The following is a 72,089-nucleotide window of genomic DNA, read 5'->3' as shown; positions in this document are numbered from 1 at the left end:
TCTTTCTATATATATGTCTGTATAACACATTTACCCTTCTTCTATGAACAATTTTTCTATAATATTTCTTTCCTATAAAGTAATAATTCTGATTCAGTGAACTGTTCCTAACAATAATACTGGCACTATTTATTTTCTCACGATTGTTTCTCCATTTTTATACCAAACTCTTCATTTACACTACTACAAAAAATAGACAGACTGCTACAAAATCTACTACAAACACTATTACAAAAAGAGCACTGCTTCGAAAAGTAAGAAGCATTCAACTCAGAACTTGAATAATTATATTAAACAGGAATATTAAAAAAAAAGTTTGGATTTGCTTATATTTTAAAAAAATCCGGGGGGATATTAATTTGTGGCTCAGTGAACAGAATGATGAGTGATAAACATTTATGTAAAAATTAAAAGGAAAATAGTCAGTTGAGTAGTTTTTCCGCTAGAGTTGATAGAATGATAGCAAACTTTCTTAAAACAGATACCTGATAAACTGGAAAAGAAAATTATGTTTCTTTAAAGATTATAATGCATATTATATATGTGGTTTATACGCAAAGAAACAAAGTAATTTTAGCTACTAAATTCAAAAATCTCGTGAAGCAAAACGATTGATAGGAATTTCCTGTGATTTAACTCTAACTGAAGATTTCAAAAATAACACACTTGTAATACATATGCACTTTTCGCTGAACTCTCTCCCCCCAAAAAAGAGAATTTAAAGTCGTGTAAAATAAAGCTATTAAATTTTTATTGCCTTTTTGCACAACCTATTTGTATGAAAAAGAATTTTCTTCCACGTTCTTTCTCTAAGTTTGAAATTCAGTTTGCTCACATTAACTTTTTTATAGCTTTTGTAATTTTTCTTTATTATTTTCAACAGATATCAGTGCCTTTTAGACGCATTAGTACGTAATATTCTCCCTTTATAGCTGCATAAGCATTCTAATATTTTCTACCTTTAATAAGAGCTTAATGTATATCAAAAGTCAAATTGATAGCAAAAACAAACGGGTGAAAATGATAACACGTACAAGACAACAGTCATATGTGCAGGAAAAAAGAACAAATGCATTGTTTTGCACTCGGTAACCAAGCATTGGCAAAATAACAAAAAATTAAAATTGCAGTTATTGTATTATAAATGAAGGATGTTATTAAGTAAGCATTTAAAGATATATAGTTTTATTGGAAATAAAATTACTGAACTGAAATTAAAATCATTAACTAAGCTTGGAACTTTGAGGAACGTAAAAGTTTTTAAGAAATCTGATTCATTCGCTGAAAAAGAGGTTTGAAGAATTTCTGTGAATCGTAAGTTAAAAGAATGATTAAAGAACCAGAAATAGTCAACGATGGCATATTTCTTGATTTTTGTATTTTTTCCTAAACGAAACTAGTGGTCTTAAATGCAAAATTTTAACGTTCTATGCCAGAAGTATATTTAATCACACGAAAGTTACAATATAATACGGACTCTCTAAAGTCTGAACCACGAGGCTAATCTATAAAAGGAAAAGCAATTTAGAAATTGAGCTTAGGGCTATCGAGATCAATACCGTATGTATATAAAAAACAGTAATTTTTCATTTCAAAGATTTGTTAGAAAATTTTTATTACTTATGTATTTAACGAATTACATGTTTGATATATATTTGTAAATATTAGAGACGTGTTATCTCACATCGCATAGTTTACAGGATCACCACTAAAAATAAGAATTAAACAAGTAAACAATCTGAAAGCGTCAAAACTCCCACCAAGAGAAAATTAGGCATAACACAGTGAATTATAACAGCCTAAATATGTTGATTGCTATGTTCCTCGGTTAAATGCTATCCCAAAAATCGAGATTTAAATTCAGGCAGCTTTCATTTTCAGTCTCTAAATCTGGAATTCACTGAGGGTTATTTGAAAGAAGGGTTCCAGTATAAATACTTCAATGTTGCAGTATCACATTCCTTAGCAATATTATACATAAATGTTCGTATGCCATTGATGTTCTTTTGCATATTGACTTTTGATGGATTAGCATAATTCTTAACTTTCTTTTCTCTGTCATCCTTGAATCTGTATCTATCTCCTATATCTGAATCTGTATCTGTATCTATAAATTTGCATGTTATTCAACAATACAAGGGCAATACTTTTTTTGTCATTCATTGACGATTAGATTAGGACATCAAAATCCCTTACTTTCGTGCGAGGCATTGAAAATTTACTATGTACTGAACACTAAATTGTATTATTTGATGTTGACAATGTTTTATGTTTTGCTGTGCTTGATTTTATAATTTTAGTTTTATGAATATTATACAATACGGCATTAAGCCCAGTGTTCGTTATTATTTGCGGTTCACGAAAGGGCAGCAAGAACTTGTCTTTGAACTTGTTACACATAGGTTACGGGCTCAGTACTAAACGTGCAAAATCCTTTTCTCTCTATAGAAGTTTTCTTATACATTGAATAGTATAGGGACTAGAGTATACATCCTTCAAATAATATCAATGATGGTCCGAACTTTTATTACTTTTTCCCCAAAATGTATATGGACAGATTTAATCCTTGGAAAGAAAGCAGGAGATCCTTGAAATGCGAAATGGAGAATTTATTTTTACACATGTGAGCCTAAGCTTTTCTTTTCAAAAACGCATTTTTTAAACAAACATAAGATTTTAACATTGATAATGACTGCAGGTATTAGGTCTAAAATCCATTAGCATAATAGCATTTGTTCTTGTCTTTCTAGTATCTTGTGCATGTTCTGACTTTATCAGTTTTACCTGTTGTTTTGATTTTGGTCTCAGCAATTATTATACCCTGAGGGAAGGACATTTAGCATGAGGCTTTAACGTATCGCGGCTATGCTTTTCTGAATAAGTCTGACTTAGGTTTTCTCGAAAAGAGAGCACTTTAAGAATTCTTTCAGCTTTTAAATTACATCTACATGGCATTTCGAATACTTTGAATGCATAAGTATGCTAAGAATACTATAAGCCCTATGACAATAAGTGTGAATACTATATTTAAAAAGGATGTACACTGCTCAAAAGAAAAAAAAAAGGGGGGTGACAGTTCTATATCTCTCGTTTTACTGGGCCGATTGACAAAATTCAAATTGTGTTCTTCATGTCTCGAAACCGCGACTTAGGATATATATTAGATTTATATATAGCACTATTCTAACATAGGTATTTTGACACAAAATCGGACTATTTCTGAAATAACATACCGATTGTTTTACATATTTCGATTCTGCAACTCAAATTACGCTTAAATATGAAATTTTGTAAAATTTGGAACAAAATTTACGGAGAAATTCACAAATTTATGTTGGCCCTTTTTTTTCAGTTTGCGCCAAGTTTCACTTGGCGAACTTCTTAATATATGGCAACCTAGTTTCCTTTCCCGTGAGAGGAAAAAAAAAGTCACAATCGTTCCTTTTTTCCAAATAATATTCTTTATATTATATTTTTAATTATAACTTTATTATTAATTTAAGTAATTTTTTCTTTTTCGAATTTCATTTTAATTGTTTAAGTTGCATGTTTTCTTTTCGAATAACGGTTTTAAAAATTTCTATTTACCTATTTGAACTGTTTAAATAAAGGTGTAGCGTTTTTTTTTCAAATAGTTTTCTTTATATATATTTTTGGTCATAGTTATTATTTTAGGTAATTTTTTAATTTTGATACTTTTATTTTAATTGTTTGTGTTGCATTGTCTCTTCAGATAATTGTTTTAAGATTTTCTATTTATTTCTTCGAACTGAGCATTATAAATATATTTATTAATATAAATTTTCCAGAATTTGATTTTATTTATTTGAATTGCGTTTCTTTCGGAAGAATACTTTGTAACCCAGACTACGATGCGTTTGACAACTGCATATATTAAAAGAGAAAATACAGTAAAGCACAGTTAACACGCCTTTCAATGTTCCGTTCAGAAAAGACATATATAAATAAGAGAGATGTATAACAGACATTTTAACTTAGGATGTATTGTGTGCATTTAATTATGGCAAAGCACACTAGGGCTATCTGCCTAAGAGGAGGGATGCCTTCGTGGAGGACTTTCTAAGGAAAACTGGCTCGTATACACGTTACAGATGGGGAAAACCACGAAAACGCCCATGCAATCAGCCCGTTCGCGGGATTCGAACCTCGGACCGAACTACCAGTGTTCAGCGACTTTACCGCTCGGCCGCTGGTGGGCCTAACTTAGGATGACTTGCATACACTGCTTTAAACAGTTTTATCATTGTGCCCATTGCTTTACACAATTTTATCCTACATTTGGTTTCTTAAAATGTTATTCATATTTTAGTCAAATATTTTATTTTTGAAATCGCAAGAATCAAATATCATAAGATTAAAAGGTTTTAAATTAAAAAAAAATACAAATGCTGAATTTTTAGCAAAAATTTATTTTTTCTTCTCTTTTGCTTCAGGCATTCTACTTCATTCTTGCTCTTTTTCTTTAGGCATTCTGCAAGTATATTAAAAAGCATCCAACTTTTCAAAATAGCTTGGTATTTCTAATAATCATTTTAAATAAAGTTATCGCCTTCCATTTCATACAGGCTCACAATGGCCGAGCGGTAAAGTCGCTGAACACTGGTAGTTCATTCCGGGGTTCGAATCCCGATAAACGGGCTGGTTGCATGGGCGTTTTCGTGGATTTTCTCATGTGTACCGTGTATACCAGCTGGTTTCCCTTAGAAAGTTCTTCACGAAGACATCCTTTCTTTTTAGGCAGACAGCCCTGCTTTGCCGTAACTTAATAATCCAATTCAATCCATTTCATCAGTATTTGGTCAGAGCTTTTATCAGTCTTTAGAGGCTAAACATTTTGAATGTATGAGATGAAAGGAAAGACTGGTTTCATCAAGAGGTTTTGATTTATTTAATTATGACAAAGCACACTAGGGCTATCTGCCTAAGGGGAGGAATGCCTTCGTGGAGGACTTTCTAAGGTGGGTAACGTCTGGCTCGCATACGCGTTAAACATGGGGAAAACCACGAAAACGCCCATGCAGCCAGCCCGTTCGCGGGATTCGAACCTCGGACCGAACTACCAGTGTTCAACTCCTCGGCCGCTGTTTCATCAGGAGGGGAAAAAAACATATTTAGGTGACATCCACATACATCACTGGATAAACTCCTGAATCTTCAAATAATTCGAATGAGAAAATCACGGATTCTCCATTTATGATACGATATGATGCTTTATAACGTAATTTAAATTTATACAACCATATAGTCTAAAACCAGTCGCCTTTCACTTTAATCTGCAATGATATCGTTTTTGTCTTTTCTGTTAACACAAGCTCAATTGATAACATTTGTTGGTGTACACGTCCAAGTGTTTCCTCTTTGAACACCTAAATTCTTTTAAGTATCCTGAAAGTACAATTCAAATGCGTCCAACTTTTTGAAACATCTTGGTATGTCTGACAGCCAAATTTCCCTGCAAATTTTTTCTTACTTTTCTCCCTAATTTTCTTCTTTCCTTCTACAGTTATTTTGAGTGCCCACACAAGAAAATTAAGATTTTTCGATTGCTAGACTTCCATAAATTTTGCATTTTTGTCAACTTTTTAAAATTACATGATTGCATTTCAGCTGAAGACAGCTTTTTATTTTCTTGTCATTTTAACTATAAATAAAGTTTAAAGCGAAGTCCAAAGGATAAATATTTTAAATAAAAGATTTTTGCTAAATGACAAAGAAATAAAACAGTCCAGCAAGGTTTATTCTGTATCACCGAATGACCCGATTCTTATACCGGCTGAAACAATCTAAATCATATTAAAGATCATGTTTTTTTTATACAATCTATAACGCGAGAGAAAAATTAGCTTCTTAAAACATCCTTTCTAAGAGGATTAATATAAAAGATTATATTTATATATATATTTTTAAATCTGGGACTTGAACCAAACTGTCAAACTTTTAAAGTTTAATTTACATGGTGGTTATAATTAAAGTTCCACTTTGAAATGGTCATAAAAGGAAAAGTACCGGACCAAATGTTATCAAACTTGGGAATCGTGTAAAGGAGGTTATGGGAATTTATTTTCCGCGAAAAAAAAAAAAAAAAAAAGAGTTCAAAAACTCACCACCAGGGGGAAAATGGCGCTGTATGCAATATTGTTAAATGAAATAAGACATGAAAACATCAACATCTGTTTAAAATGTGTTTAATAGTTTCCGAAACGTGTTACAAAGCATGTTCAATGTAGCGTCCAGCATTTTCCGAAAGCAAGTTAAATCCTGTTACTGCACTCTCAACAGCAGCTCTTAGCATATCAGAAGGAATGTTACGGACATGTCAGTGTATCACATTTTTCATTTCTGTCAAATTGTTTAGATTATCACCCCATAGCTAAAAGTCAAGAGGTTGAGGTCTGGTGGGAATAGGGAAAGTGTCGGCTTATAGTAACTGTGCGACACATGTGAGATGGGGCCCAGCACTGCATAAAAATCGTAGTATCTAAAATCCCACGTTATTGCAGTTCATGTATCACGAAACGTTTTAACATTGACTATAAGCGAGTTGCAATCACAGTAGTCCAGCTGTCGACTGCTATTCAGAGAAAAATGGTTCAGTTATGAAACTAGCTGTCATTCCATACCAAACGATGTGGAATGACTGCTATGCATTCGAATGCAGTAGGAGAATGCAATGGAATTAGGTAGATAACATGAGGGATTTCTTTGGCCCAAATCGATAAAAAGCGTTTTGAATCAGTATCTTCATGTTTTAGGGCCGAATTCAGGCTTCAAAAATTAGAAATTAGCGATCTGTAAGAAAACGATTTCCAGATTGTACGCACTTGTGCGAGTGGTTTGCGATCTCACATTTTCTAATCGCTAATTCGTGGTTTTTCACGGACAATTTCTCACTTACACGGATGGCACACTCGACTTTTATCGAATTTAACGCCTTTAAATGGTAATTTGCTTACTTCAAAGTTTCTTAATGGTATACAACATATTAAAACCATGTAACAAAAATCAAGTTAGATTCCGACCCATGTTTCGTTTAACAATATTGCATACAGCGCCATTTCCCCCCTTGTGGTGAGGTTTCGATCTTCCTTTTTTTCGCGGAAAATAAATTCCCGTGACCTTTTTTACACGATTACCAAGTTTGATAACAGTTGATCCAGTAGTTTTCCTTTTATGACCGTTTCAATATGGAACTTTAATTATAATCTCTCTGTATATTATTAACTTTTAATTTGAAGCTATGCGTTATATGTATGCCATGCGTAAAATTTTCGCTTTTATGGAAAAATAAATAATTGAAGAAAATATACTTAGGATAATGGACCAAAACTGAAAAAAATTTCCCCTCCCTCCGAAAATAAAATATTGAAAATTCGACCTTGAATTTATTGGGTTATCGAAATATTTAATTTGACTTATCTTCTAATTTCTAGTTGAGACAACAATTCCGTCAAAAATTCCGAATTACTAAAGCTGAAGTAAAAGATTTAGTAAATATTCACTGTATGATAATAAAGTTATCAGAGTGTAATAAAAATAGATTATAGAATTAACGCTGGTGCAACTTTTTGTCTGACTGCACAACATGTAATAGAAGAGAAGGCTTGTAGAGATCTGTTTTTGACATGCCTCTAAAAGTAAATGTTATACTCCTTTTGTCTCTTCAATGTCAAAAAACTTTCCTTTGAGAGGCAACTTTAGTTTTTGGGAAAGAAAAAAAATCACAAGAAGACACATTTGAAGAACATGCAGGACGATTGAGTACACATACTTATTTTCGGAACACAAGCGGCTGGTTATTGAATAATGAAAAGATGCATTGTCAAGCATAACAAAACATTTGGAATACCTTTTCTGACTGAAAATGTAAGATTAAAAGTCATCTGCTTAATTCACAGCTATTTACAAGTCAACTACTCGGGCAATTGCAGAATCGTTTTGATCCTGAGCTTGTAAGACAAACCTAATATCACTGGATTTAAACACTTCTTTAATCTTCCTAGAACGTTCCTTCTTTAGCTCATATTCCAAGAATATTAAGTGAATACAATTATTTGAAAAGAAATTTAATATTCATTTGCACTACGGCTTGGTAGCTTACTAACGAGTTAACAAAAATTCTGCTTTTTGTGTCTAAGAATACAACAATATTTTAAATATTTGAAAATAAAATATTAAATTGGGGATTTAATTGGAGCCCCACCAGTTGCCTAGCATTTGAAGATTGTTAAATACTAATTGTTTGTTGCGAAGTCTAACCAGGCTGCATGGTTGGTTTTCATAGTTTTCTAGGTTCTCTTTACAAAGGTTACCTATGAAATCATCTTAACCAAATAGCTCCCATGTTCTTTCTACAAGGGGGTGATCAAATGAAAAGGTACGAAACGATGCAAAAACGTAACAGTTAAATATTTGCATATTCCGCCATGGGAGAACGTAGCGAGACATCTCGGAATACGATTTGAGTCTCTGACTGGGATCGGAGCATGCGCAGAAGAGAGCAGAGGCTGTTATCAAAAGCGGGGTCCAAATGATCCAAATGATGCGGCTGTGCGTATGAGGGCAGGATGGCATTCGCGTTGCAAAATTCGACGACTGAGGAGTAGCGAGGTATTATCCGATTTCCGACAGCGCAAGGTCAGAAACCGGGCAGCTATTCATCACCGGATGGTGAGAGTTTACGGAGAGAAATGTGTCTCTGACAAGTCTGTCAGAAAATGGAGTGCTGTTTTCGTGCAGGCCGTGAAAGTGTGGGTGATGCCCGAGACCAGGCCAAGCAAACACTGTCATCACATGTCGCCCTGCGATTTCCATGTGTTTGGTCCACTGAAAAAACCCCTGAAAGGGAAGCGCTTCAACTTGGACGACGTACTTAAGGACGCTGTGAAGGACTGGGTCTCGTCACGGCCACAGGAATTCTGAGAACAAGGAATCCTGCGGCTTGTTCATCAGTGGGATCGTTGTGCTCAAACCTATGGTGTATATTTTGAATAAAGTATACATTTGTACCAACCGTGTCGTTTCGTACCTTTTCATTTGATCACCCCTTGTATATTCAAATAACCAACTAACATAGTTTAAGCGCGATTTTTAAGTGAAGTTACTAGCAAAACCCGAATACTCATTAAAAATCATGTAGCTTGCCAATCGGGAGTAACATGAAAGATACGGCGCCAATAATTGAATTGTTGTTACGGTACGCTGTTTCTAAACTTAGATGGTCATTCCTTAATTAAATATAATTGATTTGTAACTTCTACTAGAGCTGACGGTAAGAATTGAAGTGTAAATAAATAATATCGTGTGCAATCTTGATTAATATAAAATTACAAATATTTGCATAGAAAAATATTTGCATTCAGACAGAAAGTTTTTTGAAATATTTTCAATTACTTTATAAGGTTTTTTTAATAACCGTAATAATTACTTATTATATTACTGATGATTAGAATTCAGTTCTTGACAATTACATTCTAAATTAGAATTTTAAGGATATAATGAAAATACGCTACGCACAAAATTACATTTTAGGATAAAAAATGAGTTGATTTTTTATGTTTTAAAACTTCTTAAATTCATTTAATAAACATCGTATCCTCGTTGTTAATTGAATCCAGAATGTTGAGCGTCGTTTATATACTAATTATTCTTACTTGTCCGCAGAATCTGCTGGCTTATCCAGCCATTAAGTAGCTGCAGATCATTTCTACATACTAACTATTCAACTTCCATTAATTCAGTCTCCAGAGGGTTGTATGTTTATATCATAATTTGACTTTTATAAAAATGATTATTCTAAATCTTATGTTTCTATAAAAATATACTGTGCTTTAAAAATATGGATGATAGTATCAGCCGCTCTTTCAGCCACTTCATAAGCAACAGTTTGTTTAGAAATAAATTATGCAGTTAATTTCATAAAATATTTTCATAAAATTCAAATAAACATCAAACGAAAATTCTCAGTTTTAAACAATTCGATTTAAACGAAGTAAAGTAGCAGACGATAAAACGCCGAAGGTAAAAATTTACTCTTACAAAAATTTACTTTTATTTCTTTTAAAAAAAGGAAGAAAGGGAGGAATTAAAAAAAATAGTTAAAAACTTGAATAATATTATCTATAATTTAAAAAAATCTTTGCATATAGTATTAATAAATATTTATTACGCATCATTGAGGGAAAAAATTTTACATAATTAATTCTCCGTAAAATTTTACTTGAAATTTAAGGTTAAAAATAGCGGTGGCAATTCACTGTAATAAAAATCCATAAACCACATTTGGCGTTATTATCGCCCCCAAAAAAGATGCCAAATTTCAAAACTCGAAAATATGTAAATTCGTGTATATCTTAGAAAATTTTGAATAAAAAAGTCTAATTTTTTGCAGATATGCTTAAAAATTTACGTGCTTTAAGAGGATGGTAAAAATTTTATAGGTTATAATTCAAAATTTTTTTCGAAAAATTTATAAAAATTACTTAAAAATAGAAATTTAAAAAATAAAATAAAAAATGGGTAAATTTTATTTGGAATGAACCTAAATTTCGAAATGTGAAAGGAAAAATAATAAAAGTTTAATAAAAAAAGAGATATTAATAAATATTTACCAAATTCAATTAACATTGACGAGCTAAAATTTTGGGAGGTAATATTTTAAAAACTACTCGTACGAATTTTACAAAACTTGGTATTCTGGCATAATTTGAGTCGTAGAATGGAAATATGGAAAACAATTGATGTGTTATTTCAGAAAAAGTCCGATTTTGTGTCAAAATACCTATGTTAGAATAGTGCTATGTATAAATCTAATATATATCCTAAGTCGCGCTTTCGAGACATGAAAAACGCAGTTTGAATTTTGTCAATCGGCCCACTAGAACGGGATGTCCCATTTTTTTTTTAGCACTGTACTGCGCACTATTATTGACATCAAGTCCAATGAGCTAAAGAAAATGCATGATCGCAGAAGTGTACTTTAATTCGTCAAAACCTCATGAAAATAGGTCTAAAGAGCATATTCTGTGGTGAAACGCTTAATTTCTGATTGCATTGAAAAAAAGATTAAAAGTAAAACATGATAGCATTTAACATAAAAATTTTTTACCTAATTTTTGTCGGAAAGAATGATTAAAAGTGGCTTACCTTTGAGTGTTCCATTTTTCCTAAATCGCGAAATTACTTAACACCTACCAAATTCCAAAATGGGATTCGAATTTTCCTACGGTAAAATGGCATTTTCATTTTAATTGATAATATTTAAATTTTACAACAATAAATAACTTCCAAAAGTAATAAGAATACTTTTTTATTGAATTATTAAAACTGTATTCTAAAATATAACTCGACTGAAGTGTTCGAAAGAAAGCTTTCCTACATAAGGCGCAACCATGTTCTAAAATAGGCCTAGAGCAGCGATTCTCAACCGGTGGTACGCAAGAGAAAAATAGGTTAACTTATTTTTCTCTTGCGTACCACTATACACCGAAAAGAAACAAAGTATTTTAGCTATTAAATTCAAAAATCTCTTGAAGCAAAAGAACAATTGATAGAAATTTCCTGTGATTAAACTGTAACTGAAGGTTTCAAAAATAACACACTTCTAACATATACACACTTTTCGCTGAACTCCCCCCCCAAAAAAAAGAATTTAAAGGCGTTTCAGATTAAGCTATTAAATTTTTATTTCTTTTTTGCACAACCTATTTGTATGAACAAAGATTTTCTTCCACGTTTTATTTGAAAAATAAATACAGAACAAGATTAAAAGTTGATACTAATTTACGGTAAAAGTTAAGTGAAATAAGACCAGACATAAAGAAATTGATCTCTCTTAAACACACCCAAATTTCACACTAAAATGCAGAATTAAAATATTATAACTTAAATTTTGATAATTAAAATAGTAACTAATTTTTAATCTAATTTTTTTATACTTGCATATTTAATACAAATAGCAGAGTTGCCAACTCTCCCGATTTAGGCGGAAGACTCCCGATTTTTGACCGCTCTCCCGCCAACCCGATTTACAATATATTTCTCTCGACTTTTTCTTATTCTTAAAATTTCTCACGATTTTTATGGAACTTGGCTTAATACTTTCTTATATAAACAAAAAAAAAAAAAAAAAAAAAAAAAAAAAAAAGATTTTGGACGTCTGAAAGCAATTGAATTTTCTCTAAATTTTATTTAAAACAAAACCTTGCGAATCAGATAACTTCTGCTTTGTGAGTGAGAGAATATACGTATCCAGAAACATCGTTCTCCAGTTCTCCAATGGGTATCGAGCTCCACTGCGTGTCATCTGGCATATATTAGCCAATGAGGACAAAGCAAGCTGTTATTTGGATGTTCTTTAGTTATTTCGTTCATTTTGTTGAGTTGTGTGAGTACACATGCTTTCGAGAAATAGTTTTAGAAATTATCATCTTTTGCTATGTCTGCGAGAAAGGTGAAATACTCATGTACGTTTCAAAAATCGTACACAGTTGACTTTCCTTCCATTATTTCCTCAAGGAAATGTAATAAATTTGCGATGTGTACCGCCTGTCGTTACGATTTTTCAATTTCGCATGGTGGAAGGGCGGATGTTCTCATCAAACATGTGCGTACACAAAAACACAAGGACAACATGAATTGTTTTGAAAAAAAAAAAAAAAAAACGGAAAATTAAATTTTTCTTCGAAAACAGAGGACCAAAAAGTTATTAATGCAGAATGTCTGTTCTCTGCCTTTTTACTTGAGCACAACCTGCCACGGAATGCATAGGATCACGCTGCAGCTTTATTTAGAAAAATGTTTCCCGATAGTGAAATCTCTAAGAAATACTCAAGTGTAAGAACCAAAACAGGTGCAATTGTTAAAGAAATGGGCTTGAAAAATAAATCTTCAGTTATTGATTGCATTAAAATAACTCTGTTCTGCCTCTCTACGGATGGAAGCAATAATACCGATTCAAAACTGTATCCAATTGTTTCTTTTTTTAATCTAGAGTCTTCAGAAATTGAGTGCAGTTTATTTTCTGTCCCCACTTTAGAAGGACATTTGACAAGTTTTAATATAGCACAGCTAATTATTAAAACTTGATAATGCACCAGTATTGGTAGGCTTAAAAGACTGGTGTTGCAGGCATCTTAAGAAAGGAAAATTCAGATTTGCAGATTATGAGGTGCACCTGTCACCTCTTAGATTTAGCAGCTGAAAAAGGGGTAGCTTCTTTACCAATAAATGTGGATGAACGCATTGTTGATATTTATTATTATCTTGAAAGGAGTTCTAAAAGGAAGGAAAAATTGAAACAGTTCCAAAAGCAGCATAACAGCAGTTTATAATTAGAAAACTTGGATGAAGTTATAAAATCAGCTAGGTTGACACCCAGTGGTGTTTAATTGGAAAACTGAAAGGTGCTGACGGAATTTTAAAATATAGTGAACTGTCTAGAATAATGTTGGCCATCTTGACAGTTCCCCATAGTAATGCGGAGTGTGAGAGGATTTTCAGTGTTGTTGCGAAAACGAGGACTAAATTTAGATCTAATATTAACGATGACACATAAGAAAAACTTTTATTAGCGAAAGCAGGCCTACGTGGCAATTGCTATGAACAAAATTATGAAGTTTCTTTCTTAAAGAAAGCAAAATCTGCCACTGTTTATAACATTTGTACGAAAACTGATTAAAGTATCTTTTTTTTTTTTTTTTTTTTCTTAAACGATGCAAGTAATAAAAATGTTTTTATGTGTAAGGTATTTTTGTGTTGCTTGCATTTAAGAATTAGTTACTATTTAAAGTTAATTCATTATTAAAAACTATATTTTTGTCATTTAAAAAGTCTTTTTAACATTGAGAAAAATCTCCTGATTTTTTAGTGTCAAAGGTTGGCAAGTATGCAAATAGCCAACAGGTTGGGCAAATGGCAAAATATTTTTTTAAATATTTCTATTGAGAAATTGAAAAATAGTCATTGTAAAATATGGTGGTAGTAATAAAATTTTTCAGTGTTTATTTAAATGGTACGGATTAGTCGAAAGGTTGACAACCGCTGGCGTAGAGGTTATAAAATTATCATATATATATTTCTTTTTTAATTTCCATTAGAGCCCATGTATGATTTTTTTTATTTAAAAGTAAAGAATAAAAGTTATTTTGACTGGAAATCAGTATTTTAAGCTTTCTTTATTTAAATTGTCTCTTGTTTTAAGACGTTTTATGAACCATGTTAGTTTTCAGAATCATGTTCAAGCATAATATTCCGTCTGAAAGCGAGCAATTTTCGTCTAAAGTATGGCATGTAACAGTCGTCAATTACTTCCTGTAGCGTACAATGCTGTCAGTTTTATTTATTTTGCGAGAATAAAAAACATACGTTAGCTTAATTTAAGCTGCAAAGAAATAGATTACTGCATTTTTTAGATTCTGTTTTACACGAATAAGAAATCATTTCTTTCTTTAATTTTGCATATGAAACACAGAAACAAAATTATGTATTTAATTTACAGTCTTGCTTGAATAAAAAATAACTAAATTATAAAATATACATGTATATAACTCACCTCAAAAGAATCCTTTTTAGGGTATCGATTATTTTAAGCACGTGTATTTGATGTCCTGGAATAAAAGGAACTACTGCGCTTGAACGAAATAAACTCATGTCTATAAATTAAGGATAATTCGGAGTCACGCGGAAATCGAACTCTAAAATAAATATATCACCTGTAAAATCACTACACACATCTTCAAGAATCACATGCAAATTTCAGGAAGTAACTAGATAATAAACTGATGAGATAATAAACCAGATGACACCGATGGTACGTCACAATGACGAGAGTGTAAGAGAGTGATATATAAGGAATACATGCAAAGAAGTAAAATTGTTCGCAGGCGCTTTATAAGCAGTTCAGTGCAATAACCGAATAGTTATGAACACATGGGACGCATTTGGATGATTTTTTACGTGGCAGAATTATCGGCCGTCTGGAATGTGGGCGTACCCAACTGGAAGTATTAGACGAACTTGGAATCGCCCAGAGTGTCATCTCCAGGCTTTGGCAACGATTCCAAGATGTTGATAATGTGAGTAGACGTTACAGCACAGGTCGCCCCAGAGTTACAATGCCGAATGACGACCGGTATTTGGCAGTTATTGCCAAAAGAAACAGGCGGAGGACAGCCTCAGACCTGTCTCGTCAGCTCTCTTAGCCACTGGTACGACAGTTTCAAGGCAGACCGTGTACAGACGCTTAGGGCAGATTGGTCTATATGCTCGTAGACCTATCAGATGCGTTCCACTTACTGCAACTCACTGTCGCGTGCGGTTAGCCTGGAGTGGAGAGCATGCATTGTGGACACCGCAACAGTGGGCTTGTGTGACGTTTTCCGACGAGTCCAGGTTCAGCTTGCAGTCTGATTCTCGCCGGACTTTCATATGGAGAGCTCCAGGTACCCGTTACCGCTAAGAAAACATCATTGAACGACACAGTTACACGGTGGTGCAGGAGTGCTCGTTTGGGGTGGAATTATTCTGGATTCCAGAACTGACCTGCATGTTCAAATTGGAACCATAACAAGCCAAATCTATCGGGACGTCATTCTGGAACAACATGTACGTTTGTTTCGACGCGGCATGGGCGCACAATTTGTGTTTATGGATGACAACGCCCGTCCTCACCGTGCAAACATCGTAAGCGAGTGCCTTCAATCGGAGGATATCACTCGTATGGACTTACCAGCATCTCACCGGACTTGAATCTAGTAGAGCACGTGTGGGACATGCTTGGCCGACGAGTTGCAGCCCGTCAATCTCCTCCTACATGTCTACCGGAACTTCGGAGAGCATTACCTTTTGAGTGGTGTAATATCCCCTAAGATCAGATCAATCTGAATATATATATTAAATCACTGAATACTTGTATCGCAATCTTTATACTTCACTCACTGCATATAATTATTGCTTTGGTACATGTTCTAAAGAAGCAGTATAATATCACTGTATTGCATCATTACATTATTTATAATATTCAGTGTGCAAGGTAAAACTGTACAGTACATAATTTATAATTAACTGCTTTCAAGTAACATGTAATATCATTGCTGTAATGATTAATTAATGGTGTAATTTAAATGTTTATGTCACTTGGGTAGTGAGGTTTATAATATAAATGGTATTTTTATTAATTTGAGCAATAATATTGAAATTTTGAATAATTATATAGATTTTTGTTCTAATAAGCGCATAGAATTGTTGTATTGAATCATTGCATTTGAATAATCGTATAGAATCATAATATTGAATTATTCATGAGTAATCGTACGGAATCATTGTATTGAATTATTTATTTGTATAGTATTTCCAATGTGCAAGTAAAATTGTACTGTACATATCTTATTTTTGAATTACTTGCTAGTAATATGTAACATCATTTCAGTAATAAGCACCTGTATGAAAAAAATATTATTTTGATGTCAACATGGCATATATGATTAATAATATTGTAAGGATCTTAAGTTTTACTAACGTTTATTTTATTTTAAATCTTTACTATCACTTCTTATTTTCTACTTCCGGCCAGAATTATAAGCGTGAAGGAGTTTATGCAAAGTTGTCTGGCGAACGCCAAGTATTTAAGTGTGGCCTTTTTGCCAAGCAGAAGAGAGGAAGCCGTGAGTTCGAAGCAGGCCGCTTACCTTAGAAGTTACGCAGTTGCTACTTAGCCTTCCAGGCCAGAGGTTTTAATCCTCTTGATAAATTAAACGTATTGTAGTGTTCACAGTCTCTGTGCTACATACGCTTCCTGTTATTATAAGGCCAATCTTATTCTAAAGTTAAATTAGAGTTTAGTTTTATTTTGATATCTTTTAAGTTAGACCCCGAGTGGAGGGTCATTGTATTCCGAAGTACGGAAGTCATTGTATATAAAGAAAAAAATAAAGGGTTTTGTATACCCTTCGTCTGTATCCTGTCTACTTACTAAAATTAGTGAACATAGCTTTAGTAAGCTCTCTGTTCTAGTCAGGTCATTGTATGTTTCCGAAGAAGGTTAGAAGAAACATTGAACCTGATAGTGGCGCCCGACGAAGAATAACCATGGCCGAGTTTCAAGAAGAACCTGTGCTGCCTGCAGAAACAGCTCAGAATCCAGAAATGCCAGCTGCCGCCCTGGAAGGATTTGGGTATATTGTCCAGACCATGCGCGCTTCGATGAAACCAGAAGCAACGTTTAATGGAAACTCACAGGTAACCAGTTTTTTGGAAAAATTGGATGACCACTTCATGCTCTACCCCGTGCACGAGTTTCAAAAAGTTACCTTAGCTACCAGCGCTTTGAGGGGCCAAGCGCTTAACTGGTTCAAATGTATCGGCAGAAGTCTCTTGGGTCAAGCAGGAAGTCCCACCTATACCTACGAAAATTTCAAGACTGCCCTACTAAAAGCCTTCCCTGTTGTAAGGGATCGTGCGAAATTAGAAACAGAACTTTTCAGTATATATCAACAAAGAATGGAAAACATCTCGAGTTTTATTTTAAGAAAAATTCACGTTTTCAAGCTCTTGTATGGAAACCGTCCGGATCCTGAAATAATTCAAGTGATTTTGCCGAGGTTACTACCCCAAGTGCAAGACTTTATTGAATTGAGAAATCCGACTACACTGGAAAAATTATTTGAGCTAGCAATCCAGTTTGAAAGTAGAAGAACGGCGGACGTCGAAAGAAGACGCCAATATCAACAGCGAAACCAATTTGGTACGCCAAGACTACAGCAAACTCAAGCACATGGCTACGGAGAAAAAGCGAATCAGTGGGCAAGGAAACCCGAGCATTCAAAAACAGCCGGCGAACGTCGACAGTTCAATAGCAACCCAGGAAAAAAGTCTCAAGGCCAGTGGAGAAAGAAGGAAAGCACCGAAAGAAAAAATAATTTAAACTAAAACGGATTTCTGCTGACGAGAGGGTGCGGAAATCCGAAGGCCACGAAAACCCCTCTTCCTACAAGTTAAATACAGTAATGGTGAAAAATTTAACTCTTCCGAAGATTGAAGTCTTGGTAAATAATATCCCGGCCACCGCACTCCTGGATACCGGCGCGCAGTGTTCCTGTGAGGCAGAAGTCTTTTTTAGAAAGTATTTTCGCAAATACCGCATATATAATGCGGATAATACAACAGTATTAGCGGCGCAAGGAGAACAATGTAAGTGCGTAGGTAAAGTACCTTTGTACATCCGTATCAAGGACGAACAAGTAAAGGTGATGTTTTTTATAGTAAAGAATTTGCAAGCACACTTAATACTAGGAATAGACTTTCTTTCAGACGCACAAGCTACACTGGATTTTAATGAAGCGTCTCTTAAGCTGACGATGAAACCAGTGCGTGTAGAAAAGGTTGAACCGCCAAGGTTAAATCTCGACCACCTGCCTAATGACGAGCAAGATAGAATCCGACAAGTGGTAAGTGAATTTGCTTCCTTATTTAGTGATATTCCAGGATTTACCCAGGTTACTAACCATAGTATTGACACCGGAGATGCATTGCCGGTTCGTCAAAAACCATACCGGTATGATAAGAATAAGGAAAAAATTATAGAATGGCATATTACCGATATGCTACGTAAAAAGATCGTAACGCCTATCTCAAGTAGTTATGCTAGTCCGGTGGTTTTATGTAAGAAAAATAATGATTATCCTTTGGAGCATCCAAAAAGGTGGAGATTCGCTATTGATTACCGTAAATTAAATTCCATAACGAAATATCCGGTATATCCGTTACCGATTATAGAAGAAATTTTAAGGAACATAAAATCAACCAAATTTATGACAACTTTAGACTTAACGAATGGTTATTTTCAAATAGGGATCAGGCCTGAGGACGTGCCTAAGACTGCTTTTATAACCAAGTCTGGCACTTATGCATTTTTGCGAATGCCGTTTGGCCTTTCAGGCGCCCCAGCAACATTTCAGCGATGCATGGACATTGTGTTAAGACCTGTTCTCGGAAAGTCCACATTTATCTATTTAGACGATATCATTATTACTAGTGATAATCTAGACCAACATGTACAGGATTTAAGACAGGTGTTTTCTTTATTAAATGAGGCCGGTCTAAAAGTTAATGTCGAAAAATGCAAATTTGCAGCCCCTGAATTAAAATATTTAGGTTACAAAATATCGCAAAAAGGGATCGAGACAGATGAATCAAAAATAATCGCTGTACAAAAGTATCCGACTCCAAACACGGCAAAGAAGCTCTCTTCTTTTCTAGGACTTTGTTCATATTATAGGTCCTTTATAAAAGATTTTGCGGCTATCGCTGAGCCATTGTTAAAATTAAAAAGGAAAAAGGCAAGATTCTCGTGGACGGCCGAAGCCAATAGTGCTTTCGAAAAATTAAAACAAGCATTAACGCAAGCCCCTGTGTTGAAATTTCCTGAAAAGGATGAAAATTTAGAAATTTCAGCGGATGCTTCGGATTATGCGGTAGGAGCGGTACTTTCGCAAAATCAGCAGCCAGTAGCATTTTTTAGCCGAACTTTAAATCAAACACAAAGAAACTATTCCGCGACCGAGAGAGAGGCACTTGCAGTTCTGTTAGCAGTGCAAAAGTTCCGAGTCTATTTTGGAAAGGCGCCGATAACAGTATATTCTGATCATGCGGCGGTAACTAGATTGTACTCTGGAAAAAATTTATCCCCAAGGTTAATAAGATGGGTACTCAAGCTACAAGAATATAATCTGGTAATCAAGCATACCCCCGGAAAGGAAAATATCGTAGCAGATGCCCTATCCAGAATTAAAATAGATGAAGAAGGTAATACCGTAAAGGTGGCACTGCTCACAGCCTGTACAATAAATTCCCGAGAAACTGTAGTAACCGAACTGGGTAAGGATCCTGAGTTTGGAAGTATTTATGAGTATTTGAAGGATCCTGAAAATTTTAGCCACCAAGATATTGTGGCGATAAGAAATAGGGCGGCCCATTACGAACTAATAGATGGTCTATTATTTTATACAAAAACTACGAATTCCAACAACGAATTTCGACCTGTTATCCCAGCTAGTCTTAGATTAAATATCCTGCAAGAGCTCCATGACAGCCCTTTAGCTTCTCATGCTGGTATTCGAAAAACTACTCAACGCGTACGCGAGGCAGTCTACTTTCCTGAACTGCAAAAGTTAACAAGGGCGTATGTCCAGTCCTGCCCAACATGTCAAGCCGTTAATTATATTAATTTCCGCCCGGCCGGGTTTCTTAATAGTATTAAATCCGAATTTCCAAATGAAATAATCGGCATCGATTTATTGGGCCCTTTCCCAAAAAGTCAGTTAAACAAAAGTCGCTATCTCCTTGTTATAGTTGATCATTTTAGTAAATGGACCGAAATTGTTCCCTTAAAACGAGCCTCCGCGAAATTAGTTACCGATTCTATTTTAAATAAATATATTTTAAAATACGGGGCGCCCCTAAAAGTTATATCGGATAATGGTCCTCAATTTGTAAATAATATATTTGAAGACATGTGCCAAAAACTGGGCATACGTCATTTAAAAATGGTCCCGTATCGGCCGCAATCAAATATAGCGGAACGGGTCAACAGAAATATAGTGAAAATTATCCGTAGTTATGTTAAAAATTTTCATAAAAGCTGGGATAACTATGTCAATGAATTTGCTTTCGCCCTTAGGACCGCAAAACATGATACAACGGGTAAAACTCCTGCTGAGTTATTTCTAGGCAGAAAGGTTATAACACCGTTAGATAAACTATTTTATGTGCAACAAAGAGCCCCAGAATTTAAAATGGGTGATATAGAAAAACTAATAAAAGAAGCAAAAAAGAATACGGAAGTAGCACAAAGAAAACAAAAATTGTATTATGACTTGAAACGACGGGGAGTAACTTATAAAGTAGGGGATGAAGTACTAAAAATTAAGCATTCACTTTCTTCAGCACCAGAAGATAAAACTGCCAAATTTTTTCCACGCTTTGAAGGACCATATGTTATAGAAAAAATAACTCACGCTGTTGTAGTGTTAAAGGCAAGAAATGGTGAAACCTGTTCCGCAAACATTGACCAGATAAAACCATTCTATGACCGTAATAAAATGCAAATCTTTTCAGATCTTTTGCAGGATCCGGTACGGCAGACACCGCAGGTACAAGTTCCAGAGGTGGGAAAACGACAAGTACAAGGGCAAGCCAATGAGAGACAGAAGCAAGTGAAAAGAAAATTGCCCCGCGGAAAAATTGAAGGTACAAAGAAAAAGAAGCCGTTCCACCGTCCAAAAAACAGAGTTCACGAACACCCCCAGAATGAAGAAGGGAGAAGGACGACGTATGTGGAAAAGACCGGGAGAAAGGACGGCAACTATAACCCGGCTGTGAAACGGAAGATTGACTCATCCGACAGAACTCTCCGCAGCAAAAGTCGCCGAACTGCGGAAGGGCCATCAGCGGCGGAGGAAAAAGTACAAGAAAAATTTGAACGGCCAACAACGAGGTCCAAGCAGGATCACGACAGAAGTTTCCCGGTTCCACCAAGACCAGCTGCCTTCAAACGGCCAAGACCACAAGCAGAGGACAGAAGGAAGATGTTCAAGGGTGGCCGTAGTGGTGAAAAACGGAAGCTTCCAGAGGAAAGCACTGAAGGGCGAGCCCGTACAAGAAGGAGGATCAACCAAGCTACGGTCTGCAGCACCTTTAAAGACTGGGCCCAGAAAAGGATGTCTGAATATTACAAAGATAAGTAAAATTTTATGTTACTTTACAAACTTAAGTTAATCTTTCATTCTTACTGCAAGTGGCAGATTTCAAGAAGTTTTACCTCATGCGAGGTCTACCTTTATCGCCAAAAGGGCGAGAAATGAGTTGTGACCGATTTTCTTATTATGTTTTTCAATTACTCGCGCGTAAAACTAAAGTTGATGTATAATAGCGTTGTATAAAGACTTAAATATTGTAAAAAGTTATTGTATAAATTTTATTTAAAAAATTCTAACAAGAAAGAAGTTTTAGTCTGAAAGACTTTTTGAAATGTAGTATTATTTCAATGTAGAAAGAATTGGCACTTGCTTTGAAAAGAATAGAAGTTAACAATGTACTACTAATGTATGTTTTCAAATGTGTAAAATTAACGGCATCTTGATATGTTCTTGTATACATGTGAACTGTTATTTTGAATGTTTAGAAATAACGTGATATGGTAAAAGTGAAAGTAATGTTAAAAAATTTGTTATTCGTGTGACTGTAAAGATTAAATCATGGTGAATATGTGTTAAAGGTTGAATGATGTAGTTAGGCTCTCTGACGCTACACTTTAGAGTTAGCCACTTTCAGAATAGTACCTCAGGGTCTAGAGTTGAAATTAGGGTGTGTTAAGAGGTCTCGTATGTTGAATTTTAACACGTTAGTGTTTTGATTGTAGGAGGAAGTGTTGAACACATAGACAGAAACACATTCGTGTTTGGTGTTTTTACAACACATGTCAGAGAGCACGGGGAGAGATAATTAAAATAGTCATGAATGAAATAAGAATGTTAAGAAAAGTATATTCTATATGTTATTTGCAATGTCATTCTGTAACATTTCATTAAACTAGTTTTCCTTCCAGATCTCTGGAAGGAACCAGAATTGAATAAAGCTCCTGTTTTGATGCAGTACAGATGAAAAAGAAAAAAGATTGTTGTATATTCCGGGAGCTGCTATTGTAACAAATTTCTTTCTTTTAAAATTTTCTAGTTTCTAGCTAAGTTATGATTGTAAAAGTTTGGCCTCGCGTTAGTTTCTAGAGCTAAAAGTTTTCAACAAGGTCGTTTTAGACCTCAGTTTCAAACTAATTAACTCTGGCGGGAAGTATGTAAGGATCTTAAGTTTTACTAACGTTTATTTTATTTTAAATCTTTACTATCACTTCTTATTTTCTACTTCCGGCCAGAATTATAAGCGTGAAGGAGTTTATGCAAAGTTGTCTGGCGAACGCCAAGTATTTAAGTGTGGCCTTTTTGCCAAGCAGAAGAGAGGAAGCCGTGAGTTCGAAGCAGGCCGCTTACCTTAGAAGTTACGCAGTTGCTACTTTGCCTTCCAGGCCAGAGGTTTTAATCCTCTTGATAAATTAAACGTATTGTAGTGTTCACAGTCTCTGTGCTACATACGCTTCCTGTTATTATAAGGCCAATCTTATTCTAAAGTTAAATTAGAGTTTAGTTTTATTTTGATATCTTTTAAGTTAGACCCCGAGTGGAGGGTCATTGTATTCCGAAGTACGGAAGTCATTGTATATAAAGAAAAAAATAAAGGGTTTTGTATACCCTTCGTCTGTATCCTGTCTACTTACTACAATTAGTGAACATAGCTTTAGTAAGCTCTCTGTTCTAGTCAGGTCATTGTATGTTTCCGAAGAAGGTTAGAAGAAACATTGAACCTGATAATATGAATAGTATTATCATTAATTTAAGTAATAGTATTGAATCATTGTATAAATATAGTGAATCATTGTTCTAATATTCGCATATAATCATTGTTTTGAATCATTGCATTTTAGAAATTGTAAAGAATTAATGTTTTTACAGTGTATTTATAGTCTAAGTGCAATTATTCATTTAACTGTATTAATATCCAATTTTAATATAATAACTGTGTCTTTAGTAGTAAGCTGTAATATAAAAGTTAACAATGACATTCAGAATATTAGAGACTTATGTGAGATCTAAGTATTTTTATACTTCTCCACTATAAATTTTTTAAGCTGGCAATGTATGAAATATAAGCATTTGTATGTTCTTGGGTTTTTGTATACTGAGTTTAAATGTTAAATTTTGCATTAGTAAATTCATGTTGACAATGTCGTCACTTATCAATCACAACAGTATAATATAATCGTTATGTATGATATATCTTCTTTATGTATTGAATTGTAAACTTTATATGTAACTTGCTAAAATTACTTGCTAGGGTATTGAATTGTAATCTTATGTGTCACTTGATAAAGTTTTGTTCATAAGTACTGTATTCACACAGATGTAACCATTTTTAATAGCTATGTTTTGTAACACTAATCAATGTGCCCTATGAGTGGATCTCGTGTGGCTCTAACATGAGTCAGCTTTAGATAAGGGTGGACGTGGCGCTAAATCAATTAACCATAATGGTAAAGGGGTGGTGCCCACGTCCTCCGTCACTAAACTAAACTAAACTAAGATCAGATCGATAATTTTATACTCAGCATGCCTAGGCGTTGTACGGACTGTATTGCATCGTCTGGGAGACATACAATGTATTAACAATCATACCAACCATGTAATATTGGTTTTTTGTAAATAGGGTTTTTTTTTTTTTTTTTTTTTTTTTTTTTTGTAATTTGCTCCAGGGAGAAAAAATCGCTAATTTTTTTAATAATATCAAACATATAGCATCTTTTTTTGCTCTTTACCTTTTGTTTAATAAATAAGCTTTACAAGTAAGTCAAATTTGTTTTGCTTCTAACTCTTCCTTTGCCTAATTTTTCATTATCCTTAATTTATGGACATGAGTGTATTTCTTGCAAATGTCGTATACGGGAGATCCAATAAAAATGCACAGCTAAATCTTGAATAATTAACCTTTCTCCGGTTAAATAAGTACACAAGTCTCTGCGAAGTGTTAATTCATGATACAATAATGTTATAGCAAAATGTTTTTCCTTTATCTGTAGATGTCATTTTGGAGTACTCATTTTAAGTATATGATTTTTATGTTTTATATCTTTAATTACTAGGGAACTAATTTTTGAACTGGCAAGCCTATCGTAACTGGTTAGTTTAAAAGTGTCTCAGGCGTTAAAACTTGAATTCGGTTTCGACTGTACTACTAGAACCCTCAACTTCGTATGCAGATTTCAGTTTCATAATTAATTTAAGATAGTGATATTTCATTTTAAGATTGAGGTTTTTTTTATATTTTATAAATTAAAAAATTAAAGTTATGTCATCAAACAAAAGATGAAACCAGAACTCAATTTGAAAGAGCAAGAAATCAGATATCACGGATTTCGGACAGAAAGAAAATTTAAATTTTTTTTTTCAGCAAATGGTTACATTACATCGTTATTTATTATGCAAAATGTTACATCGTTATTTAATAATTTTCGTCAATGAAAAGGAATATCTTAGCTCAATAAAAATGGGTTACGGATTTTGCTTCTTGCAAATAAAAAAATTATTTTAATTCAGCAAGAAATAAAAGTAAGATAATGTGTCCCGTTTCCCATAAAATTATAGTTAATAATTATAATAATGTACATCTCAATAAACAGTTTATGATTAAAAGTTCAAAAATGTTATCATTAAAAGTTCAAAAAGGTAAAAAAATCTTTAAACATTAAATAGTATTAAAAAATGAATAATTTTGCACATTATTTACTACATAACATATAGCGTACGAAACGTCTTTTATTAGTCAGAACAAAGTTGCAAATGCTCATAACTTATCGGTTGGGTGCATTATGAATAAGTATATTTTAATTTACATTAATTTTAAAAGAAAATAAAGACTTGAATCATTCAAGAAGTGTTTGTATTGCATTTATTTTGCACAGGTTCTTAATCAATAGTCGATTGTTTAAATTCGAAAGATAGAATTACAGATCTCTGCGAGTAGCAACAGCCTAAGAATCGGGATGAGAAGACGACGTGTAGAAGATAAAAGTTTTTTCCAACAAGTGGTATCTAAGAGTTCTAAATTATTTCCGTTCATCGTTAGAGTATCATCGTATTTTTATTTTTAGGACAAGGTTTTATTTGTTAAATAAAAATACATCTCCTTAGAAGTGCGATAAAGGAAAAAACCTAATAACTCTATTCTGTTTTAATGCTATAAAAATAAAAACAAGCTTAAATGCTTATTTTTAGAGATTGTTATAATTTATTGGAATCATTATTATAAAAATAAAAACAAGTTTTTTTAGAGATTATGCAAAAAAAATAGCTTAATATATATATATATTTTAATTTTGCTTAAAATATAAACGAGTTATGTGCTTAGCAAAACAAAATAAAATTTGGTCATTTAGTTTTCCGAAGTGAAAGTGTTTTGTATTTTGTTTTTGGAAATACAATTATATTCATTTAATTATATATGAAATTTAAGATAAATTATAAAAGCTTCGTTGAAATAAAATCGGAAAATTAAAATTCTCTCTATATATATGCTATCTTAGACCTAGCTCTTTTCTAGACACGGTTAATTCAAAATCTCGGTTAATGTGAGAGCAACTAAAAAATACAGGAAAGTTATATAATTCAAATTTCAATTAAATGAAAAGTACCGTTAAATATTTATCTGTATTTTCGAGCAGTTTAATCTGGAAAATGATTTCCAGTTTACATAGATTAAATCTACAGTAAAAAAAAAAAAAAAAAAAAAAAAAAATGGAAATAAAACAAGAATAAGCTCATTAAAAGTATCGAAACTAAGTTATATAGGATATTAAAGAACATCATTTACAGGAAAGCAAGAATAGTAAGTATCTTAGACTTCAAACTCGCCTAACAAGAATTCGGTTAGAACTCTTCCCCCCCCCCCGGATTAAAATCGATTGTCTTATCTTGGATAGTTCAACACCGCTTATACATTCTGGATTTCGAACAATTAAATTACGTACTGTAGGGAACAAAAATTTTCAGAATGCTACAACAAGACATGCTATCACATTTTGTTTTTCCATTTTCATTGTATTTTCTGTAGACAATTGCTTTTACACATATGTTTCGCGACTGTAATTTTTCCATCTTACTGCGATAAAAGTGTACGATTTGTTTTAATGAGTATATTTTCTTTATATCTTTATAAAATGAGCATGTTTCTTTATATATTTATTAACAGAATTCAGCATATTTTCTTTATGCTGAATTCTGTCGGTACTCCTACTATTTCATTTATTTCCCAAGCATATTTAAATGAGAGGAGCTTCAAATAACATAGGGTGTTTACAAAGTTTTAGAACGATTTCGGAGCCATTTAATTAGTGTTTAAAATGTAAAGAGTATTTTTTGAAATGTCAATCTGATAGCCCTTTTTCCTGAAATACACTGGTGTGCAAAAATTAAGGACGAAGTCGAAAAATTAGCGTATCAGCTGAACGAAGAGGCAGAGCGGATAGAAAGACCAATCAGGAGATTAAGTAAGGTGATGTACGGCAGTGGTGCGCAAACTTTTGGGGGTCGCCAAATTTTTATGAAATGCATTACGCCTGCATGCTGCAAACCATACAGTGCACATATAAAGAGTGAAGCGCCATCACTCACTGTTTAATTGCAATTTCATGCTGTCCGCTCTTTCTTTGACCGTAATGCGTAATGTATGTAAAGTGTGAAGACGCAAGTTTTTCACTCCGGTAGATAGCGCCCTCTTCGCGGTAATTCGCCAGTTTTTACTGAAAAGCGCCTGTTTGACTAGACGTAAACCGCAGGGAAAGGGGAAAAATTCGCTTCCGTGACCAGCCAATCAGATGGCGAGGTTCGCGGTGTATCTGATAGTCAGAGTGAAGACGTGAAGTGTTCGCATGAAGTTGTAGCATGTAGCAGTTGGCCTGCAATTGTTTTAGTTTATCCTCGAGTTTTATCATGTGACGTTGTGTAATTATGATTTTTTATATTTTTATCGGGCTTTGCTACTCTTTGTTATCAGGTATGTACTATCATTAGAGAAAGATATCTGTTAATTTTATTGAATTTCTCGAAAAAAAAAATTATAAAATTTTATATATCATTTGTTTTAGTTTAAATAATTTAACCCCTATCTTCTTAATGGATAAATGGGTATTACGTACACCAGGTACATCTTCAGCTAACAAAGGAACTAATACTGATGAGGATTCGCAAAATACTGAACTAAATGCCCGATCTAAAAAAATTAAGAAAATACAAAGAGGAGTTTATTAAGTATGGTTTTACATTTTGTGCTGTTGATGATGAAGAACGCCTGATATGTGTCATTTGCAAAGAAAAATTAGCAAATGAGAGCCTGAAACCAGCTAAATTAAAAAGGCACCTGAAACTAAACTAACTTCAAAATAAACATGCCGATTTTTTTCAAAGACGAGCTGAAAATCTGAAAATTCAAAGTGCACATTTAAAAAATTTACAACAATACCTCAGAAAGCATTACGAGCTTCTTTAGAAGTTTCTTATCTAATAGGAAAAACAATAAAACCCCATACAATTGGAGAATCCCTTATCCTTCCTGCAGCAACTAAGATGACATCAATTATGCATGGCGATAAATATGGAAATGAACTAAAAGCAACACCATTATCAAGAGATACCGTGTCTCGGCGGATTTCCGAAATGTCACGAAATATCGAGTCAGAAGTCATAAAACGCATACAAAATTCATCTGTATTTGCTTTACAACTGGAAGAGACTACCGATATTACTAAAATGTCACAACTAATTATTTACGTTAGGTTTATTTTTAATGAAGATATAACAGAAACGTTTTTATGTTGCAAAAGTTTGGAAGGAAAAACAACTGGAGAAAAAATATTCGAAGTAATAAATGAATATTTTGAAACAAAGTCCCTTTCCTGGGCAAACTGTGTTGCGGTTTGTACTGATGGTGCTGCAGCATTAACAGGTTCGAATAAAGGGCTCAGAGACTTAATTCAGAAGGTGGCGCCTCATATGGTGTTTAATCACTGTATGATTCATCGGCAAGCTCTTGTTGCAAAAGATATGGATGAAGAGTTGCACAACATATTACAAGACTCTGTTAGTTCAATAAACTACATTAAATGCAACAGCAACAACAGCCGTCTCTTTTCAATACTTTGCAATGAGATGGGCTCAACGTATGAGAGATTACTGTTACACACCGAAGTCAGATGGCTTTCACGTGGGAAAATACTATGACGGATTTGAGAAATGAAGTGTATATGTTTTTAATCGAAAATAAACGTAGATTGGCAAGTTATTATATCAATGAAGTTTGGCTAGGGAAGCTGAGCTATTTAGTTGATATTTTCGAAAAACTTAACGACTTGAATTTGAGCTTGCAGGGTGAGAATTCAGCTATCATAACTTCAGCCAGTAAAATTCAAGCTTTTAAGAATAAGCTTAGTCTCTGGCAAACTAAACTGAATAAAAACAACACCGACATGCTCCCTTGCTTTAACGATTTTACCAAGGAAAATAATATAGATAGATATATTTACATTTAAAAACATCATTTCCAATCACATTGAAAAATTAAAGGAAAATTTTTCGAGAAGATTTCGAGGATTTTCCTGAAAACGATCTTGGTTGGATTCGAGATCCATTTTCCTTTGACATATGCAGTTCAACTCTTCAAATTAGTGAGAAAGAGCAATTGATAGATCTAATTAGTGATTATACTCTTCGAAATCAATTTAAGACTCAGTCTTGCCAAAAATTTGGCTATCCGTGGAAAAACAATATCCCGTTTTATGCAAGAATGCCATCAGAGTGTTAATGCAATTTGCATCAACGTATTTATGTGAAACTGGATTTAGCAAACTAGTTTCAATAAAAACTGAATACCGCTCGCGTTAAAACCCTGAAGATGATATGCGAATTGCAATTAGCAACATATTTCCAAACATCGATGAGATAATTAGAAACTTGCAGCCACATACATCTCATTAAAGGGCAATTTACTGTTTTTTGTGTTATAAAAAAAGTATTTTCTTAAAATTATTAATAAAATTAATATGAGTCAGATATTATGATGCTTTTATTTGATGAAACGAAAGAAATGCGCGAAATATACATCGTATTTGTGAACATTTATCTCTAGGGGTCGCCAAAAATTTTCTCTCTACAAAAGGGGTCGCAGTCGAAAAAAGTTTGCGCACCACTGATGTACGGTAGCACATGCGCAGATATGCAGGTAGACGTAATGGGGGAGTGTCTGAGTAGTATAAAGCATGTTGTCGGTGTAAGATCAGTATTTCTGGCAAAGAGATTGCACGCCGTATAGCAGTTAAAATCACACCGAGTTGCTGCCTTAGCGAGAAATGGCAAATAATCAATCTGTTGGACGACATCTGGATGCTTTTACCCGAGGTCGAATCATTGGGAAGTTGGAGGAAGGCCGCAGTGTGACAAGTGTGGCTGCAGATTTCGGAATTGCTCACAGCATCGTTTCACGACTTTGGAGACAATTTCAGACTACAGGAACAGCTATCCGGGGGTTTAGTAGTGGTCGTCCACGAGGAACCACACCGCAGATGACCGGTATATTGCCTTACATGCCAGAAGAAACAGGCGGCAGACAGCGGGAGAAATCGCTAGACACACGACACAGGCGACTGGACGACCGATATCGTGTTTTACCGTGTCCAGGAGACTGCACGGTGGTGGTCTGTTTGCACGACGCCCTGTACGATGTATACCTCTAACGCCTGCCCATCGGAGAAGGCGTTCTCTGTGGTGCCGGGAACACCGGAATTGGAGAGACAATGAATGGGGACGAGTATTCTTTACAGATGAGAGCATATTCAGTCTGAGTAGCGATTCTCATCGCATACTCATCTGGAGAGAGCGGGGAAGCCGCAACCATCCCTCGAAATCATTGAAAGGGACAGGTATGGAGGTGGCGGTGTTCTCGTTTAGGGAGGCATCATGCTTGGTAATCCTACAGACCTTCACATCTTCGACGCAGGTTCAGTCAACGGGAACCATTATTGTAACGAAATTCTTCTTCCATATGTGCATCTTTTTAGAGGCGCTATGGGTCCGCAATTCCTTTTCATGGACGACAATGCACCATGTCATCCCACAGTAGCTGCCGAACAGCTCTTAGAGAGTGAGGATATTGAACGTATGGATTGGCCGGCACGATCTCCGGATCTCAATCCCATCGAGCATGTATGGGATTTTCTAGGCAGACGCTTGGCAGCTCGTACCTTACCACCAGTAACGATTCCGGAGCTTCGATTGGCGCTGCAAGACGAATGGGCAGCAATGCCTCAACAACTCATTGAAACTCTCATTCTCAGCATGGGCAGACGCTGTGAAACCTGCCTAGCAGTCAGGGGAGATCATATCCCCTATTAAAGACCGGATGTTTCTTATCCCTCTGATTTCTCTTTTAGTAATTGTTGCTTACATTACTCATGTCCTTACGTATTAGGGATCTTACGGTATTAAATGTGTTGATTTGGAAAGCTTTTGTACAAAGTTATATTGAAAAAACCGTCTCGTCCTTAATTTTTGCACACCAGTGTATAAATCTGCACTATGATTTCCATGATGGAAGGGCTTTTCGTAAGAATTCCATGGGTATTGATTTCCATTCTTCTTACAATACTTTCCAGAGTCCATCAATCAGTGTATTTATTAGTTAACTAATAGTTGATTGCTAAATTTGTCACTGTATGTAGTCACAGTCAGTAGAGTTGACTCTATTTTCAATTACACTGTGTAGTGTAACATAAGTGTTTACTACTCTTACAGAACTTTCTGGAGCTAAAATTTTTCCCTTTTTAATTTTCTTCTCACCTCTCCCAGCTATTAGCAAAATTTGTAGTTACTATCATTCTGATTACGGTAGTTTTAACGCCTGATTTTGAACGAAATTGTTCTATTTTTTCTAGATAAATTTCACAACTTTCTACTGCATTTAATGCTAAGAAAAGCTGGAATATGCAAGAAATATTTTTCTCTATTCGAAACTAAACATTAACTTCTTAACTAACCTTATATGGAGAAAATTTTCAATAAAGTTTAATCTAGCTCCTTGCTCTCTTTTATTCTTCAATATATAAACAAATTTTAAAAAGCTTATTTTGGAACTTTAACTTGTTTTGTTAACATATAATTAGTTGTGTTTAACTTTTGTGCAAGAACTATAAAATGTATTTTTGTTTACTCATACAAACTTTTGTAAAGACTCTGTTGAGAAATGCTCTGTTTTCGACATAAAATGTTTTGAAAACAAACAAACAAAAAAACAAAAAAACAGCATTTTATGTCGCTAAGCTATTGCTAAACATTTTTATATTTTTCAGTTGCCTGAGTAAACGTGGAACAAATTTCTAAATCTACTGATAATAAGAAATGAAAAAAATTTATTAAATTGTGGAGATCTAATTTTCTTTTATGTTTATATTAACGGAAAATGAACCATGTAAAAATTTTTTATGTATTCTCAAAGTGTTCTTCTCACTCACACAAAAAATCACAAATTTTCGCAACTTCTGTTTCAACACGGCAACAAGAGCTGATTAATGATAAAATATTTAAGTAGTAAGCAATCGTTAAATCTTATCATTTACATGTCAGTTTTGCAAGAAATTATCATCGATTTATCATGCGATATGGATCAGGAGAGGCTGATCTTAGATCTGAATAGATTTGTTTATGAAATTAGGGTGGGATATATATATATATATATATATATATTAAGCGGTGAAACGCCTCCATTATTCAGGATTATATTAATGTCTCAGTGTTTGAATATATCAGTCTATGTTACTGAAGGCATAATGCTTTTAATGAGAATTTTCAATATTTTTTCTGTGGCGAAAATTATACAAATCTGAGTCCATTTTCTTTGGAGATTCTATATCTTGATTTTTTGATAAATTATGGCAAATATGTTAAATTAAAGAGCACAAAATTATTTAAGATTAAGTTGGCCGAATTGCTTGTTGGATTGAGAAGTTGGGATTGAGAAAGATGACTAAATTGATCTTTCACAAAAAACGACTGTTATTGTAATTGCCGAGTATTTATCAATCAGCCATTCATCGGGCATTATGAGCAAACCAAACTACCATTTAGCTTTCTTAACGTCTAGCATGCTGTCCAAAGTTCAGCTGAATAGGGTGTCCAAAGTGCATCTAAAAAGGTAATGTTGAAAGTTATCCGTGGGACATAACAAATGGTGACCGATATTACATCCACGAAGGAGGAGAAAGATAGAACACAAACAATTGAGTCTTATGTGGAAATTGAGCCTGACATTTTGGGGAATAGTTTCACTTTAATCACTACACCATCCGTAGCCGATTCAAGTAGATTAGTAATATCATGGGGAACATTTAGAAATGAGTTGATCCCGATAAAGGAATTCTAATTCCAGAATACTAATCAGTATTACAATACAAATAATCACTAAACGCTTTTTCCTGTAAAAATTAAATTACTTTTGATCAACTTAATTTGCTGAGCGGAAATGAATTAAGGCTTGCATTTTGATAATAATTGCAGTTGTTTCATTCTGTGGCCGTAGTGTTCATGGGCCGAACCAACAGTGAAGCGATGGTCTACCTTCATCCGTTTTGCAGAGAATAATATCACCTTCTTCCTACTTTGCAAAGAAGGCGATATAATTTTCTCTTCGCTGTCAATATTTAATCTCGCTGCTGTTCCTGTAATTTTTCATAATACTACACTGACTACCAATAAGTATTTGGACACCTATGCAAATGACGATATCTGCGGTCCTAAGGTACGTCACGGACTCCGCCGGTATATATCGTGTAGGAAACAGCATCGGCTTTAGTCGCATACAAGATGCCTCGCAGTTCGGAGCTCTCTGATTTTGAGAAAGGTATAATTATCGGGTATCACAAATGTGGCCGATCCTTAAGGGACATATCTAGCGATCTGAAGTACCCAAAACCGACAGTGGCCTATGTGATTAAGAAGTGGAAGGTGAGCGGTGATTGTCGGAATGTGCCCCGAGTCGGCTGACCAACGAAACTGGGAGATAGAGACCGACGACTGCTCTCCAGAGAAATTCGGAAGAACCGCACCCAACCGATGGCCCTCATCCGCGAGAAGTTTCAACAGGCATTCGGGAGTATTGTTTCAATGAATACTATCCGTAAGGAAGCACATCTGCTTGGTTTTCATGGTCGTGCTGCTGCCCATAAGCCTTTGATCACAAAGTCCAACCGCGCTGCTCGGTTAATGTGGTGCAAAGCACATCGAAATTGGACCGTAGATCAGTGGAAACGGGTTCTTTGGAGTGACGAATCAAGGTTCACCCTTTACCGTTCGGATGGCATGGTCTGGGTCTGGCGTCTACCTGGAGAACGTCTCCTGCCAGAATGCATTGTGCCAACAGTCAAGTTCGGCGGAGGTGGAATTATGGTCTGGGGGTGTTTCTCCTGGTATGGGCTGGGACCCTTGGTCCCCATTCATGGTAAGCTCAACTCCGATGCCTACTGCACTATTTTGGATGACAATGTGCTTCATACGTTGTGGCAGTTTTACGGGTTGGACCCCTGTTACTTTCAGGATGACAATGCCAGTTGTCATGTTTCGACGTTAACCAAGGTTAACCAAGGCTTGGTATGGTGCCAATGGAGTTCATCGAATGGACTGGCCTGCCCAGAGTCCAAACCTGAACCCTATCGAGAATCTCTGGAATGAGTTGCATCGCCGAATTCAGGGGTGCACTACCTGTGCAAAATTGGTGAAGGAACTTCTATGTCTTGTCCAAGCCGAGTGGAAGAAAATACCACTAGCTGTCATACAAAGACTTGTGGAAAGTATGCCCTGGAGGGTCCACGCTGTAATTACCTCTTGTGGAGGCTCTACCAACTATTGATTTTGAATAAAGTTAGTTTTTCTTTTCTGTCACAGGTGTCCAAATACTTAATGGTAGTCAGTGTAGGATTCATAGTATTTTCATATCATTAGTAGTGGAAATTAGTGAAAACATACAAAACATTGTCCGACTTGAATCCGTGCGATTTTGACCTTTCCCAAAATTATTAACTAAAAGATCTGATGTATACACCACATGACTTCCTTGCACGAAACATTAAATTATATGCATTTTTTTCCTGCATTTCATTTTAACTTTATTGAATTGAATTAAATCTACTTTGTCGATAGCGCATAAACCACAATAGAATAAATGCACTCTTTAAAATTTACTATATTTATTTACCAGCGATACTCTGGTGCTAGGTCTACTTAACAGCGTTATATCTCATTCATTTTATAACTCAGAATGCATAAAAATTATATCATCTGAAGAATTATCTAATTGTTGCCGTAATGTTCTATTCAAATACTATAATAAATCTAAAACGATGTATAAAAGAAATTAGACAAATAAAATGAAACAGTTGTTGTTGTGAAGCTTAGTTTCTTTAGATTGGCAACAAATCCAATATTATGCTAAGTTTCAAAAGTAAACAAATTATCAGGTTCAATCTTCCGTCTTACTTTCTTCGGGAACATGCAAGGACCTGACTCGGAACAGAGAGCTTACTAAAGCTATGTTCAATAACTGTGGGAAGTAGACAGGATACACAAGAAGGTTATACAAAACCCTTTATATTTTTCTCTATTTACAATAAGTTCCGTACTTCGGAATACAAAGACCCACTACTTGTGGTCTAAACGTAAAAATATAAAAATAAAACTAAACTCTTAACTTTGAAATAATAAACGTGGAAGATTGGCCTTATATTAACAGGAAGCCGTATGTAGTGCAGAGAACTGTTAACACTACAATACGTTTAAAAATTATCAAGAGGATTAGGCCCACCAGCGGCCGAGCGGTAAAGTCGCTGAACACTGGTAGTTCGGTCCGAGGTTCGAATCCCGTGAACGGGCTGGCTGCATGGGTGTTTTCGGGGTTTTCCCCATGTGTAACGTGTATACGAGCCAGTTTCCCTTAGAAAGTCCTCCACGAAAGGCATCCCTCCCCTTAGGCAGATAGCCCTAGAGTGCTTTGCCATAATTAAATACACACACATATCAAGAGGATTAAACCTCTGGCCTGGAAGGCAACCAGCAACTGAGTAAAACTTCTAAGGTAAGCGGCCTGCTTCGACTAGCTGCTTCCTCTCTCTCGCTTGGCAAAAAGCCACAACTTAAATACTTGGCGTTCGCCAGACAAACTTTGCATAAATACGTTAACGCTTATAATTCTGGCCGGAAGTAGAAAATAAGAAGTGATAGTAAAGATTTAAAATAAAATAAACGTTAGTAAAACTTAAGATCCTTACATACTTCCCGCCAGAGTTAATTAGTTTGAAACTGAGGTCTAAAACGACCTTGTTGAAAACTTTTAGCTCTAGAATCTAACGCGAGGCCAATCTTTTACAAACATTTTTCGCTAGAAACTAGAAATTTAAAAGAAAGAAATTTGTTTTTACAATAGCAGCTCCCAGGACACGCAATTTTTTCATCTGTACTGCATCTAAACAGGAGCTTTTATTCAAATCTGGTTCCTTCCAGAGATCTGGAAGGAAAACTAGTTTAATGAAATGTTACACAATGAAATGGCAAGTAACATGTATAATTATATTTCTCTTAACATTCTTATTTCATTCATGACTATTTTAATTATCTCTCCCCGTGCTCTCTGACATGTGTTGTAAAAGAACACTAAACACGAGTGTGTTTATGTGTACGTTTTCAACACTTCCTCCTACAATCAAAGCACTAACGTGTTAAAAATTCAACATACCAAGACCTCGTAACACACCCTAACTTCAACTCTAAACCCTGAGGTACTATTCTGAAAGTGGCTAACTCTGAAGTGTAGCGTCAGAGAGCCTAACTACGTTCATTCAACCTTTAACACATATTCACCATGATTTAGTCTTTTTACAGTCACACGAATAAAAAAAAATTTTTTAACATTACTTTCACTTTTACCATATCACGATATTTCTTAACATTTGAAATAACAGTTCACATTGTATATAAGAATATATTAACATGCCGTTAATTTTACGCATTTGACAACATACATTAGTAGTACATTGTTAACTTCTATTCTTTTCAAAGCAAGTGCCAATTTTTTTACATTGAAATACTACATTTCAAAAAGTCTTTCAGACTAAAACTTCTTTCTTGCCAGAATGTTTTAAATAAAATTTATACAATAACTTTTACAATATTTAAGTCTTTACACATCGCTATTATACATCAACTTTAGTTTTACACGCGAGTAATTGAAAAACATAATACCAAAATCGGTAACAACTCATTTCTCGCCCTTTTGGCGATAAAGGTAGACCTCGCATGAGGTAAAACTTCTTGAAATCTGCCACTTGCAGTAAGAATGAAAGATTAACTTAAGTTTGCAAAGTAACATAAAATTTTACTTATCTTTGTGATATTCGGACATTCTTTTCTCAGCCCAGTCCTGGAAAGTGGCGTAGATTGTTGTTTGATTTATCCTCCTTCGTGTGCGGGCTCGCCCTTCAGTGCCTTCCTCTAGAAGCTTTCTTTTTTTTCCAGTTCGGTCACCCTTGAATACCTTCTTTTTCGGCTCTGCCTGTGGCCTTGGCCGTTTGATGGCAGCTGGTCTTGGCGGAACCGGGAAACTTCTTTCGTGTTCCTGCTTGGACCTCGTTGCTGGCCGTTCAAATTTTCCTTGTAACTTTTCCTCCGCCGCTGGTGGCCCTTCCGCAGTTCGGCGACATTTGCTGCGGAGAGTCCTGTCGGATGAGTAGATCTTCCGTTTTAGAGCCGGGTTATAGTTGCCGTCATTTCTCCTGGCTCTCTTTGCATACGTCATCCTTCTCCCTTCTTCATTCTGGGGGTGTTCGTGAGCTCTCTTTTCTGGACGGTGGAACGGCTTCTTTTTCTTGCTACCTTCAATTTTCCCGCGGGGAAACTTTATTTTCACTTGCTCCTGCCTCTTAATGGCTTGTCATTGTACTTGTCGTTGTTCCACCTCTGGGGCTTGTGCCTGCGGTGTCTGCCGTGCCGGATCCTGCAAAAGATCTTTGAAAATTTGAATTTTATTACGATTATAGTAGGGTTTGATTTGATCAGTGTTTGCGGAGCAGGTTTCACCATTTCTGGCTTTTAACACTACTACAGCGTGAGTTATTTTTTCTATGACATATGGTCCTTCAAATCGTGAAAAAATTTGGCAGTTTTATCTTCTGGTGCTGAAGAAAGTGAATGCTTAATTTTTAATACTTCATCCCCTACTTTATAAGTTACTCCCCGTCGTTTCAAGTCGTAATACAGTTTTTGTTTTCTCTGTGCTACTTAAAAGTATTCTTAAAAAATACTTTTTTGCTTCTTTAATTAGTTTTTCTATATCACCCATTTTAAATTCTGGGGCTCTTTGTTGCACATAAAATAATTTATCTAACGGCGTTATAATCTTTCTGCCTAAAAATAACTCAGCAGGAGTTTTGCCCGTTGTATCATGTTTTGCGGTCCTAAGGGCGAAAGCAAATTCATTGACATAGTTATTCCAGCTTTTATGAAAATTTTTAACATAACTACGGGTAATTTTCACTATATTTCTATTGACCCGTTCCGCTATATTTGATTGCGGCCGATACGGGACCAATTTTAAATGACGTATGCCCAGTTTTTGGCACATGTCTTCAAATACATTACTTACAAATTGAGGACCATTATGCGATATAACTTTTAGGGGCGCCCCGTATTTTAAAATATATTTATTTAAAATAGAATCAGTAACTAATTTCACGGGGGCTCGTTTTAAGGGAACAATTTCGGTCCACTTACTAAAATGATCAACCATAACAAGGAGATAGCGACTTTTATTTAACTGACTTTTTGGGAAAGGGCCCAATAAATCGATGCCAATTATTTCATTTGGAAATTCGGATTTAATACTATTTAGAAACCCGGCCGGGCGGAAATTAATATAATTAACTGCTTGACATGTTGGGCAGGACTGGACATACGCCCTTGTTAACTTTTGCAGTTCAGGAAAATAGACTGCCTCGCGTACGCGTTGGATAGTTTTTCGAATACCAGCATGAGAAGCTAAAGGGCTCTCATGGAGCTCCTGCAGGATATTTAATCTAAGACTAGCTGGGATAACAGGTCGAAATTCGTTGTTGGAATTCGTAGTTTTTGTATAAAATAATAGACCATCTATTAGTTCGTAATGGGCCGCCCTATTTCTTATCGCCACAATATCTTGGTGGCTAAAATTTTCAGGATCCTTTAAATACTCATAAATGCTTCCAAACTCAGGATCCTTACCCAGTTCGGTTACTACAGTTTCTCGGGAATTTATTGTACAGGCTGTGAGCAGTGCCACCTTTACGGTATTACCTTCTTCATCTATTTTAATTCTGGATAGGGCATCTGCTACGATATTTTCCTTTCCGGGGGTATGCTTGATTACCAGATTATATTCTTGTAGCTTGAGTACCCATCTTATTAACCTTGGGGATAAGTTTTTCCCTGAGTACAATCTAGTTACCGCCGCATGATCAGAGTACACTGTTATTGGCGCCTTCCCAAAATAGACTCGGAACTTTTGCACTGCTAACAGAACTGCAAGTGCCTCTCTCTCGGTCGCGGAATAGTTTCTTTGTGTTTGATTTAAAGTTCGGCTAAAAAATGCCACGGGCTGCTGATTTTGCGAATGTACCGCTCCTACTGCATAATCCGAAGCATCCGCTGAAATTTCTAAATTCTCATCCTTTTCAGGAAATTTCAACACAGGGGCTTGCGTCAATGCTTGTTTTAATTTTTCGAAAGCACTATTGGCTTCGGCCGTCCACGAGAATCTTGCCTTTTTCCTTTTTAATTTTAACAATGGCTCGGCAATAGCTGCAAAATCTTTTATAAAGGACCTATAATATGAACAAAGTCCTAGAAAAGAACAGAGCTTCTTCGCCGTGTTTGGAGTCGGATACTTTTTTTGTACAGCGATTATTTTTGATTCGTCTGTCTCGATTCCCTTCTGAGATATTTTGTAACCTAAATATTTTAATTCAGGGGCTGCAAATTTGCACTTTTCGACATTAACTTTTAGACCGGCCTCATTTAATAAAGAAAACACCTGTCTTAAATCCTGTACATGTTGGTTGAGATTATCACTAGTAATAATGATATCGTCTAAATAGATAAATGTGGACTTTCCAAGAACAGGCCTTAACACAATGTCCATACATCGCTGAAATGTTGCCGGTGCCCCTGAAAGGCCAAACGGCATACGCAAAAATGCATAAGTGCCAGACTTGGTTATAAAAGCAGTCTTAGGCACGTCCTCAGGCCTAACCCCTATTTGAAAATAACCAGTCGTTAAGTCTAAAGTCGTCATATATTTGGTGGATGTTATGTTCCTTAGAATTTCTTCAATAATATGTAACGGATATACCGTATATTTAGTTATGCAGTTTAATTTACGGTAGTCAATTGCGAATCTCCACCTTTTTGGATGTGTCAAAGGATAGTCATTATTTTTCGTACATAAAACCACCGGGCTAGCATAACTACTTGAGATGGGCGTTATGATCTTTTTACGTAGCATATCAGCGATATGCCATTCTATAATTTTTCCTTATTCTTATCATACCGGTATGCTTTGTGGCGAACTGGCATTGAATCTCCGGTGTCAATACTATGGTTAGTAACCTGAGTAAATCCTGGAATATCACTAAATAACGAAGCAAATTCACTTACCACTTGTCGGATTCTTCCTTGCTCGTCATTAGGCAGGTGGTCAAGATTTAACATCGGCGGTTCAGCCTTTTCTCCACGAACTGGTTTCATCGTCAGCTTAAGGGACCTTCATTAAAATCTAGCGTTGCTTGTGCCTCTGAGAGAAAATCTATTCCTAAAATAATATGTGCTTGCAGATTCTTTACTATAAAAAACATAACCTTTACTTGTTCGTCCTTGATACGGACATACAGCGGTAATTTACCTATACACTTACATTTTTCTCCTTGCGCCGCTAACACTGTCGTATTATCCGAATTATATATGCGGTATTTCCGAAAATACTTCCTAAAAAAATCTTCTGCCTCACAGGAACACTGCGCGCCTGTATCCAGGAGTGCGGTGGCTGGGATATTATTCACCAACACTTCAATCTTCGGAAGAGTCAAATTTTTCACCATTACTGTTTTTAACTTGAAAGAAGAGGGGTTTTCGTGGCCTTCGGATTTCCGCACCCTCTCGTCAGCAGAAATCCGTTTTAGTTTAAATTATTTTTCATTTCCGTGCTTTCCTTCTTTTTCCACTCGCCTTGAGACTTTTTTCCTGGATTGCTATTGAACTGTCGACGTTCGCCGGCTGTTTTTGAATGCTCGGGTTTCCTTGCCCACTGATTCGCTTTTTCTCCGTAGCCATGTGCTTGAGTTTGCTGTAGTCTTGGCGTACCAAATTGGTTTCGCTGTTGATACTGGCGTCTTCTTTCGACGTCCGCCGTTCTTCTACTTTCAAACTGGATTGCTAGCTCAAATAACTTTTCCAGTGTAGTCGGATTTCTTAATTCAATAAAGTCTTGCACTTGGGGTAGTAACCTCGGCAAAATCACTTGAATTATTTCAGGATCCGGACGGTTTCCATACAAGAGTTTGGAGACGTGAATTTTTCTTAAAATAAAGTTTGAGAGATTTTCGATTCTTTGCTGATATATACTGAAAAGTTCCGTTTCTAATTTCGCACGATCCCTTACAACAGGGAAGGCTTTTAGTAGGGCAGTCTTGAAATTTTCGTAAGTATAGGTGGGACTTCCTGCTTGACCCAAGAGACTTCTACCTATACATTTGAACCAATTAAGCGCTTGGCCCCTCAAAGCGCTGGTAGCTAAGGTGACTTTTTGAAATTCGTGCACGGGGTAGAGCATGAAGTGGTCATCCAATTTTTCCAAAAAACTGGTTACCGGTGAGTTTCCATTAAATGTTGCTTCTGGTTTCATCGAAACGCGCATGGTCTGGACGATGTAACCAAATCCTTCCAGGGCGGCAGCTGGCATTTCTGGATTCTGAGCCGCTTCTGCAGGCAGCACAGGTTCTTCTTGAAACTCGGCCATGGTTATTCTTCTTCGTTGGGCGCCACTATCAGGTTCAATGTTCCGTCTTACTTTCTTCGGGAACATGCAAGGACCTGACTCGGAACAGAGAGCTTACTAAAGCTATGTTCAATAACTGTGGGAAGTAGACAGGATACACAAGAAGGGTATACAAAACCCTTTATTTTTTTCTCTATTTACAATAAGTTCCGTACTTCGGAATACAAAGACCCAGTACTTGTGGTCTAAACGTAAAAATATAAAAATAAAACTAAACTCTTAACTTTGAAATAATAAACATGGAAGATTGGCCTTATATTAACAGGAAGCCGTATGTAGTACAGAGAACTGTGAACACTACAATACGTTTAAAAATTATCAAAAGGATTAAACCTCTGGCCTGGAAGGCAACCAGCAACTGAGTAAAACTTCTAAGGTAAGCGGCCTGCTTCGACTAACTGCTTCCTCTCTCTCGCTTGGCAAAAAGCCACAACTTAAATACTTGGCGTTCGCCAGACAAACTTTGCATAAATACGTTAACGCTTATAATTCTGGCCGGAAGTAGAAAATAAGAAGTGATAGTAAAGATTTAAAATAAAATAAACGTTAGTAAAACTTAAGATCCTTACAAAATATGGCTGCTATGGTAAAAAAAATTAGGCTTAGCCGCACATAAAAAACTTTTAAATTGTTGATCATTCTACGAATATTGCATACAGGAATCATTTTTAAAATTAAAAAAATGCGAAATTTACCAACATATAACAATAAAAAAATTAAGCTCGCCGAGCCGATTAACAGAGTGGGTATATATATATATATATATACAGTGGTGGCCAAAATTGTGGACATTTTTGGAAATTTTTATGCTTTTTGAACTTTGTATACTTATAGAAAACGTTACGTTTCACAAAATGCAAACTTGTATATATCATTTTAAAGAGAATTTATTACTGAATTCAATACAAAACAGAAAATTCAATTATTTGCAATACAAAAAAAAGTTAAACCATAATAGTTATCGATATACATTAGATAGTGATGATTGCAGTGAGTTATCAGTACTTAGTAGGGTACTCTTTATTTTTGATTACAGCTTCACATCGACGTTTTATTGAACTGACAAGAGTTTTAAGCTCTTCTTTCGTTATTACATGATACTTAGAAACAATTATAGCCTCAATTAGTTCCCTTTTATTTGATGGGCGCCTCATTCGAACAAGAGTTTTCAAACGGAGCCACAAATTTTCGATAGGATTGAGGTCAGGACTGTTTCCTGACCATGACAACAATTTAATGCTCTTTGTACGAAACCACTCTTTCGATATTTTGGCCGTGTGGCAAGGAGCAGAATCCTGCTGAAAAATAAACGAAGCATTGTTGGGAAAGAGATCTCTGATGGAAGGTAGAAATTTTGGTTCTAGATAGTGTCAATGTATTTTATGGCATTCAGCGTCCCATCGATGACATGAAGGCGACCAATACCATCTGCTGACATGCATGACCAAATCATAACACTAAGTGGGTTCTTCACAGTTGCTTGAATGCAGTCAGGATGTAGCTCTTCTCCTATTCTACGTCTTACATATTTTGGCCCATCACAGCCGAATAATGATCTTAGTTTCACCACTCCATATAACTTGTGACCACTGATCATCTGTCAAATTAATGTGTTCCTTTGTCCACTGTAGTTTTTTTTTTCTTTTTTTTTTCTTTTTTTTTTTTTTTTTTCATTGCTGAAAATTGAGATAAAACTTTTTTCGTGGAATTCTACCTCTCAGTCCAACATCTGCTAATCTTCTCCTGATTGTTCTTGAACTGACAGAAACACCAGCATCATTCAGATCACTTCTAATGGCCGCTGATGACATTTTCCTATCTTGGAGACATAGTCTTTTTATTCTTCTGTCATCAATAGATGTGGTGCACCTTTTTCGGCCTTCTCCTTCTTTGTTTTTTATTGAATTTGTCTCCTGATATCGTAAACAAAACTTTCGGACTCCAGATGTAGTCACTGAACCACCCACCTGTCTTGCAATTTCAGCATAGGAAAGACCACTTTCTCGTAACACAATAATATTACATCTCTTTCTAGGTGTCCAATCTACTCTTTTATTTGATGTCATTGCTTCTTGACTAAATAATAAAAATTTTACCAAAATTCCTACTTGTAATTGCAGTGTATAAGAAACAAGTCCTTCTACAGAACAAAGCAAAATAATGAATTGTTTAAAGTGTAAACATGATGTCAGTTTCTACTGGCAGTTACTAACATTTGATTGGTTCTCAGAACAAGAACAGCGATTGGCCAGGAAAGCTAGACATTACAAATCACTTCATAACTGTGTTTTTTATTTATATTAAAGTGCATATAACTTTTTGTATTGCAAATAATTGAATTTTGTGTTTTGTATTGAATTCAGTAATAAATTCTCTTTAAAATGATATATACAAGTTTGCATTTTGCGAAACGTAACATTTTCTATAAGCATACAAAGTTCAAAAACATAAAAATTTCCAAAAGTGTCCACAATTTTGGCCACCACTATATATATATATATATATATATAAATATATTGGTGCGGCCGATTGCAAACAAAAAGGGAGGAGGACAACTACATACAGGGTGATTATAATTAAAGTTTAAGTTTCAAAACGCTATAAAAAAAGAACCACTGATGAAAATGATGTGAAATTTGAAAGGAATGTTATTGAAGAAGGCGGAAAGCGTATGGCAGAAGAAAAAATTTAGTTTCAAAAGGTAGCAACAGATGGCGCTGTAAGCGGCAGAATCACGACTAGAAACTAGAAATGATTCGTAAAACAACGGCTAAGGTGAAAGTTACACATTAAAACGCATTGACAAATTAGAATTGTTGAATAATTTTATTTGCATGACTGTACATATCACATCGAAAGGGACAAATCGGTTTCAAGAGATTTGCGGCGACATACCGCATAAGAACCATTCATCAAAGAAGTTCGGAACTGTCGCGAGACTGGCGCAAAACATGTTCAATATGGTGTCCACCGTTGTGTGCAACAAGTTGAAAGCGGCAAACAGCATGTTCCACAACGGATCGCAGTGTCTCCGGGGTGATGTTCAGAATGTCTTGCGAAATGCGTGCCTTTAATTCCGCTAAATTTGCAAATGGAGCACGGAACACAACATCCTTCAGATATCCCCACAGCCAGAAATCACACGGAGTAAGATCAGGCGATCGGGACGGCCAGGCTGTAGGGAAATGACGGCTGATAATTCGAGCATTTCAGAAATGGCGCCTCAGCAGCTGCTTCACGGGATGTGCAATGTGCGGAGGAGCGCCATCTTGCATAAAAATGATTTCATCCACACATCCACGCTGTTGCAGAGCTGGAATCACGTGGCTGCGCAAAAGAGACGCATACCTCTGACCAGTGACGGTTGCGGTAACAGGACCGGAAGCACCCGTCTGCTCGAAAAGATATGGTTGTAGGATGAATGATGCCGTAAAGCCACACCATACCGTGACCTTTTCAGGATGAAATGGTACGGGGTGCGTTGCCAGTGGATTTTTCTGTTGCCCATATTCGACAATTCTGGGTGTTCACGTATCCTGTCAGATGGAAATGGGCTTCATCTGTCCACAAAATTTTCCACGGCCATTCATTATCCACTTCCATGCGAGCCAGGAATACTAACGCAAACGTCTCCCTAGCTGTCAGGTCAGACGGAAGCCACTCCTGCACATGGCCAATTTTGTACGGATAGCATTGCAGGATGTTTCGTACAATTTTCAGCACCGTGCTCGTAGGCCTGTCCAATGTTCGGGCAATTCCTCGTGCACTGCACGGTTGCACAGCACTAGCCGACCCCTCCTGTAATGCTGTGGCCACTTCTTCAACTACCGTCGAATGCACTCGTTTTCTCCCTCTACCAGATTGCACATCAAATGAACCTGTCATTTCGAATTTTTGCATCATTTTCTTTAGACCTACGACACTCATTGGACCAACGCCTTCTTTTATACCCTTCAGTGTCCTGAATTTTTGCAGAGCTACTCTTGAACAATCATCATTCTTGTAATACAGCTTTACCAGCAGAGCGCGGTCCTGCAGTGAAACACCCATGGCGAACGTCTGAGACGCGAAATGAGGAATAGCCTGGTACCTGGCGGCTTTATAACACTGAAATTTAACTAACATTTTAATTTACGTCTTCTTCCGCTTGCAGCGCTATCTGTTGCTAACTTTGAAACTAAATTTTTTCTTCTACCATACGCTTTCCGCCTTCTTCAATAATGTTCCTTTCAAATTTGACATCAGTTTCATGAGTGGTTCTTTTTTTATAGCGTTTTGAAACTTAAACTTTAATTATAATCACCCTGTATTATAGCAGTCCTATATCCAAAATTTTAACGTTCTGAGGCTACTGGGTTTTGAGTTATGCGAGATACACACATACGTACATGTACAGACGCCATGAAAATGTCTCTTCTGAATCCATTTTAAATGAGTTTTATAATTTTTTTTGGGAGAAAAGAGGCCTTTATTCTGTCCATACGTTCAGATTTCACGTAAAAACATCATTACATTGCCTTCGATAGCGGTCAAAACTGATATTTTCGTTGAAATATGGTACCTGGATTTTTTAATGATTACAATACTTACTTTACTTCGTACAAGGAAGTAAAAACGAGAGAGATTCCATACGAATATGCATAATATATGATATTGGAAACACATTTTACAAATTAGGCTATAAAATAGGCTATAAAATTTACAAAATAGGGCTATAAATACTCGTGAACACACGAGTTTAATACATTATATATTAAATCTATTTCAAATAATATGTTGTTTTAGAAACAGAAGTTAAAAATGATGCTTTTAATGACAAATGCTATGCACTTCAGAATAGAACTGTTTAATTTTTTTAGCACCATACCAACCTAATGTAATTTAAAATATATCTAAAATATAATAAATCCAATTACTAATATTTTTTAACATTTGCTGTATGTTAGCAATGAATAAAATATGTTCTTAATGTTATATGTTAAGAACCTCAAGTAAAAAATCGTTTTTATTTTTTATTTTATATCAGTCTAATCAGTTTCCATATCAACTTTAATTTTTTCATGAAGCTAACAAAAATTTGAAAAAGAAATAGGTAACGTGATTTAAGATTAGGAAACGTCACATGATCATTATTCAGTAAATATGTCAATTCTGTCGAAATATCCAAGATAGAAATTTGAAAGATAGAAGTGATTTCTGAAGTCGTTTATAGATAGATAAAAATATCTTGTGCAATGAATGATATAAAATGATATGTTTGGTGCAATTGATCAGCGGCAAGTATTTAGTCATGACAACAAGTATATGCAGAAGTATAAACGTAACACTAAGTAAATATACATAACTTTGCACAGACCTGGTATTTAATAAATTCTGTATGACAAGGTTCATCTTTATTTCCCACAAACGCTGTCACATCATTTAGCTTGGCAGTATAGAAAAGAAAAAAAAAAATTTCAAAACTCCAATATTTTGAAAACAAAAGTAAAATCAACTATCTGATGGAATCAGCATATGATCTCCCGTTAACTGTATGACTTAAATAGCAAATAACTTTAAGTAAAACATTATTGCTGGCCGATCGTTTGTAAACAAAATCTAATTTCTTCTTCCATTAAATAATGGGTCTATAAAACGAAATGTGGGATAATATTCTGATATGTCTTGCATTTAACACAGTTAAGACATTGGAGTACACTATCCTCTATTTAGCACAATTTCATTAAAGAAACGTAAGTTAGCATAACTATGAACTCTTTATTTAACAAGCTAGAGTGTTTGCTTAGCTCAAATACAACACAAATAGAATACAAAGTTAACAAACAGTCTTTACAAACATTTAAATTGAAATGTTGAAAATTAAGAATTTTAAAAATACTCATTCGTTTTAAATAGCTTCAGGCTTGTTGGGCAATAATATGAGGAGTATATTCCATAAAAGAAGGTAGCATGTTGAAAAGAATGAAGCACAAGTATAATGCAAGTATAAAATCTTTTTAAGACTTCTTTTGCATCTGAACTAAAGTAGAATCATCTTTCGCCAATATATATCGTTTGGCATTCTTTTTTTTATGTTGCCGAGTTTCATTATGCAAAACTAACACTAATTTATTCTAACATATTTTACTAGGTATAATCGGCTATGTGTAAAAATTGGTTTTTATGAATTTACATTAATATAATGAAATGTTTACTCCTTTATTTCTTTTTATTAAAAATTGTATTTTATTGGTCAGTTGAATAGCATATAATTTACTTGGTTTCTAATAAAAACAAAATGAAGTTTTTATAATATATTTAAAACAAATACTTTGAAACGAATGCCACAATTTATTTCTTTTCTATGTTATTTCTATAGTAACATCATATCTAAATTCAGTTTTATCTGTACGTACACTACGAAAAAAAAAGTCAGTTCCATATCTCCCGTTCTACTGAGCCGATTGACGAAATTTAAATTGCGTTTTCCATGTCCCGAAAGCCTGACTAAAGATATATATTAGATTTATATTTAGCTTTGTTCTAACGTAAGTATTTTGACACAAAAATCAGACTTTTTCTGAAATAACATACCAGTATTTTTCCCTATTTCGATTCTACGACTCAAACTATGCCTAGATATTAAATTTTGTAATTTTTGGTGAGAAATTTATAGAGAAAGTTAAAAATTTATCTTGGCAAATTTTTTCAGTTTGCGCCAAGAATAATTCACCTGGCTAACTTCTTAATTTATAGCAACCTATTTTCCTTTCCTTTTTGTTCATTTTCCACGAGCGGAAAAAAGTCATAGTTCATATTTTCAAATAATTTTAACAGTGCGTAAACCGCATTTTCGTTATTATCACTTATAATAAATACGCCAAATTTCAAAAAGCGCCAACATGTAAATTCATGTATATCTTAGAAAATTTTGATTAAAAAAACTCTAATTTTTTGCAGGTATGCTTAGAAGTACATCTTCTGTAAGATGATCCTAAAACTTTTATAGGTTATAATTATATATCTTTTTCGAAAAATTTATAAAAATTATTTAAAAATACAAATTTAAAAAATAAATCTTAAAAAAAAGCGAATTTTATTTGGAATGAACCTAAATTTCGAAATATGAAAGGAAGAATCGAATAAGTTCAAAAAAAAAAGAGATATTAATAAATATATATCCAATTCAATTAACATTGAGGAGCTAAAATTTTGAGAGCTAATTTTTAAAAACTACTCGTGAGAATTTGACAAAACTTTGCAGTTTGGCATAATTCGAGTCGTAAATGGAAATATGGAAGCAACTGGCGTGTCATTTCAGAAAAAGTCCGATTTTGTGTCATAATACTGTATTATTAGAACAATGCTATATACAAATGTAATACATATCCTAAGTCGAGCTTTCGAAGCATGAAAAACGCAAGTTGAATTCCGTCAATCGGTGCACTAGAACGGGAGATATAGAACTGTCTCTCCTTTTTTCGCAGTGTACGTCCCTACGATATGTGTTATTACCAGTAAACAATGCTTGATAGTTTTTGGAATGACAGCTGTATAGTTACTACCCTCTGAATTTCGGGATCAGTAAGAAGTGAGGCAATAGGGGTTTCCCGATTTGCTATTTGCCTTTGTGCCTAGTCATCATCAGCATTACTATTTGGAGTAAGACTTATGTATCCTCGGACTATGAGAATCACATTGCCCACTCTCCTTGCCACCCTGCAGACTTTGATATAAAAGCAAACTGTAATCCTCCAAGTGCATTACAATCCTTAGCCGTATATACTAATGGTTCCAAAGGAGAACTCGGGACTGGCAGTGCCTGTTATGCAATGGAGAGTGACCACATAATCCATTCCTGGGCTAAGAAGCTTCATCCCAGTAATTCGGTGTTTCAGGCAGAACTTACAGCCCTAAAGGTAGCTCTGGACTTTACTGCTAACAATGACAGGTATAAAGTAATTTACATAGACTCAATGTCAAGCTTGCAGGCCATCCAGGACGGCCGCAGTAGACATCCCATTGGTCAGAGACATACAAAAACTATTAATTTCGATACCTGCAAGTCTGAGGCCCCAGCTACAATGGGTTCTGGCCTATACGGGGATTAAAGGAAATGAAGCAGCGGATATGATTGAGAAGGGCGCAGCCAATGAACCCCACGTGAGTAGCATTGGTGTGACCCTTCCGCACTCGTATCTGAAAACTACTCTCAAGTGTGAACTAATGAAGCAATGGCAAAACTACTGGGAGACAAGCACCACAGGCAGAAGACTGTATGATTTCCAACCAAAAGTTAACCACACTTTAAATAGCAGTTCTTCGCACCTCATACAGTATCTGACAGGGCATGGCCCATATATGTCCTATCTTCACAGATTTCGCCTAAGAAACAGTGACCTATGTATTTGTGACAGTACTGGTGACCCAGATCACTAGATCACTATCTGTTTGACTGCTCGCACACAGGGAATTCACATTTGAAAAGACCAACTGCAATCAATATGCCAGCATGGTTCAAGAACACAATTAAGAATAAATATGCGCTCAGCCGCATTAGAGACTGCACTACCATTGCTAAAAGCATTGCTGACAACCTGAAGTGACTTCTTTCCTTGGACACCATGCCGTCAGGAGCCTTCTCTGTACATATATTAAGTTACTTAATGTCTTGTGTTTTTTTTTGTTTGTTTGTTCTGCTGTTTTTAATTATATTTAATTTTATGACTAATCCAGAACTCATTTAATGTATTCCACAATTTGTAATGTATTTGGTCATCTTTACATCTGTACCTGATTTTTATAGCACATCCTTAATATAACTGTATGCCTAACATGTACGATAATAGTGAAAAGTGTTTCGCTTAGTCTCAGCAGTCCCCACCATGCACCTTCTTTCCATGTTCTGGTCCTTACTTCAACGTTCCTTGTTTCGTGGCCAATCCCTGGAGGACACAGTACTAAGCTCTTTATTTATATTTATTCATGTATTTTTTTTTAATTTCATCGACGGGATCCAACAGGCTGAAAAGCACCTAACCCAGTGGGCCAGCTGTTCCGTCGATGGTGAAAAGAAAGAAAGAAAGTCACCATCAGCAACGCACTAAAATAATACGTGCGTTTCTGGTAACATGCGTGTATTACAAAAAGGAAATGCTGTTATAAAAATCAGTATCCTCTATGATTTGATATAAATAAATATTATCTACAGATATAATAGAAGTAGGAAATATATATGTGATGTACCAGCTTTTGTCCGGAATAAATAGATTGGTGAAGAATCATAAATGTAGTCGTAGCTTAAATTATCAGACGATAAGTTTAAAAAACAGGATCCATTTATTATTATTCAGGAGAAATAGCAGTTACAAAATCAGATATTCGGAGTAAATAAAAGGAATTACTAATAACTTTTTGTATGAAGTTTACTGCATCGTTACATTAAAGAAAAGCCTCCGATATTCCTTTGCGAGTCCTTTTATAGCCTCTGGAAAGGCGGAGCTTCCAAGAAATGACGTCAGCCTTGTCAGCCATTCCAGTTCGCTTTAAATATTTCCAGAACATTCTATAACTGTAGGTGTAGAAAAAGCGGGAAAAACAACTTGACTACGGGGCTGTGGATTTAATTCCACGTACTTTCAAATAAGAGACCGTCGCCATTAAAAGATGAAAAGAACATACAGTTAGAATTTTAAGTGTATTCTTGACCATGGAATTTTATTATTACAAAATATTCCCCCCATCTGAAAAGGCTTGAAGCTGGGCGCCTCGACCACAAGACATTCCAGATAGTGAAAAAAAAATTGGACTTATGCAAGAAGTACCCCCAACTGATAAACCTTTTGAATGTCTTTCTATTGATACAGTCGGCGGTTTTAATTATTATAATTCTACAAAAAAATATTTACATCTTGTGATCGATCATGCCACAAGATATGTCTGGGCTTTTCCATCTAAAAGTGCAACTACAGAAACTTATTCTAATATTTTGAAACAAATTTTCTAAATTCAAGTCCCCGAAAAAATCCTTAGTGACCGCAATGCCGCATTCACCTGCAATAGATTCAAAAAATTTCTTAGAAATTATAACGAAAAACAACTTGACTACGGGGCTGTGGATTTAATTCCACGTATTTTCAAATAAGAGACGTCGCCATTAAAAAATGAAAAGAACATACAGTTAGAATTTTAAGTGTATTCTTCACTATGGAATTTTATTATTACATATATATATCTTAATATACGTTGCATTTTTTAGATTATACTTTTATTATAGTGATTCTGTATTTACCCACGAAAGTCTGTTATGAGTTTAACACGTTCACTGCCATAGCATCACAGGTAGGTCTCATAAAAGTTTTCATTCTGTGCCGCGAACATCACTGGTAGGTCGCGGTTATCTTTTCACATAAAGTTAAGTAAAAACTTTGATCAGCTCAGCATTGACTTTGTGTTTTTATATTGCATTCTGGGATAATTGTTCTTTCAAACAAATTCAGATCTGTATACTTTGTACCGTCTAATTATCAGGTCAACAAAGTTTTAATTTTTCATACATAATGGATAATAATTTTTAAGCTAAAAAGGATTAGTTTTATTGAAAGAAATTGTAGGTTTTTGATTCTTTAAAATTATTTATATTTTTTCCTGTTATCTGTTACTTCAAAGTGATATATCTGATGTATTTAGAAGTCATTCAGCCTGTTATTTTAAGCCCATTTTAACCATTAAACAGGGTTAATGTTATGTAAGTTAGCCTTATTTATTATTTTACTTTTCGAGTTGAATATTATGTTGCTGTATTTCAATTAAAAGTTAATAGAAGTTAATGAAATTGTTAGGAATTAAAAGTTAATGGAATTCTTGAAATCTCACTTCTTCACGATTGTAATAAAGTGGTGTAGCTAAAGGTTTTGCTAAAAATATTAAAATGTGCTAAATAAATGTCCTTATATAACTTACGCTGCATGTTGAATACTCAACTGCTTATAGAATAGCATTTCAAATATTCAGCTTTGGAAGGAAATTCTCCCCCTACCCAAGTACGTTTGATTTAAGTTACCAGTCTTTTTTATACACTTTTTTAGAATTTATATTTTCAACTTATCTACATTGTGTATTTCGTGTTACATATTTTCATACAAGCATGGTATATTTACAGCAGAAGCTCATGTTATAATTTCACAAAGATGAAAATATTCTGCTTTAATGTTCTTCCCCCCGAAAAATGAAATTATTATTAATTTTATGAAAGAAATTAAATGAAATGGATTTCTTATTTTCAAGAAAATCAGAGGAAAAAACAGTTCGGAAAACTTCCCATGTCAACAGTGCAGCTACTGTGAAATGAAAAACAGTTCTGACATAGTATCATTTCAGTATCAAAGGGTATATCACATAAGATTAGAGTAGAGTCTGAGCACTAGATTTTGTGATAATATAGAGCAGGGCTTCTTAAACTTTTGTCATTCACGACCCCATTTATGATTGCGAGTTTCTTGACGACCCCATACAAATATAAAAGAAAAATAAATTAATATCTTTTGATGATTTATTTATTAGGTAACAATATACATATACATATGAAAATATATAAGTTTAGAATTCGTTTTGAAACATACAAAAATCTAAAATTAAAAATTGCACAAAAAATTATAAAATTGTATTTATTATAGTTTCAAAAATAAAAGTGGATTCTGACCGTCTTAATTCTCTTGAATATATTCAAGTAGTTGCGTGGTAAGTATTAAATTAAAGTATAAGTAAAAAATTTAATGAGATGGATGTGCCTGTTTTTTATTGCATAACAAATCAAATCTTGGTGGAATGTTTGAAACTGCTGGACGTAAGACCTCTTCAATATTTTTTAACGCTGAACGATATTGGGATTTAATATGTGTTAAAGCTGAGAAAGTAACTTCACATAAATATGTGGTGTTGAATGGCAGAAGTACATTTAATGCCATATCAGCGATTGTGGGAAATTCAATTCTAGTTCCGATCCAGAATTCAGTCAAGGGCCTTTTTTTGAAATTGTAGTTTTAAGTTTGAGTCACTCGAAAGCTCAGCAAATTCCTCTTGAGCTTTAAGTGGCAGGTGATCAATCTCACTAAAGCCAATCCAAAACGGCTTTTGAATCCAAACTATTTTTTGGAAATCAATATTTAATTTAAAATATGTCCGGAACTGTATTTCTAGCGCTTTTAAGTGATCTACAATAATTTTTGCAATAAAAGTTTTACAATGAATTTTCTCGATTACAAAATTGTCGACACTGGAAAACATTTCGAACGAATTTTTTTCGACCCTACTTTTCCAAATGTTGATCTTTTTAATAAAACATTCAATTTTATCATTTGAAGTAAATATATCGCAATATTTTCCTTGAAGAGACAAGTTGAGATCGTTTAACTTCTCAAAATTATCTGACAAATAACACAGCTTGGATAGCCATAAGTCATTTTGAAAAAAAGCAGCAAGTTCACATTTTCGTTTGGTTAAAAATATTTCGATCTCGTCCTTTAATAACAATAATCTTCTTAAACTTTGACCTCTTGACAACCATCTTACTTCTGCATGTAATAACAAAGTTGTGTAGTTGGAATCCGTATCCTTACAGAGATTTGAATATAAGCGACTGTTAAGGGCGTGGCTCTTAATAAAATTTATGATCTTAACAGCATCCTGAAGCACATCGTTCAATTCTGGTGCTAATGTTTTTGCTGCAAGAGCCTCTCGGTGAATAAGCCAGTGAGTAAAAGTTATATGATCATAATGAGCAGCTTGAAAAAATGATTTAAAACCAATATTTTTGCCCGTCATCGCTCTTGCACCATCTGTGCATATTCCACAGCAATTTTTCCATTCTAAACCTTCTGCTTTTAAAAATTCGTCAACTTTACAATATATGTCTTTCCCTGTAGTATGGTCTTCCATAGGAAGACAAAATAACAATTCTTCCTCCACGTTTTCTTTATAAACGTACCTGACATATACTAACAACTGAGCCAATTTAGTAATATCAGTTGTTTCGTCCAACTGAATTGAAAATTTTGGGCTTTCTTTAATTCTTGTAATAAGTTGTATTAATTGATCCTTGTTAATCTCAGAAATTCTATTCGAGACAGTGTCGTTCGACAAAGGAATGTTTCGAATATCATCGCCATATTTTCTTCCATGTAGTATTTCTACCATTTTAATAGCAGCAGGTAACACAAGATCTTCTCCAATGGTGAACGGCTTTTTATTTTTAGCAATACAGTATGAAACTTCATATGACGCTAGTAAATATTTTTCATTAACAGTTATAAGTTTTTCAAAGATTTTCTCTTCTTTATTTAAAGATTTCAACAGTCTTTCAAAATATTCTTTTGGTTTATTGACATACGAAACACGCTTTGATTTAAGATGTCTTTTTAATTTTGATGGTTTCATACTCTCCGAAGCCAATAATTCATTGCAGATCAAACAAAGAGGTTGTTCATTACCCTCACAATTTTGAAATGTAAAGCCAAATTGAAGAAAAGACTCATCATATTTTCTTTTTCGCACATTAGATGCCTGTTTTCCAATACTTTGTCCTGCCTGAGAAGAGTTTGTAGCATTATCATCTGCGTCATTACCATTCTTCTTTAAGTTCAGCCATGGCCAAAAATTATTTTGATCCTAAAATAAAATAAATATATAAAAATAACATATTGCAGATAATAATTGATTTATTAATTACCGAATAAATAAAAAAAAAAAAAAACTAAAATCTTGTTACGGGGGACACTGACAATTGACCACACTAGAAGAGCGTCAACACTCTACTAATTCACATTACAGTCAGTGTAGGCTAGTTTACACAAGCGTTTTAGTCAATGCGAGTTACGGAATGTTATGAAAATTCGCTTAAAAAGCATAAAATTCACAAATTTTTCAACGGGTTTTACAAGTATTTATGCGCGCTTTTTTATAAGAGCCCCACAGACCGGTTTGGTTAATGCGTATTTGCCAGCGCGTGTATTGAATCATTGTTTAGCTGCAGGTTGCACGTGTGTACGCGCGCGCATTCCTCCCTTGTGGGAAGTCAGCGGCGCGCGGTTTATTCAACATGTATGATACCGACAAAAGCACTAACAATGTATAGCCACGGTATAATAATAGCGATCATCGATCGTTTACTGCTGTCGGTGGAGATAGCTCAAAACCTTCAACAAATGCGCGTGTCTAGACGCTGCAATTCCACTGTATTCCGCCAACTCTAGTGATGTTATAAAATGGTATATATATATTATATATAAATATTTGACATTAAAATCTCTCGCGACCCCAGAATTTTGCTACGCGACCCCAAATGGGGTCGCGACCCATAGTTTAAGAAGCCCTGATATAGAGTAATGTTCATAAAATTGCAATAACATGCATCAGTATGGCCTTTACATTGAAAGACTCATACTATCTCATAATCGTATGATAATGATGTCGCAGTGTTATAGTGATGTCGCAGATTTTATTTTCAAATATGTCAACTGATCTTTTAACAAATGGTGCAAAACACAATTTCTCTGACGAGAAAGCAGATAAAAATCCCTGTTATCTTCAAAACATATTAGTCTGTTTTGAGATGAATATCTGTGCATCATATGATCAGTTTATTATTGAGACATGATGAATGAGCGTTGACTGAGAAATACCCAAATGTCGAGGTCATGTCATGTCATATTTATTTAAATCCTGAATAAACAATGTTTCAAAAATTAACTCCCTGAAGATAAAGACTGGTCAGAAAAGTAAACTGATAAAAATTTGACAAATATATAAAAAAAATCAACATATGAATGAAAAATTGAAATAATTTAATTATAAAGGAATTAAAAGTTGTTATAATATTTGTCAACTATCAAATTTAAAATGTTATTTTTAATAACCCTTTCAGATCAATTAGTTTATTATTTTGTGACTTTATGTTATACATTTCAAGTGAATAGAAAATTATTTTTAAATTAAATTTATTAAACATGTGATTATATATTATCAATCTTAATTAATTAAGATACTTATTTCCAATATAATTTATTTCGACATTTAGAAATTCCTTGACTGAATCTTTTCTAGAAATATGAAAAGAAAGCAAGAGCTATCTCAATCATATTGGTGAAATACTAAGAACTGTCGAAAATGCATAAATAATATTATTTTAACTTGTAAGGTTATGTTAATTAACAGTTATTTTATGTTTTGGATCTTTACTGTCACTTCTTACCCGGTTTCTCTCCAGAATGCAAACTAGTTCGCGAGTGCGTATAGTGAGGTCTTTAGAATGTAAGACAGAGCCCAGCCGCTTAAAAGCAGTTTTTACAAAACTGCATATAGAAAACTACCATGAATCCTTTCTGTTGCATATAGAAGTATAGTGATTGTCTCGAGAAAAGCGTTGATACCTTGATAGAACTACATGCAGAGGTAGCAGCATTTTCCATGGACAGTAGCGCTCTGCTTTCTACAGTTTTTAGAGATAAGAACTGGGTGTATAAACTAGCGTATCAGATTGATGCTAGTGATAAGTTTAGTGAAAGAAACGAATCTGTAATTGAAAGGGAAAACGTGCCTCAGATTTTGATGCAAACGCTGAAAAGCCTGTTTAAAGAAGAAAAGCGGATAGAACTGCATGTAAAAGGAAGACGTTGATAGTTTTTCTCTTACAAAAGGCGTTTTGATTTGAAAAGGCATCAAGAATTCAAAACAAAGTTCAGAGAAATATGGTTTTGAAGCTTTGAGAGATTTATTAGAACGTTATTTTTCGTCAGCTCAAACAAAATTATTTGATGTCTTCAAACGGATACCGAATGTGTTGAGCAAAAAAGAAAACAGCTTATACTCAGCAGAATACTACATCTTCGAAGATCTGATATATTATAAAATGGTGGTGGTGTATTTAATTATGGCAAAGCACACTAGGGCTATCTGCCTTATTATAAAATGTGCAAGTGTTCAACTGCGTCTATAAGAGGAATTCAGAATCTTCTCTGAAGAAGCAAAATTAGCGTTGCTGTCAATCTCAACAAGGAACCTCAAGGAAGCAGTATGTTGTGCCAAATAAAATACAGTTATCAAAATAAAATCAACCGCTGAAATGTTTGTATGTTCCTTTATTTATGTCTTAAATTAGGTGCGCACTTGTATTACAGGACACTGTATTTACAGAATTGTTTGTAAAACTAAATTAGAGTAGTTTTCTACAATGAAAACTAAAGTTTCGACTAATAATTAACGAACGAAAGATTCTGAAATGATATAAAAATTTTGTACGAGTAAATTATGTAATTATGTCTTGAGCTGCAACGGCAATAATATCTTACAATGTTATCTGAAGTATCTCCTAATGCTAGGCATGTAGAAAGTGAGGCAATACCACCTAACTCTTTGGTAAAATTATGTCTCATTCCTTTAACTGTCAACTGCTTAATGTAAATATGAGCCAGTTTCCTTCCAAAAAATCTTCCATGAATGCAACCCTTAAGCAGAAAGAAGGCTGTTCATCTCTGACTTTGATATTTTAAAGCGCTACTTCCCACTTTTAAGCACACTAGCCTAATTTGTAAAACAATTTAAAGCAATCTACTTGTTTATAGTAGATGCTTTGAACAAAAAAGAGGCAATGAGAGCATTCGAATAAAATTATTTAATGATGAGATAATAATATATATTACTATTATACAAATTGTTCGCAAAGTATTTTGTGAGCAACTGTAACAGATGTTTATAATTATAATGTCAAACAACAAACTTTCAAAGTCTTCTAATTCTTCAGCTGTTAGTTTTTGACCCATTCCAAGGTCAGGATCCATGTCTTATGAGTTGCTCATTAAATCAGTTCAGTATAACATAAAAGAAACAAAAAAATACGCATTTTTCTTGTTGAGAAATTAGTAATTTGATCTTCTTAGAAAGTTAATTCGAACTTCGTCGCATAAAATTACGTTGCAGAAATCCAGTGTCATTAAAAAATACATCTGAAAAATTAACAAAAGATTGGCTTTGACAAGCAAGGCAAAAAGAAAGGTATTAAAAATGTGCTACTTCGAGTTTCAAAGCTTAAATAAAAAATCAATATCAGAACCTGAATGAATTAATCTTACTTTGAACAAGAGACTGAACTTGATATCTGGTTTATTTTTTTTCTTAATAAATTATATAGCTTACGTTTTTAGCTTTTCATATCTGCGTATAGAAATAGACACATTATTTTTTTATATCTTCTTCTTCTCATTTTTTGCAATAATAATAGTACTTCTTATTTGTAATACGAAGTATTATTATTATTTTATTGTCTCTTATTATTTTTACCCAAAAGTATTTTTTTAATTTTTTTCTTGTTTATCCTTAGTGTTATTAGTCGTTATTTTATTCAAGCTTTCAGCTTATTAATTGAATTGATGAATAATTTAATTGCAGAATCCCATCTTGTGTCGGAATAATCAGACAACAGTTTGCATTACTGATGCCCCATCTGCGCTTCAGGCATTCGCCCGACTAGATCATAAAAATCGACTGATTAATGAAATAAAAGACTTGTTTAAAAAGGCTGAAAGAAAACGTATTGTTAAATTATACTGGGTGAAAGCACATAGTAGAATTGTCGGAAATGAAGGAACGGACACCCTTGCTAAAATGGCGGCATTTGGGGATGGGACCGATAATTTTGATATCAAAGATACAAGAAAAAAGACCATTGCTGAAATTGAAAACTGGATTTATACAGAATGGAATTTTTTGGTGGGAGTCGTCTAATAAGAAAAAAAGAGTTAATGAAAAATATAAAGCTAAACAAGAAGATGACTATTATAAATAATGTTGATATAAGTCAGGTACTGACTAATCATGGGCGTTTCTCGGCTTATTTTAATCGGTTCTATCTACAGAATAATAATAAATGCTTAATTTGTGATACGTTTGGGGACGCAACGCACTTCGTCGATGAATGTACGCTTACCCGGAGTGCGAGAGAGAAATATAGAAAGAATTTTAAGGAAGAGTTTTAAAATGAACTATTCAAATTTGAAAGATTTTGCAGAGACAATTATGAAGATTATAAATACGAACAAAGATAGAACTGGAATTCGGCATAGAACTGGAGACTCAGATTTTGGACTTTATATGTTTTTCTTATATTTATTTTTTTTTCTGGCTAGTCTAGTTTTTTAATCATACGGCCGGCTAGGAGGATCGGAGCTGTGCCCTTGTAATAATAATAATAATAACAGTTTGCATTAGGTTTGCATTATCATTCTTTTTTGATGAAACAAAAGAGAAAACTTTACTACTTTTTACCTATAAAACCAAACACCTCTTTTTTGCTCGTTGAAAGTGGAATATGTGAAAACTTTTCATTATTTTCAAGTACAGTTTTACCTAAATGTTTGGTTCGTTAACAAGAAGCTGCATTATTGAATGATTTTAGCTTCAACAGCCTCTTCGATGCTCAGTATTTTTAGCACTAGTTGAATATTTGAACTTGTTAAAAGATTTGTTAATATTTTAACAAGTAAAGATAATACAGAAAAAACGTTTAAAGGAGGAGAGGAAAAGAAGGAGATTTCGTTTTTTATTAATGGCCAAAATCAAAAAAGTATTTTTTTTTTCAATCCAATCTGGAAGGCAAGATTGGCAGACTTAAACCAGTGATTGTAAATTTGACACTTATTTGAATACCAAAGCGGGCTTTTATTGTAATCGCATTAAAGGTTTCGGGAGGAAAATGTTTTTTCTTATTTAATTTTATGAAATTTTAGTCTGGATGATAACTTCTTATACCACGCAAGTCGTCAGAACAATTTTTCAAGAGAGTTCTATTGAATGCATTTCCTCACCATACTATCAAGAGTATTTTGTGCAATATTTTCAACATATGTGAGTAGTAGGTATTTTTTCTTGACTTTTATTCTTAATATTTCACTTCTGTTGTGTCTCGCCATCTATTTGCCCTTCTTTTCTTCTCCGTCTTATACATTAAATTATTCCACTCAATATAAGCACATTGCAAAAAGGCCTTTAAAGCTTCCTGGATGACGTTATTCCAGCATGGACTCAATTATATAATTGCCTCTGTTCTAAATCGTCTCTGAATAACCATATAATCTGCACGGGAGTTGAATGATGTAAACAAGAAGAGCTCAAACTTTTTTCCATCATGAAACATTTGTTGCTTCAGAGAGCTAACATGTAATTCAGTTACCAGAAGCTGGTGCTTCATTCATTCATTTTACGGGTGACTCTCAATTAGAATGCTGCGTCCCAATATTTTCAATTAAAAGTTTTCTTTTGATGATCAAAAGGTATCTTAACTGAAATCTTGTTTCTAAACGATACAGTTTACTGAAACATAAGTACAATTCAAGAGCAAAGCCTTATATGTGTCTTTGAGGAAAAGAAGTATTAACGGAAATGTATACGAATTTTAATAATATTCTTATGCATAAGTGAGATATTAATCTATATTCGGTGGATATGGTTGATTAATGGATTTCTTTGGGTCAAACGGATAAATTTGTACTTATTTTGATGTTACAAAAATCAACTTTTAATAATCTACTAGCTTCTGTAAGAAAAAGTGAGTAAGTACTTCAACGTTTTTCTTGAATATCGTTTTGAAATTTTCTGTTCATATTTGCCTTTTTCATTTCGAATTACAATTCTCGAGTTGTTTACCAAATTAAAAAAGAATGGTAAGAGAAACTATTTGAGACATATTTTTCTTTTGATTTCCTATATTCATATTACTTGAATTTCGTTTTCATAATCCTAAATTAATTAAATCTTATTTGAATTTTGGTATTAATATACTGTGATAAGCTACATTTAAGGATTATTTAATATTTAAGATTAGTAGCACTAATTAAATATTATTGTTTACCATGGAAACGCGCACTATTTAGATTCGCTGGTAAAAAGAATATGAGAAAGAATTCAACAACATTACACGTATATAGAGGGTTTAAACTTTTAGTGAATTTACTCTTCCTTGCATTAAATTTCCGATGAGTATTACATAAGGTTATTGCATAATAAAGCAGCTATTTAGAATAAGATTTGAAATGTGGAAGCAATAATTTAGCATTAATGTAAAACAAATTTACCACTATTACTCGTAACATATTCCAATTTTGATTTTTAAATGTTCAGTAATGTGGCAACCAAATGAAAATCGCATTGAAAATTTCATGAAAATTCGTATGTTATTCGAAAGAAAGAACGGAGCGTTCTTCGGGTATAATATTCAGAATTCAAAATATTTATATTATGATCATGTTGAAGAAGACAACATTTTGACAATTCCAAATCAGAAAAATGTGTATGAGTCATCATTTTCCTTTTAAAATTATCTTTTCAGCATTGTTTGTAAATTAATTATATTAAAGCATTAATATGACACGAGAAAATTTATTTTTATTTCATAAAATTCGTGTCCCTTTTCATCAGCATCTTGCTTTAGATATACGTTCTTTAAAATACAACATTTTAGATAAGGTTTAATTTTCAAGAAGCAGTTCACAATAAATAACTTCTTCTATAATTCTACCATATATAGCACTATCATGTTTGGATTAAACCTACTTTTCAGTGCTGGAGAATATCGCTTACGAAGTCGGTGAATGTTGCTACATAAATGTAAATAGCCACAATCATTTACATTTTATATTCGCATTCAGATTAATTTTTCGTTCTCAGCGATTATTCAATTAAAAATGGTCTGCATCTAATTTAGAGATAAATAAAATGCAGATCTTTATTTATGTTCGTATAACGCGTATAACGCGTGTGAAACGCGTATAACGCGTGTGTATAACGCGTATAACGCGTGTGAAACTAAAGGTAAAAAATAATATTTTATCAACTGATATGCTATTAATGGCAGAAATTTAAATCTTAATAAAAGAAACCTGAATCACATTTTATGCTTATAATGGCAAATCAGATCTCATTCTCAATGCAAATGGGAAAGTTAATTTATGTCTAAATAAATATAAATAAGTACCGTATATACCCGCGTATAAGTCGAGATATTTTGGGCAAAAAAAAAAAGACTTCAAAGGGGGGGGTCGACTTATACGCGGGGCCATAAAAAATTAAAAGAATCGGAAGTTCAAAAATTTCTTTGTATAATGCAATTGTTTTCTTCCCGCACTCGAATTGGACGACTTATCAAATAAGTCACTTATTTGAAGTAATTTCGTGACTTAAATTATGTTACGAACTACAATGGTGGCCAAAATTGTGGACACTTTTGCAAATTTTTATGTTTTTGCCCCTAAAAAATGCGAATGCCTGCGAAATACCCTCTGAATGATTATAAAATGTTGTATTAGCAACGAACTAGACCGCACGGAAGATGATGCTGTTTTTGAAAGTGAAAATGACGACGAAGGCTGTAGTAGTGATTGTAACAATACAGAGTTCGAGACTGAAAATATGTATGATGACGAGCCAATGACGACAGAAGAGTTCTATGAAATGTTTGGCAAATCTGACCATGAATCAGACGTTGAAGGATTTGATTTTGTTTATTTACCAAGGTATTTTTTATCGTATATTTACTTTTTTTCTCAGATGATTTTGAATAAATGTAGTACTTAAAAATTTTTTTCGAAGTTTCTCGATCGATTTCGGAAGTGGGGGGTCGACTTATACGCGGGTTTCTTATTTTCTACGAATTTTTTATGTCGAAGTCTGGGGATCGACTTATAAGCGAGTATATACGGTATTTTAACTTCATGCCTTATTATTTTATTATTACAGAAAAATACGATGCATTTGTCTACAGTGATTATAAAAGCTGGAGTGGCGGTTAGTAAGTTAGATATAAAAGCTTAATGTAAGCTATAATTCTATATTTAAAAGGTTAAAACTTGAATGAGCAGCTTGAGCATTTTACTGGAGCAGCTTGATAAAAATAGAACATGCTGCAGATATATTAATTGGTATAATAACTATAGGGCAAATCTACCCATCTAATTTAGGGTATATATTATTCATGGTGAATAATGTATCTGATAGCCATGTTATTCACCATAAATAAAGAATGGAAATATACACTGTACATTGTCTTTCAAGAGTGTGTGTGTGTGATTATGGCAAAGCCTCGAGGGCTATCTGCCTAAGGGAAGGGATGCCTTCGTGGAGAACTTTCTAAGAGAAACTGGCTCGTATACACGTTACACAATTGTCTTTCAAGAGATAACAATGATATTATAGAAAAGAGTTATGGCGGTAGAAAGAGTTTGCAGCAGCACTGATTACGATGCTGACATCACCTCACAGGGTTAACTGGTACATGAGGCAAAAATGCTTTGCAGTCAAAATTTCAATGCATTAAGAAAATAAATATTTATTTATTAATTAATTTATTTGCATAATTTTTTTTTTCATTTTTACATTATTATATTTGATTCGTGCAATTTAGAAAATGCAAAATTTGAACTTAATCGGAAATATGGATAATAATTTAACAAACTCGAGGTAGGATGATAAAATTGTGTAAAGCAATGGCACAAGGGCACAGTGATAAAAACGTAGAAAAATGTTTGCAGGCTTATTATTCTAAATAAAAATCTAGATAGTATAACTTATGAAAGACTTGATAACCGTGTTTTACGGTATTTTCTTTTTTAATGCAGCAATTTTCAAAATCGTCGTAAGTACTAAGTGACAAAGTATTCTTGCGAAAGAAATATTATTCAGAAAAATAATATTGAATTAAAAAACATTTATATGGATAAATATGTTTAAAGCACATAATGCGAATGAATAAACATACATTTTTAAATTAATTATTTGAAAAACCATAACTCAACCATGCATATCAAATAATTAAAATGAAATTCTAAAAAAAAAATAACAATTATAATTAAAAAGTACAGAATGAAGTAAAAGTATATAAAAAAAAATACTTTTTTCTCCTTAGCGCAAATTGAAATACTAGAAAGGGAAATAGGTTGCCGTAAACTGAGAAGTTTCCCAGATCTTGGCACAAAGTTTTAAAAAAATGCGCCAGGGTAAATTTGCAAATTACTGATTAAATTTCCCACTAAATTTAACAAAGTTTGGTGTGAAACCAAATTTTGTTTAGTGGTTAGATACAATTAGGTATAATCTGTGCCGTAGAATGGAAATATGGGGAAAAATTAGCATGTCATTTCAGAAAAAATACGATTTTATATCAAACTACATATGTTATAACAATGCTACATATAAATCTAATATATATTCCAAGTCAAGCTTTCTAGCTATGAAAAACGCAAGTTGAATGTCGTCTATAATCCGAGTAGAACGAGAGAGATAGAACTGTTCTTTTTGCTGTTGTGTGGACTGAGTGTACATTTCAAATAACCGATCTTCTACAGTATAACATAAAAATGAAATCTTCCATTTTAAAAATGTTAAATATTTATATATTTTGTCTTTATATTTCAAAGCAAAATAACGAACACTTCATTTATTATAACTTATTTAAATTAGATCAGTAATTATTAGAGCATTAGTTGTTAAATTTTAAACTTTGCTGTCATCCCTTTATCTCAAGGTAGGTTGATGACGTATATCGTGAGTTTCAATCAACAAATAAATTGCACTCACGGCAATTCGATATAAAACGATGTACACAAAACAAAAACCTCAGAATTTTTAAGATTTTATTCCTAAATACGTTTGATGCGCAATAAAACTCAATTCCAATGCGAAAATATTTGTACCGAACATGTTTTACATAATCGCATATTTGCGTTTAAATTAAAAAAATGTTTAATAGTTGTGGATTCATAGTTAGTAATAAAAATGAATACAATTAATAATTGTCGAATGGAATCCTTTTTGGTGCCGCCCGCTAGTGATGCAGACATTAGTTCATCTTGGAAAATTAGAAAAAATACTTCGCTAGGGCAAAAACATTTTAAACAACATTGCGAATTTTTCATTAGCAGCAAAAATCGCTATATTATTACAAAACAGTTATCTTCATTATTACAAAACAAAAACTGGATGACTAGCATTTCCATTGACAATAAAAAATAATCCTCTTTTCTATTATACATAAAAGCAATTTTTTTCAGAAGCAGTAAATTTTCAAACACGTGGCATATTTTCAGGATATATTTTATACTCACAGGGATTTTCCAAAAATAAGCACAAAAAAATCTTATAGGGTGTACTGATGTTTGTAAAGAATTTAACCATTTTAATGGAACATCAAACTTTTTATTTTTCAAATTTACAAAAATCAAAAGAATTTTCCAGCACGAGTATCTTTCAAGCGGAAGGACATCCACATTTCTCGCTGGATATATATTTAATAACGTAACAACGCAAAGATATTATAGTCTTCAACTCCTTCCCTTATAGGGAACTTGCGAAGAAAAAGTTTTTCAGAACAAAATGTATTAATAAATTATTTTTTAGAATATATTACTTTTCTCTTAAACTTTTTTGGATAAATACCAAATGGAGTCATTCTTTCATCGGATAATTTTATCTCTTACGGGCAGTTCAAAATGGTCCTTTTATTAGAAGGATGATTTTTTGATAAATATTGTGTTTAAATTAATGCGCCAACAGACTGGTGATGAAACGTTTCCGTTCTTTGTTTCCATGATTTTGAGCTCCTCTGATTATTTTCATCATTTGAGTTCTCACTTGCAAATGAAGTTTCAGTTTCTTTTTCATTTAATACATCGGGAAGATTTTCAGTTTTTTAAAAATATTTTGATTATACTCTACTTTTTCTTTCTACTACTATTCTCAATTATGGAAGTTATGTCATCAACTGTCAGTCCAAAGACATTTTGCATTACCTTCCTCTATTTGAATCTAACCGGTATATCACCAATAATATCTTCATAATCTAATGGGTAATATTCATGCAAATAGTCAACAAACGCTTTGCCGCCCGGATCAATAACAGGTTTAGGCTTAGAAATTACTTTAGCGAATAAGGATTTCATTCTAACCATTTTCCTTTCTGTATGAGTTGAATCTTTCATTTCGTTCTCAAATCGTTTAGAATCACTTTCAGAAGTCGTAACCTCAGCATCTGATTTTTCAAAAGCATAATAATCACCATTAAAAAGCTCTTTCATTTTCTTGCAATGTTTTCAGGATCAAAATCACTTTCAATATAATTTTCATCCATGTTCAATTTATCTTGTCCAGACACTTCTTACAGCTTTAAAACTTTTTCTTCAGTTTCTTTTTTCTTTAAAGGCTTCAACAATTTTAATCCTTCGCTTTTTTGCTCTTTCTCTTCCTTCTTTCTTTTCAATGTATTCTTAATGCTTTTCTCTCTTATTATCAACACGTTTGAGAGAATCTCTAATCGTTCTTGGATGTCGTTTAATGAATTCTGAATCAGGATTTCCCAATCGGAAAAAGTTTTTAAACCATTTCTGCTTTTGCATATCATTTATCATCTTTCGGTGTAGCAATACTTGTCATTCTTCATAAATAGGAATTTCATCACTTTTGTACTTCTCTTTATACTTTTTAAGTAAAATAAAATCTCTTAAAAAGTTTCATTTTCATCCAAGTTTGGATTATTACTAAACGTCGTCAGAAAAGATATTTTTTCTTAACAGCTTTGGGTACTTCCTTTTCATTGCCTTTCAACCACATAATAATCTTCGTCTTGTGGCTTCAATTCACTGCTTCCTTCCTGTCTTTGTTTAAATGTTTTTTGAGAGACCTTTATCAGATCTTATTCAGACGTTTATATTCCTCAGGAGGTAAAATTTGATTTACGATCAGTGTGTTTTTGTCCCTAAGTTCAGTTTCAGAATTTAACTCATCTATTGAACCTAGATTTTCCTTTCTTTTTCCCCAGAAGTCGCTGTTGAGTACGAGTTTGAACAGCGTTTATAATATAAATTTGAACTTCATCTCGGTCTACTTCTTCAAATAATGCAGCTGTTTTTTTATCAAAAAAGTACCTTCCTTTATCTAATGAATCTCTTAAGAATGCAGCCTTCGTTATTGACCAAAATCACATTCAAATTTTACATCAGCCAAAGGTAAGCACGCTAGATGTTCTTCCAGAGGGGTTTGAAAGCACACGATTTCACTCGTGTACATGGAAGGCTCTACAGACTTTTATCAAATTAAGTTCCAAGTTTCACCAGTAGCTCTACCATATGAGCATTTTATAACCATTTACTTTTCTAGGCTGCTGTATTGAGTTATAATATCCTTAAAACTGTTTTTGGGAAAACCATCTGAGGCTACAGTTTCTATATTCCTCTTGAATTGATTACACAGCGGTCGGGTATGAGAGTAAGAACCGCATTCGAAACAATGATGTTGTCTCCGTTTTTCCAAATTACGTTTCTTGAATATTATTAACAATTCTATAAGGGTCGTTCAAATGAAAGTGGCATTGCTGTAATAACTTCGTCATTTGAAGAGAAAGATGACTGTGCATGCCTCTTTAGAGGGCACAGAGTGCTGGGAGTGCATACGATATCGTCAGATCCCGCCAGAAGCGTGTGTAATAACGTCGCAGCATGTTAAAAAAAAGGCATCGTTCGCATCATGGATGCCTCCAAACGGTGTCAACGCGCGGTCATGCAATTTTTAATAGTGGAAAATGTGATTGCTTCCGAAATCGTCGAATGCAAAATGTATATGGCATGGAGTATATGAAACGCAGATCGGTATTTCGATGGTGTAGGGATTCCTGGTTAAGCGCATGTAGTGATCAATCAGGAAGCAGTTGCAGATGTGGACCGTCTCATGAAAATGAATCGATGGGTCACCACTTGAGAAATAGCGGAGGAAATGTCTATGAGCATAGGAAATGTGCACACAATACTGCGTGAAAGGTTGCGATACCGCAAGGTTTGAGCGCAATGGGTTCCAAAACATTTGACAGAAAAGCAGAAGATTCATCGCATGTCTGTTTGCATGCAACACCTTATGCGGTACCACGAAATGGGAACCAAATCCTTTCAAGGATCAGTGCCGCTGATGAAACAAGGTGCCAACACTTTGATCCAGCCACCAAAAGCATGGTCATGAAATGGCGACACTCTTCATCCCCGCTCCCGAAGAAGGCTCGCGCGTTCACTAGAGCTGTTAAAGTCATGTTAACGTGCTTCTTCGACGTCGATGGCCCACTACTATTAGAATGGGCTACTACATATGGGCACGACTGTTACTGCTGCACGTACCGCGCCACACTGCAGAAATAGAGATAGAATATCAAGAAACGCCGGGGTGGCATGCTGTCATTCTCTTGCATGATAATGCTCATCCTCATGTCTGTGGGGCGTGCCAAACATTGTCAAGCTGGGAGGTTCTCGAACATGCTCCTTACAGCCCGGACTTCTCGCGCATGACTGCCACATCTTCGGTCCACTCAAGAAATCTCCGAAAGGACTGCGATTTGCCGACGATTATGAGGTCCAAACTGATGTTAAAATTGGTTCCACAACCAACCCCGAACTTCTTTACAAAGGGTATCCATCGTTTCGTTGACCGCTGCGACACTTGTTTCAACCTATAAGGTGACTTTGTCTAGCCTATCTGTTATGTATGTAACTTCTTTCTTTTGTATACTAATTTATATTAATATCATTAAACTATTTCTCAAACCGACTGTAGTGCCACTTTCACTTGAACGACCCTTATATCATAACTAGACTGTTAGTACTAAACTTTTGAGATTTCTTTAGGATTATACCTTACTGTGATAGCTACCTTGCATTCTGTTCTCACTTTTACAATCTTCTTGAAGTTTTAAACTCTGTTTTATACGAATTTCCCTTATAAAGCTTAGTTTAATAATCTAATATTCATCTAAATTTTATGCTAGGCTGCGTTTTTGATTTCATCCAATTGTCAAGAAAATACTTCCTTACTTCCACTGGAACCCAGGATTTAATTTACTTCGTAACTATATCTTTCAAAGTCTCAAATTATTTAAAGTCTAAATCCGCAATAATTTCAGTTTCAACAGATGGGGCCAAAAATATGAGAGAAGTGAGAACAAGTTTTGTTTCTATTTTGAAAGGAAGAAATTAACCACGAGATTACCATTGCATCATTTTTACCATTGCATCATTCATTAAGAAGCGCTTTGTGAGCAGACATTTCCTGAAGAATTTTGAAATGTTATGGAATTGATGATCAAGACTATTAACACAACTGTAGCTAAAACTCTTTAGCATCGCCAGTTTAAAAAATTTTTAGTTGAAATGGAGAGTTAATGCGCAGATCTGCTGCATAAAAAGGTAGGTTGGCTTTCAAGAGGAAACGTTTTAAAATGTTTCGCTTCCTTATTATTAGAAATTAAAGCACTCCTCATAGAGAAGAATGTTGACTATATTGAACCAGCAGACTATCAGTGGATCCATGAATTTTATTTTAAGGTAGACGTTACGTCTCGTCTAAATAATTTTAATCGTAAACTTCAGGGAAAAGGAAACATAGTTTTTTGACGGAGAAGTTATTCCATTTGAAAAAAAAAATAGCTTTTTTGCTCAAGAGTTTGAAAGAGAAATATGAACTCATTTTCCAAGCCTTCTGAAACATCGCCAAGAAAATCATTTGGTAAATAACATTTATATTGCAAAACAAGAATTTTAAATACGAGGGAAGCTTTTGTACGGACGTTTCATGAATTCAGAAACAGCATTTTAAGCCTTTGTTAAAAATCTTCAGTGCTAATATAACAGAATTGAACTTTTCTCATTTCAGTATTGATATCGACGCTTTTGAAGTGTAGATACTGGAGTTAAAGAATTATGGAGCTGCCAATTTGAAGGCCTTAATACCGACATGGAAAAAATGGAGAAAAATAAATGTGAACTTAATTCATTACAAAGTTCTGAAATGCTTTGAAAGACGTAGAGAAGGAAGACATGATAATTTTCAATACCTGGAATAGTAATCCTGACTCATATAATCAATTAAAAATAGCATTTGCTTCTTTCACACTTTGGCTCTATATATTCATGCAAACAGTCTTTTTCAAGCATAACCTTATCAAATGTAAATTGAGAAATCGCCTTATTGATGAAAACCTGGCACTGTGCTTGAAATTAAAACCAACATCACACAAACTTGATCAAACATTGCAAGGAAACGTAAGGTCACTTGCCATATTGTTATTTTAACGTAAATTATATGTTTTGTCTATAAATAAGATTATTACTATTATTATGATATCTGATTACAATTAATATTAGTATTAGTAGTGTTAGTATTTATTTAATGGATCCTTAAAAACACGGTTCTTGAAACTAAATTTGGTTCTCAAGCTGTGATAAAATCCCGTAATTCAGCCTGCGGACAATATACACACGCGATATGATAGCGTTATATTTTAGTTAATTTCATATCTTTTACCAATCACTCAGCTAACCTTCCTGAATTCAATCGGCCCGATTCACTGGATGTGACAAAGTCCATCATGAAATCGAGATAGCACAGCACCTTCTGACGCCGTCAATAATTTAAATATTCTAAAGCTATCTGATTCATCCAAACTTTATGACATGCTTCCAATGACACGCTTTAAGGTGAGCAGCTTCGCTTCCGTCAACTTCTTGCAATGCTTTTCTAGCACTGTCATCGCTCTAACTCATCTCAAGGCTCTGTTTTTCATCAGTTCATAAAACTTGGTGATAAAAATCACAAATTGTTGGCTTTTCTACACAGCACCGTGTCCTTAAACTCACTCTCTTGACAGATATCAATCGCCATTGAAGGAAATTGACCGGAACGATAAGTTTCTACTTGAAAAGAGGGGGGGTCCACCAGCGGCCGAGCGGTAAAGTCGCTGAACGCTGGTAATTCGGTCCGAGGTTCGAATCCCACGAACGGGCTGGCTGCATGGACGTTTTCGTGGTTTTCCCCATGTGTAACGAGTATACGAGCCAGTTACCCTTAGAAAGTCCTCCACGAAGGCATCCCTCCCCTTAGGCAGATAGCCCCCGAGGCTTTGCCATAATCACACACACACACACTACTTGAAAAGTGGAGATTTTCCTAATTCGCTATCTGCCGTAATAATACTTTTTAAATTTACAAACAACTCATTTAATTTTTTCTGGTGGGCAAATGGAATTTTACGATTGGTTCATCCACTCGTCGTTGAATTTTTCTTTGAATTCGCCCGCTGCTTTTTTTATTATTGTAGAAGTGGGTACAATGCTGAAAGACGATGGCTTTCCGGAGTTTGCAGCAAACTCAACCGACGTTACAAACGAAACCACAAATGGTCTATAACATCGTGAGCCGAATTTCATTACCTCACATTGATTTGGAAGCTATATCACGTATCGAGTTAGACAGAG

The 72,089-nt window shown here is 34.4% G+C and overlaps 1 protein-coding gene across 1 annotated transcript; it reads right to left on the bottom strand.

The window, feature by feature from the left end:
* Positions 1–53,775: 53,775 nt before the first annotated feature.
* On the bottom strand, positions 53,776–66,878 carry LOC146997818 (protein FAM200A-like). Its single transcript, XM_085814407.1, has 3 exons — positions 66,615–66,878; positions 55,341–55,431; positions 53,776–55,046 (listed from the first exon to the last, which is right to left on the bottom strand). Exons 1-3 carry the CDS (start codon positions 66,876–66,878, stop codon positions 53,776–53,778), a joined length of 1,626 nt encoding a protein of 541 aa, XP_085670533.1.
* Between the last annotated feature and the right edge of the window lie 5,211 nt (positions 66,879–72,089).

This window comes from Stegodyphus dumicola, chromosome 4 (genome assembly GCF_044657685.1).
Source record: "Stegodyphus dumicola isolate Sdum_Otavi_A_Nest chromosome 4, ASM4465768v1".
NCBI classification, from domain to species: Eukaryota; Metazoa; Arthropoda; class Arachnida; order Araneae; family Eresidae; genus Stegodyphus; species Stegodyphus dumicola.
The sequence above is the reverse complement of the archived record's forward strand: the minus strand, read 5'-3'. Positions and strand labels throughout refer to the sequence as shown.

Bases quoted from the DNA above. Each gene is read 5' to 3' on its own strand.
- LOC146997818 (XM_085814407.1), bottom strand. From the start codon at position 66,878: ATGAAAGAGCTTTTTAATGGTGATTATTATGCTTTTGAAAAATCAGAT. The intron at 55,432-66,614 runs GTTAGATTCAAA...ATTTTATTTTAG, and splicing joins ATATTATTGGTGATATACCG to GATCAAAATAATTTTTGGCC. The intron at 55,047-55,340 runs GTATTGGAAAAC...AATATTTACTAG, and splicing joins CTCTTCTCAGGCAGGACAAA to CGTCATATGAAGTTTCATAC.